Here is a 72089-nt window from a genome sequence, read left to right as displayed (position 1 = left end):
TCAGACATGCACATGCCACACATTTCTGCCCGCAGAGATGGACATGAAAGATAAATAAAGGCTTTGAAAATATATGAAGTAATTTATTTTGGAAAATACTTGTCTTCATTTAGATTTTTTTTTTTTTTTTAAATGATCAGAATGATAAAAAATGATGGATTTGTAAGTCTGCGTGATGTGTTTTGTATCCATTCACTCCCCATTACTGCTTCTAATTTATCACTCATTGACTTGCAGGTTGGTTGTGGGGGATCCAAATCATCCTTCACCCCATTTGTCGATCCACGGGTGTATCAGACCTCCCCGAGCGAAAATGACAGTGAGAATTCTGCAGCAGGTAAGAGCAGTTATCTATCAGCTTGTCCCACATTTGACTCAGCCATGAAAGTTTATTTTGTGCACCTCCCTAACAAAAAGAAACCCTTTTCTGTTTTTACTACAGCCATGTTTGCTAATGAGCTGCTGCGGCAGGAGCAGGCCAGAACTAAACCGAAGCCAGGAAGATCTCTGTGGTTCAACGTCAACCCGACTAACATCAGACCACACAGCGACACGCCCGCGATCCGAAAGTACAAGAAACGATTTAACTCTGAGATCCTGTGTGCTGCACTGTGGGGTAAGAGGCATTCATTTTCCCCACGAAACAATAAAAACAATCTTCTAATATCTCCACATGTGTCATTTGGAGTTATTTTGTGTTTTTGTCATACATACATGTGGGTTCAGGTGTGAACCTGCTGGTGGGGACCAGATGAATGGTCTAATGCTGCTTGACCGAAGTGGACAGGGTAAAGTTTCAACCTGATCACCAGGCGCACGTTTCCTACAGATGGATGTGCTGGAGGGACTGAATGTGCTGGTCACTAAATATCTGGTATGTCCATCCAATGTGTCCAGGCCAGTAAAAGTACTGATGAACCTTACAGCTGTGATACGTCATCTTTTTTTATACAGTTTCTGTCCTATGAGAGTAAAAACTTGTACTTGACAGTACTTGGTAGTATACTACAGCACGTGAACAGCAACCACAGTAGGTACGATAACATGTAGCTCAATAATGCCTGCCTAACATTGTTTACGATGCTAATATCAATTCCTGGGGTAATGTCAGACTGCTACCAGTTAGTAATTGCTATTAAAAAGCTTAACTTTGCATTTGCAGCATTACAACACATTACATTATTCTTTATGTCCAATTAATAACAATAGTTTTAGCTTTTAGGTTTCAGCTCATCATGTTTGAACAGACATTTGTCAAGTTCTAATGTGACTGCTACATCAAACCAACTAACCACGTCACTGTCTTTAATAAGACATTTACAGAGAAAATTTTGATGGTCTATAACCAGGCAAAAGTGCAGTGGCTTGATTTCCAGCACTTGATATGTTTCCACTCCTGTCTCAGGCAAAAGAACAAGCTGCGTGTTTACTACCTGTCCTGGCTGAGGAACAGAATCCTGCACAACGATCCAGAGGTGGAGAAGAAGCAGGGGTGGATTACAGTCGGGGAACTGAAGGCTGTGTGCATTATAAAGTTGGTAAGCACGTTCCTACAGTGTATCTCATGAAGGGGTTCATTGTATCACAGACATAGTTGGTTAGATTCTGTTTTGGTTGGGGTTGGATGAATTGTTCCAAATTCAGGTGCAGGTTTTGACCATAATGTCAGTTTCAAACAACCCAAATAGCTGTCATTTGAGGGCCTATTACAGTGTTAATATATGGTATGTATACTTTACCATTTTTAAACTATGGTCTTTTGTGCCATGTTTCCAGTAAAATATGAGAGGATTAAGTTTCTGGTGATTGCTCTGAAGAACTCTGTGGAAATCTACGCCTGGGCTCCCAAAACCGTACCACAAGTTCATGGCCTTTAAGGTACAAGCACACATTAACACATTAAATCTAGGCATTAATCATGTTTTTGGAGATGTGCGCCAACCAATGTTTTTACATTGCAACAGTCTGATATTGGTGGGAATTTCTGGATTGGATATGGGAAATTTAACAACATTTGCTTCACAATTTGAAGCTAATTAGTTGATTTAAGACTTGGAAAACTGTATTGGATTGGTATCGGTACTGGAAGATACTAACAGTTCTAATATTGATGTTTCGGACATGTAAAATGGGTACTATACCATCCCTTATATTTTCCTTTATCTTCTATATCTCGCTCTCTCTTCCTGCTTTATTTATTATAGATTTTTTTCCTCTCTTCCTTTATGTTTTCTCTTTTCAGTCATTTGCTGAATTGCAGCATCGGCCCCAGTTGGTTGACTTGACTGTTGAGGAAGGTCAGAGGTTAAAAGGTAATCTACGGTTCCAGTGTGGGCTTCCATGTGATCGATGTGGACTCAGGCAACCCTTACGACATTTACATTCCCTCACATGTAAGTATAAATGTGCAACGTGAGTGTAAATGTAAAGTGTGTTAACACTGATCACCTCCCTCCTAAGTAACACGACCCACCAGTACTGGGTTTTCTCGATTCTGTGACTTTAAACATCAACATTTGAACTGGCTCACTGTCATACATGTAAAAAATTGTTTTACTTGGCTGATTGGATTTTGTGGGTACATTCAGATCCAGAAGTATTTGTACAGTGATACAGTATTTGTAATTTTTTCTCTGTATACCACCGTATAGAGATGAAGTAAAACATCTAGGCTATATTTGGAGTGTAGACTTTTAGCTTTAATTCAAGAGGCTAAGCAAAAATATTGTTTTAACCATTTTGGAATTACTGTATGACTATTTGCATAAACAGTACCTCTATTTTCCGGGATCGTAGGTTATTTAGCAAACTCAATATGAGGATTATTTCATTCAGATCACCACTTTTACGGACCATTTTCTTCAAACAAGTCAATGGGTGGATACATGTACCATTTCCCCAAATCACTGAATATGCGTTGGAGTTCAGTTACATCAGTTAAGATATACAAACACTACACTAAATCTCTTTGGAACAGGCAATTCTCAAAAGCTGAGTGACCATAAACAAAAAAAAAAAGAAAAAAAGAGAGAGATTAGTGAGGAAGGCACCAAGACTACCAGAAGAAGGCTTCATGTTTGAGTGGATTCAAAGAAGATGTAAAATTTTAGCTACAGTGTGCCAGAAGGTTTATGTGAGACTCTAGCCTAGATTTGATCTGGTTTCTGTTTTAAAATCTTTGCCTGAGCTGATATAACTGTTCTCACATCCCTGAAATGTACTTTGAGTCAGATTCAACAGGTGGCTCGATGACCCCCCGATGGTGGACTGGACACCTGCATGGACTCTTGTCAGCTGTTGTTGTGTTGTGTTCTGTATTGCAAACCTTTTTGTAGAATGGCCTAAACAGTGGGTCACCCTTTTGAGTCTGGTCTGCTTGAGGTTCTTCCTCCATATCATCAAAGGGAGGTTTTTTCCTTACCACTGTCGCCTGTGTGCTTGCTCTAGGGGTTTGTAAGGTTAGACCTTACTTTGTGAAGTACCTTGAGGCAGCTTTGGTGTGATTTGGTGCTATATATAAACTAAATGAATTGAATTAAATTGAGTCATGGCATTTTTTCTGATCGATGAGTGTTTTTATGTCCGGTGTTTTCGTCTTAAATGATTACAATACGTAGGCCACTCAACTATTAAACGGCACGCCTGTGAGAAGATGTTAATAACTTAATCTGGAGTAGATTATGAATACATTTGACAGATTTAAATGAAGATCTTGGAATGTTTCAGATCCAGAGCCAGGTGACGCCGCACGCGATTGTGGTGCTCCAAAGACAGATGGAATGGAGATGCTGCTGTGCTATGAGGACGAGGGTGTCTACGTCAACACCTACGGTTCGGATCACAAAGGACGTGGTGCTGCAGTGGGGCGAGATGCCTACCTCTGTTGGTATGTCCTGATTCATCCGTGCGGTTTGATTGGAATGGAATTTAATGACTCCAAACCTAATAGAGAAACTACCGTTCTAAAATGTGTGTATGTGTGTAATTAAAATGTGCTCAACTCAGCCTATTTTATGGGGGTTAATTTAAGGTTTAATTACGTTTAAAATCAGTTCTATCTCTAGCCTCCAGAGCCGCACAGGCTGAAGAAAAAGTAGGAGCAGGCGGAGCGAGAGTGAGGGTGGACGTGTGAGATATGAAGCAGATCAATAGAGTTTGTAAAGGGAATGCTGGAGCGTGAGACTCAGGCGCGAGGGCAGAACCAGAAATAGCAGAAAACAGAAAGAACCAGAAATAGCATTTTAAAGGGAAACAGTGTGTTATTTCCAGTCGTTTGCTGCCCTCAAGTGGCAGCTGTCAGTGGTGACTGTAATCATGAGGCGTTGGACTGTTTTACCTCCAGTGTTTGGAAGTGAAATCCACAGTTTTAAAGTGTCTCTGAGTAAGTTTCGTAAGAGTTGTGCATCACAGCAGATGTCTGGCTTCTGTGTGGAGGGAGGAAACAATGAAAAGTTCTTATAATAAAAGAAAGTAAGGAATGGGAACATAAAGGATCAGGGTGGAAGCAAATTTAAGCCACTTCCTGCCCCATTCTTTACAACATAAGCCCTTCAAGATATATACACATATGACAATTAAAATCATTAAAATGTGACATTATTATTATTTATATTATTATTATTATTATTATTATTATTATTATTATGTGTTCATATCTTTGGTTAGATATAGAAATAGACATATCATTGATTACTTGTTAGGAAATAGACTTTTTTTAAATATATAAATCTTGATAGACGTTTTTTGGCCTCTCACTTTGACTCTTCTTCTTCTTTTGTGTTTGGTCTCTTGTAGCTTATATCCATTCTAACCAGATATGGGATGGGGTGAAAAGGCCATAGAAATCCGCTCTGTGGAAACAGGCCACCTGGACGGAAGTCTTCATGCACAAAAGAGCTCAGAGACTGAAGTTCCTCTTGTGAGCGCAACGACAAGGTGACCACAGTCGGACAGTGTGCGCTATATGTTACATAAACTTCATTTTGCCAACATTTTTGGATGTGGAAAAGTTTTACTGCCTGATTCCCTTCTAGTGAAGTGGCATAGCAAAATAATTAGTACACATATTCTAAATTAACAAATGTTTATTATCAGATGCCGAATCAGATGGCATTTTAGTGACTTACAGGGATCAATGAAGAATTACCACAGGGGTCAAAATTAAAACAAATGTTCTAATCATATTGAAAGGTATACCACATTAGTGTCTATCATAAAAATTCCAAAAAGGTATAATTTGGACTATTTATGACTGAATGTTATGGAGTTATAGGGTAAAAACAGGAAAAATGATGACACAGGTCAATTTCAGTTTGTGCAGGGGTTAAAAAAAAGGTGCTCCAGTTTTCATAAACAGTGATGCTACTTATTGGTTGAGCTAAAAGGATTAATAAATGGAATAGTTTTGACTGTGTTGAATGCTTGGACTCCAAAGTAAAGGTCAACAAGATCAACATCCATTGGATTCTGTGACATGTGACATATGTAACCCCCGTCACATGATAATTAAGTTAATAATTAAGTTTTAACTTTTGACCCCTGTACAAACTGGAATTGGACCATCATCCTTGTTGTTCTTTTTGCTACATAAATCCATAACATTCACTCATAGATGGCCCAAACTATACCTTTTTGGAATCTATATGATCAGAAAAATCATGTAGCATCTGGAGAAAATCTTGTGCCAGTTCAATATGCAGGTCCACCTCGGATCTGCTGTGGTGACCCAGAGTGAAAACAAGGGAACAGCCGAAGGGACTTACTTTTTATTTTTCAATTTTCATTTTGATAAATGGTTCCCATGGGTGACATATTGAAAATTCATGATGGCTCAATATCCAGTTTTATTTGGAATATTTTTAACTATATATGTACCAAATTCTATGCTATTATCACAAAATGCACAACGGTTATGGAATTTTTAGCTAAGCTGCACCACTATTCCAGATGTTACCATCTAATTTAGGACGCAGCTCTAAATTGGGTAGTTGGCTCCCTCTAGTGGCTAGATCCATAATTTTCCAGCAAACAAAGTCCAGAAAATGTCAACTGGAATAATTGTCAGCTGGCACTTTTATAGGACAACTGCACGTTTTACAGCCTCATTCATAGATAAACACTGTCAACCATAAAGCCTTCGATTGCTCTACTCATCTTTATTTTAGATTATGTTTGATGGCTGAAGTGTGTTTGATTGACGTGTCTGTGAATGTGTTACTTTTGTTTGTTTTAGATGAACTTTTTTTTTGTCTTTTTCTGCCCAGGTGTTCTTTGCATCAGTGCGTTCTGGAGGAAGCAGCCAAGTTTTCTTCATGACCCTCAACAGAAACTCCATGATGAACTGGTGATGGCTCCCACTCCACCCCCGCCCCCAACTATGCGCCCCCCCCCCCCCCCCCCAAATTGGCTGGCATAGCTCCAGCCAGCTCAGCTCACGGTACACAATTGATCGAAGCAATCTGTAACACTGGAGAGACTGAAAACAATATCATTTAAAATAAATAAATAAATAAAATTGTAGGGGGACAAAAAAAAATCCTGACACAAAGACAGAATCTAAACCAAGAGACATCGAGTCACGCAGAAGCATCAATTCTTAAATGACTGGCAAACTGATGCCACCAACTTTCCACATATTCTCTTCCTCTCTGTGTGTCTTGCTTTGGTTTTTTGTGTGTGATTTCTTTCCAAAGGACCAGTGTGTAAGTGCTCAACAACACCAAAAAAATGCCTGTCTCGATTCTTCTCTTTCTTTCCTTCATGAAGTCTCTTTGCGTCCTCCTCCTTGCTGGATCTCAGACCTTTCACAAACCATTTCCTGCATCATGGTCATTCCCATCACCTACACCACTTCTAATGATAAATAGACTGAATAAAACAATAAGAATTTGAAATATATTATACTTGTAGAGGGACCATAAATCTCCTCTTGTCTCCCGTGTCACTTTTTTCCTCCTTTTGGGTCCACAGAAAGATGAATCCAAACTGTTAATCATCGCATAATTGTACTCTTACTTGAGAAATGTTTGTTCCTCCCCAGGTGCTTCAGCTGAATTCCACCAAACCTGATATATGAATAATTGTCCCAAGAATTCCCCTTAAAGGGTTGTGTCAGCAACAGTCAAGGTTATTGGGGTCAAACGTCAAAATTGACATTTTTCACTTCAATTTGCACCAAACGTGGCACACATATGGAAAGTGGTTTCTGGAAATTGCCCAGCCAAAGTCAAAATTTGCCATTGGTCAATTGATGGGATTAAGGTCATGTCTGCCTGCCTGTTTGCTGTTCGCCTCCTCCTCCCTTTTGCTGATTTCTACCAAAGTTGGTATGTCAGTGAAGGTTGGCCCACAAATTTGTATTTTGGGAAAAGTAAAGGTTTGGGAATTTCATTTTAACCCCATTTGGCCCATACTTAGGCACACACTTTGGTAGATTCCAGAACTGATCTGGCAAGGTCAGATAGATGTCAATCATTTCAGTGAAGGTCAAGAGCACTGGGGTCAAATCTCAGATTGCCGTAGCGGTTGTTGTCGTTATCCCCTCGGGTCCTGTTACCGAGTTCTGCTTGAATGTTTCATCACAACTTGACGATGCAGTGAGACGCTGCTGTCTCACAGCTGCGATGTCCCTTTAAAATGGAGTCACTGGTCCAGCCTGTCTTCCTCTCCTCTTTTCTTCATCTCTTCGTCCTTTCACCTCCTCCTCATCTTCTCACTTTTTTGTCTTTAAACTCTGAAGGTGCTGCATCAGATATACTGTAATATTAAATGAACAATGAGAGCATCATTCTGTTCATGACACACGTCTCTTTGTATCCATTCACTTTTCTGTGCCTCTGTCGGCATTTGAAGCTCGATGAAATGTACAGCACATCTGTGTCTCTGAATCAGGGGTTGTTGACAATTGTGTGCGTCTGTCACGGTGTTCAGACGAGTTCTGTTCTAATGTTGGGATCAAAGTGGAACAGTAGAATCGGTGTCTGGAAGAAGGGTCAAATAATTATGTTTAGTGTTTAATAGAGTTTAGTGTGCTTGGTTCCAGAGTGGAAGGTTCCAGATTCTAAGGCCACCCCTGCACATTCTCCATGTCATGTGGAGTTGCCAAATCGACATGCAGATCCACCTCAGGAAGGGAAAAACAACACTGAGTGTGTTTACATAGCACAACCTCCAAAAATCCTCACCATCACAGTGTTTCAAATGTTCCGAAACACTGAATCATTTTCAAAAGCAATTGGTTCTTTGAATGATTGAAGATTTTTTTTTTTGAAACAGTAACTGATTTTCTAAAGTAACTGGTTCATGTAGTGTTTTGAGCATTTTGAAGCACTGAATTATTTTTCGAAGCAAACTTACTGTTTCAAAAATGTTGAATCACCTGAATAATTTTCGGGGGAAACTGGTTCATTTTGTGTTTTGGAGTGTTTCAGCACTTTTAATTTAATTAAAGTCTTTTAAAGCATTTGGTACATTGCCAAAGGGTGGCATAGTGGTCAGCACTGTTGCCTCAGAGCAAGAAGGTTCTGGGATTGCGTTCTGTCTGGTCCTTTCTGTCTGGAGTTTGCATGTTCTCCCTGTGTTTGCATTGTTCCCCTCCGAGTGCTCTTGCCTTCTTTCCACTTCCCATGTGAATTGGAATCTTGAAGTTGATCTTAGGTTTTTCTGTCTATATGTGGCCCTGCGATAGGCTGCCATCCTTTCCAGGGTGTCCCTGCCTACTACCCTGGAATTAGTGGAGCAGATAAGTTTGATTTTTGGCCAGAATTGTTCACTTGGTGATACAAGCATCAGATTGGCATGAATGTTCTTCATAAATCGTGTTTGCGGGCCACTTGAAAATCCAATATGGAGGCCAGGTAGGGGTCAATGAAGAATTACAGAGGGGTCAAAATTTAAAATGCTCCAATCATATTGAAAGCTATACCACATTATGTGACTGATCACAAAGATTCCAAAAAGGTTATAGTTTGGACTTATCTATGACTGAATGTTATGGAGTTATGGGGTAAAATCAGCAAGAATGTGACAAAGGTTAATTTCAGCTTGTACAGGGATCAAAAGTTAAAGCTGCTTCAATCTTTGTAAAAATATGCAAATTATTGGTTGAGTTAATAGGGTTTTAAAAAGGAATAGTTTGCACCATGTGTCATGCTGCGTTGTCGCATTACAGGGTAACATATGTCACATGCCATAGAATCCAATGTACGTCGACATTGTTTGACATGTACTTTGCAAACCTACCATTCAACACGGTCAAAACAATTCCATTTATCAATTCTATTAGGTCAACCAATAATTTGCACCACCTTTTACCAAAATTGGATCAAGTTTAACTTTTGACTCCTGTACAACTGAAACTGAACTTTGTCACCATTCTTGCTGATTTTACCCCATAACTCCATAACATTCAGCATAGATGGTACCAAACTATACCTTTTGGAATCTTTGTGATCAGGACACATAATGTAGTATAACTTTCAATATGATTGGAGCATTTTTAAATTTTAACCCCTGTGTAATTCTTCATTGACCCCCTACCTGGCCGCCATTTTGGATTTTCAAGAGGCCCACACTTTTTTGTCAAACTCTGATTTATGAAGAACCATTCATGCCAATCTATGCTTGTATCACCAAGTGAAGGATTGTTTCAGTTATCTGCTGCACTAAATTGGAATAAGTGTGTATAGAGAATGAATGAAGAATCTGATACATTTGTGTTAATCTGAAAGGCATCGATCTACTTCAAGTTTATTTGCTGTCATTCCATGTGATTCTACTTCCTCATCATGGGAATATTGGAATTTCTTGTTGTTTATTCATAGTGCCATATGAAGCAGTTCATCTTGAATGAAACTTTTGATGAGCACGCCAGTGTGTTGAAACAAACATGAATTGTTCTGAACCCACAGTGTGGCTCTGGACTTCCTGCAGCTGTGACCTGACAATGGATAAGTGGAGCCAAATGGATAGGCAGATGGCAAACCAAAACTTGGCTTGTATCCTCTTGCAACTTTTTTAAAAACTGTGAGCATGTCAACACACTCACTGTTCATCTTTTTGGAATCGTGTTCCTCACTGATCAGTTCTTCTGATGTTGGCTCCTAACTGTTTGAACAGGGTCAGTAAAACAAACAAACCAACCAACAACAACAACAACAAAAAAACCCAGAAGCCAACTGTAAGTTAGTTAATAAAATGGACAATGATCATTTATATTTAATGGTATTATTGCCTCCGCAGGTTTTCCCGTGTTACAATTTAATTTTTGCACACTGCTGATGTCATTGATCTCTGTGAATAGAGAAGTGCATTAACAATTTTAAGTTTTTGTTCTTTCAAAGAAGTATATGAATACAGTAAAATAAAATGTTGCTGTTTCTTTCTAAATATTTAGTACAGTTTTATCATTAATTCATAATGCATAAAATTTATAATGTTTCTCTTTTTTGTGCTCTTTTTTTGAGTGTTCGTACTTTTGATTGCACCCACTTTGGAGAGCAGTGTCATGCAGAGAGGCTGTTTTAGGTCTGCAGTGACTATTGTAGGCACATTTTCCAATGATGCAATGTTCTGAATTATGTTTTTCTCTTTACTCTTTTAAATGATTCATGTTGCATTTGTTTTTGTTTTTTTTTGCACATGCATAAATAGATGCTTCTGTAAAATCCGACTGATCTGATCCCTGTGAAGGGGTTGCAGGCTAACCATTTTAGCAATAACATGCAGTGCTGAAGAAACCACTGTCTTCCCTTTGTGTGTGTTGTGTGTGTGAGCGTGCGATCAGAACATCATGTCTGTCTTAATGGTTGATCACTGCACTGAGGAGCCTCCTTTCAAAGACAAATCCACTGTATGTTTGATCTGCTCGTTTCTCGTTTTTCTTGATTTGGGAAGTGCATTACTAATGTCCTGTTTTGGAATTTCTTTGTTTTGTAAAGAGATGCTGTGTGAGAGAAATAAATGAAACTAGAGCATTATGTTTCCTGAGTAGAACTGTTTTTTGTTGTTTTTTTTGGAAGGGGAATAATGTGTGTGTTTGTGACAGTGTGTGTTACGCAAGCGATCTCTTTTCTATCAGCTGAGCTCCAGCGACCCTGAGACTTTGCCCATCTCAGAGGTATCATTAACTGGAAGCGTGCACGTTGGCACCGGGAGTGCTGGAAAGATGTCACCTTTCATAACGGACTGGGCAACATTTACATAGATTTACAACATGTCTCTTTTGAACGGTGATATTTATGTATTATTCAATGCATCATACACAACTGCGCAAAAAAACCCCACACAGAACATCCAGAAACAGTTTTCTAAAAATATGTATGCTCAATTTTGTGTTTTCACACCTCATCTCTCACAGAAGCAATGTGTTGTATGCAAAGTGATTTTATTACTATTATTATTACTATTATTATTATTATTATTATTATTATTATTATGAAAAAGCAAAAATTTCCGTAGACATTTGGGCTTGTGTGTCCACGTGCACGAGCTTACTGATTAGTGAGTGGACACAGTTTGATCAAGCATGCACTTTTCACTGCTCATTACCCACCTTCCTAGCTGAGGAAGGACTGACACTCTAGAGCCGTCATGGATTCAGGAAAGGTAAGGTAATGCCTCCTGAATGCATTCATGATACATTTACATTTGATGGAGTAAGGAAACTGTTAAATTTTAAATCATGTTGCATGCTTTTTCACACACTGGGTTGCAGAGATCTTCTGAAAAGTTCAGTGGCTTCGTGTAAACTCATGGTTTGTGCAGCAATTACAGCCTCAAGTCTTCATGAATATGATGCCACAAGCTTGGTGCACCTATTTTTGGGAAGTTTGTCCCATTTCTGTCTGCGGCATATCAGGTTTGATGAGGCATGTCGGTGCACAGCCATTTTCAGATCTCTCCAGAGATGTTCAATCGGATTCAGGTCTGGGCTCTGGCTGGGCCACTCAAGGACATTCACAGAGTTGTCCTGAAGCCACTCCTTTGATATCTTGGCTGTGTGCTTAGGGTCATTGTCTTGCTGAAATATAAACTGGTGCGCCAGTCTGAGGTCAAGAGCACTCTGGAGCAGGTTTTCATCCAGGATGTCTCTGTACATTTCTGCATTCATCTTTCCCTCAATCCTGACTAGTCTCCCAGTTCCTGCTGCTGAAAAAACATCCATGGTGGCATGATGCTGCCACCACGATTCACTGTAGGAATGGTGCCTGGTTTTTCCTCCAAACATGACAACTGGCATTCACACCAAATAGTTCAATCTTTGTCTCACCAGACCAGAGAATTTTGTTTCTCATCGTCTGAGATCCTTCAAGTGCCTTTTGGCAACTCCAGGTGGGCTGCCATGTGCCTTTTACCAAGGAGTGGCTTCCGTCTGACAACTCTACCATACAGGCCTAATGGGTGGATTGCTACAGAGATGGTTGTCCTGAAATTTCTCCTCTCTACACAGAGGAATGCTGACAGAGTGACTGTCGGGTTCTTGGTCCACCTCCCTGACTAAGCCCTTCTCCCCCGATCACTCAGTTAGAACGGGCGGCCAGCTCTAGGAAGAGTCCTGGTGGATCCAAACTTTTTCCATTTAGGGATGATGAAAGCCATTGTGTCATTGGGACCTTCAAGCAGCAGAAATTGTATCAGGGTTTGAGTTTTGTTTGGTTATTGCTTTTTATTTCTTTCTTTTGATCTGTTTGCTATTTTCATATCTCATTGGTTTTTGTTTGTATATTCTATTGCTGGGTTTTTTCTGCTTGGGTCTGTCTATCTCTGCTTCTCTTGTCTTTCTCTGGTTCTTGGTGATGGGTGTTTCCCTCTCTCTGGCCACACCCTTGTTCTGGTGCTTCCATGCACACCTGTTTCTGATTTCTGATTGTCACTCTGGGTTTATATAAGTTCACTGGGTGTGTTAGTTCATCGCAAGTTTGTCGTGCCTTGTGCCTTCATTTCCAGCTCCAGTTACGTTCCATAGTCCTGCCTGCCTCCTTGTGTGTTCCTGACCTCCAGTCTGTTGCATTGACCATGCCTTTTGCCTGATGATTTTTGTACTGCTGCTTCTCTTTGACTGCTTACTTGCGTACCAACCTCTGCAACCCACTACAGTAAAGCCTTCTAAAAACCAGAGCTGTTTGTTTGAGCCATGCATTTGTGTCCAGCAATTCCTGACCATCCAGCCTGATAAAATGTTTCTGTACACTTCCCCAAATTTGTGCCTCAAGTCAATCCTGTCTCAGAGGTTTATAAACAATTCCTTTGATTTCATACTGGTTTGTGCTCTGACATGCACTGTCAACTGTGGGACCTTACATGTAGACAGGTGTGTGTCTTTTCCAAATCTTGTCCAATCAACTGAATTTACCCCAGGTGGACTCCAATTAAGCTGTAGAAAACATCTCAGGGATGATCAGTGGAAACAGGATGCACCTGAGCTAAATTTTGAGTTTCATGGCAAAGGCTGTGATGTGATGTGATTTATTTGTGTTTTTTATTTTTAATAATTTACAAAAATTCACATTGCGATTATGGGATATTGTGTGTAGAATTTTGAGTAAAAAATAATTGAATCCATTTTGGAATAAGGCTGTAACATAAAATATGAAAAAAGTGAAGTGTTGTGAATACTTTCTGGATGCACTGTTAGATCTGCCATAAATGTGCGTTCTTTAGTCTTACTGCATTCTGACAGTATTCTAAGTATTCCTACTGTGTTTCAACCCATATTCAGTCATACCATTTTCCTTAAGCATTTTGTGTAGGATCATTTGTAATTTTTGTGTGTGTGTGTGTGTGTGTGTGTGGTGTGTGTGTGTGTGTGTGTGTGTGGTGTGTGTGTGTGTGTGTGTGTGTGTAAAAGCAAAAACCTCACTTAATTGTGAAAGAAGATGTTAGCTATAAAAAAAACTATAAGGGTCCAAAATGGCGTCCAAAATGGCCTCTGTTAGTAATAATGCAATATGTTTGCTATACACAAGATATAATTACAAAGTATCTTAATATAGGTTTTCTGGCACAAGAGAACCAATGAAATCATCAAATGTATGATAACGTTATTATTTATATTCTTAATTACAAGATGCCGTCCAAAATGGCATCCATTTACACTAAATTTGACTTAATTTGACACCGTAATTCATACAATGATATTGAAATGAATGTACAAAAAGATATCTGTTTGATTAAGTAATGTATTGATCACATGGTATACTTTATATGAACACGTCAAACAATCTACATAACTACAGTGAGGAAAATAAGTATTTGAACACCCTGCGATTTTGCAAGTTTTCCCACTTAGAAATCATGGAGGGGTCTGAAATTTTCATCTTAGGTGCACGTCCACTGTAAGAGACAATCTGGAAATCACAATGTATGATTTTTTAATAATTTATTTGTATGTTACTGCTGCAAATAAGTATTTGACCCCCTATCAATCAGCAAGAATTCTGGCTCACACAGACCTGTTCATTTTTCTTTAAGAAGCCCTCTTATTCTGCACTCTTTACCTGTATTAATTGCACCTGTTTGAACTTGTTACCTGTATAAAAGACACCTGTTCACACACTCAATCAATCACACTCCAACCTGTCCACCATAGTCAAGACCAAAGAGCTGTCTAAGGACACCAGGGACAAAACTGTAAACCTGCACAAGGCTGGGATGGATTACAGGACAACATGCAAGCAGCTTGGTAGAAGACAACAACTGTTATGATTATTTATTAGAAAGTGGAAGAAACACAAGATGACTGTCAGTCTCCCTCGGTCTGGGATTCTATGCAAGATCTCACTTTGTGGGGTAAGAATGATTCTGAGAAAGCTCAGAACTACACAGGAGAACCTGGTCAATGACCTGAAGAGAGCTGGGACCACAGTCACAAAGATTACATTAGTAACACATGATGCTGTCATGGTTTAAAATCCTGCAGGGCAGCAAGGTCCCCCTGCTCAAGCCAGCACATGTCCAGGCCCATTTGAAGTTCACCAGTGACCATCGGGATGATCCAGAGGAGGCATGGGAGAAGGTCATGTAAGAAGCATTTCAAGGTCCTGGAGTGACCTGGCCAGTCTCCAGACCTGAACTCAATAGAAAATCTTTGGAGGGAGCTGAAACTCCAAACCTGAAAGATTTGGAGAAGATCTGTATGGAGGAGTGGACCAAAATCCCTGCTGCAGTGTGTGAAAACCTGGTGAAAAACTACAGGAACCGTTTGACCTCTGTAATTGCAAACAAAGGCTACTGTACCAAATATTAACATTGATTTTCACAGGTGTTCAAATACTTATTTGCAGCAGTAACATACAAATAAATGATTTAAAAAATCATACATTGTGATTTCCGGATTTTTTTTTTTCAGATTATGTCTCTCACAGTGGACATGCACCTAAGATGAAAATTTCAGACCATGATCCATGATTTCTAAGTGGGAGAACTTGCAAAATCGCAGGGTGTTCAAATACTTATTTTCCTCACTGTATATTGAACCATGTTATTTATTGTTCAGTTAGTTTATGAACGAAAACTGCAAAAAGTCACATGGTGTATTTGTGTAGTTTTAGCAATGGACATCAATCACCTTCACACTCCTCATTTATCCCTGGATGTGTTGTGTGGGCCGCCAGAAGAGGAGGTACTGCTGGCCCACCACCAGAGGGCGCCCTGCCTGAAGTGCGGGCTTCAGGCACGAGAGGGCGCAGTCGCCTCACAGGAGCAGCCAGGGTGACAGCTGTCACGCATCACCTGCAACAGCTGTTACCCATCATCTGATCAGCAGGGGAATATCAGCAGGACGACGCCTCCACCTCTTTGCCGAGATATCGTTCTACCTGGAAGGTAACGTGCTCAGCTGACTGGTTAACAGTGATCTTTTGTGACTTTTGTGAGTTGTTTAGCTGACTCCTTTTCCAACGAGTGGTGGAGGTAGTGTTCCTGCCGTACGGATTCCTGGGTGCAGACGCACCCACATTTAATTGTTCTTTTGTTCCTCGCCAGCAGTACCAGGTCCGACACGCGGAGGCAGTGGCCACCTGGGAGTTCGGGACTTGGCGGCTCCAGTATTCCCGGGGTCTGGTGGCGGAGGAAATCGTGTGGTTCCGGTTCTGCTTTGGACAGACGTCTCCTATCTTCGAGCCTGCCCACACGACACCTTTGTGATTTGGCTTTTGTCTATTGTTGTAATCTGATTGTATTTGTTGTGCCCATTCACAACAGTAAGTGTTGTTATTTGACCTCATCCATTGTCCGTTCATTTACGCCCGCTGTTGTGGGTCCGTGTACCTACACTTTCCCAACAGGATGGTTTGTTTGTTGTTGCAAGTGAAAACCCACCTTGCGCAATACACTCATGGGACAATATGGGCCAGTGAGGGCTACTTGGTGTAGCTTCTCTTCAAGTGACTTTGATCTGGTGCTTTTCTGTATATCTAGAGCTAATCTGACATTGAGGGGAGTTTCAGTTCTGTGTTTGAAAGCAACATCTTCATGTTTTGTTTCATAAGTGACCTGCCATTCAGTCTTGTATGCACACATGAAATGCTGTGCCAGCACAGATGCATTTTGGTACATGCTGGTAGTTTTAACTTCAAGCAAATGCTGGATAGCATGTCTGCAGAAGAGGGGGAGCAAAGCTTCATAATTATCAAATGTTGCTTGAAATTTCCATGGAGGTACATTTTCAGTGTCTCTTCTCGGGATTTTAGCAGCTTTCAGAAGGACTTTCACATCTTCTCTTCGGCCTTTTGGGTCATTGGCAACAGCACCAGCTAACAGGGTTTCCTTGACATTTGTAGAAAGTACTTGTTTTGGTTTTGTTTTGTCTGAAGGTCTGGTGAAGTACACATCAGGGATATTGTCCAAAATCCATTGCTTTAGGTATGGTTTGTATCACAGATGATTGGGTAAAGAAACCCATTTGCTTCCAGCAAACTCACATGATTTTTCAATGTCGTTCATATTCAAAACAGATTCTTGAGTTGAGTTGTTAATTTTTGGTTCCACCATGTTGAACATCTTGTGATCAGACATATGATCTTTTTGGAGCTGTGTGTTAGCCATTTCTATTAAGTGATGTTATAGTTATTATGGGTACTTGTTTCCTGCAAATACGAAGAAAAATATGTCTTTGTATACATATATACACCAAATGTTTAAACCTTGACCTAATGCAGAAAAACTGCATCCAGCGACTGCATTCAAACACCGATTTTGGGCCCACCATTTTTAATTTCGGATGGTAGTCTGTCTGAAACCTAACAAAATAAAAGATTAGTAGTCACAGGGAAGTTGTTATCCATGTGGGAATCTCTAGATACAGTTTTACAAAGAATAGATGGTCAAAGGAATACTGGAACCAGATTTATACCAACCGTAATGTCATATTTATGCGTTTTTTTTGTATCATGGAAACCATTTGGATTTCAGAGCATTAGAATGGAGGAAAAATGGCATATTTTTAATGTTTAAATACTGTAACAGAATCAGGTGAGTTTTTGGTTTTACCAAAAATACATCAATTTTTATTTCATGACAAATGAGCTCACACTAAAGTGAATTTTGGCTTTGTAGAATCAAGTTTGGGCTATAGTTGTGCATTCCAATTCCCCACAAATTGCTGTGTTGAATGCTGAATTGCTAAATCAAATTTTTTTTTTTTTAATAAGCAACTTCTCCTCATCAGGTGGCATCTATAAACATTTAGGAGTGTAACCTGTTTATGGTTCAGCTTGCCTTTGACTAAGATGTAACGACCATCCTTATCTCTAAATTGGGAGATTAATTGAAACTCTACTTTATTAGATATTAATATAGCCACTCCCCTCTTCCGCCCTGATTTATGTGAAGACTAAAAGGTATTCATGAAACCCAGTTTTTTAAAGTTGTTTATGTTCTGAGTTAAGGCACCTTGACAGAAATTTGTTACAGTGCAGTCATTCAACTATAGTCCATCACTAAAGGCCCCGTCACACTTAGCACGAATGAGAGGAATCAAGCAGAATTAGTCGAAATGGGAAATAAAGCCAAAAACTGAGACACATTGGGGAGGGGCAGATATTCCAACAGCTGTGTAAGAATGGTATATGAATGCTTAGAATGTGGACGGAACCCGCCTCGAATGATATGTGCACATTCCGTGTGTAAGCTCTCAAACGCAGTTCAAATGTAGTTGGAACACAGTAGGAATACTTAGAATACTGTCAGAATAATAAGAATGCACATTGAATGCTGTACATGTCATGATTTGAGGTGGCTTGGCACATATGCAGACTCACAGACACAAAAGTATGGAGTGAATAAAAGTCTTTATCTAGTAACCTTGCAGGAGATTCAGTACACAGGATTTCAGTCAGTGTGGCAGAGGTTTCAGGCAGGGTACAAACTGAGGCATGGTCCAAAATCGAGCAGATGTCAAAACACACGGCATCAAGGTGTACAAAAGGCAGAGACAGAGGCAGAGTCAAAAACAAGCAGAGTTCAGGGTTACAGCGAGGTGAAGGTCACAGAAAACAAGCAAGGTCAAAAAACTACTAAGCAAAACAGGACTAAGGCATGAGGTTGGAATGTGAATAAATTCAACAAACTGGCGAGGGACTGTGAGGGCTTAAATAATGGGCAGGCGAATCAAGGTGTGAATGAGGAACAGGTGTGAGGAAGGTTCTGGAAGGGGTGTGGCTGACAAAGGCAGGTGCAAGATAGTGAAGTGAAACAATACAACGCAGACAGGAAAAAGAGGAATCAGAGACAGAAAAACCAACTGAAAAACTTAAAGTGCCAAAAGAAAAAAGAGACCCAAAGACCAACAATTTTAATGTGAACAAAAAAGGGGAAAACTGGGCAATAAGGTGATAAACTCCAAAAGACGACAACAGGAATAATAACAGACTATAACCAAAACTAGAACAGAATATATTATGGCTGAAGTATAAAAGTAAAGTTCCTGGCTTCTGCATTCTACATCCAACCTATGAACTGAAATCGTGTTAACCAGGTACCTCTGATTAAGGCATGACTGTAGTGCATGTAAATGGAGTGATCAGATTATTGCAGTCATCAGATCACAAACATGCTCATGCATAATTACCAGGGTAGTCCTCAGTAATCCTCTACAGATGTGAGGCCATCCTCAAGCCCCTCTATACCCCTCTTAAATTTGGGTCATCCTCTTTTAATGAACAAACATTGTTGGTAAAACCTTAAGGCAAACCCTTTTTTCTGCATGTACTTGATACGTGATAACACAATACCAATTTGTGCCCATTTGGCAAATATTTGTTCCCACCAAATTTAAGCATCTTCTTTGAAACCCCAAATGAGCCATACCTGAAAAGACAACATAAAACAAACAAACAAGACATGTTTTTTTTTCATTCTTGCAATCACATGTTTGCATCAAAATGGTGACATTTTGCTCCCGCAGCAGGTCACATGTACATTGGTACTGGCCGTTTTCACGGCAATTCTGGGATCGATGCAGTATGGCTACAGTGTGGGAGTCATCAATGCCCCCCAGAAGGTAGGTTTTCTTTCACACATCCTTCACTTCATTTGTCGATCAGAAATTTCAGTTAAATATATCATATAGCAGACAAACACACTGATATGAAGTGAAATGAAGTTTCTAGTATTTACAGAAATGTGCAATAATTATTTAAACAAAATTAGGCAGGTGCATAAATTTGGGCACCCTTGTCATTTTATTGATTTGAATACATGTAGCACTAATTACTGGAACACAAAATTGGTTTGGTAAGCTCACTGACCCTTGACCTCCTTACACAGGTGAATCCAATCATGAGAAAGGGTATTTAAGGTGGCCATTTGCAAATGTTTACCCTCTTTGCATCTCTTCTAATGTGTGCCAACATGGGAGCCGCTAAACAACTCTCAAATGACCTGAAAACAAAGATTGTTCAACATCATGGTTTAGGAGAAGGATACAAAAAGCTATCTCAGAGATTTCAGCTGTCAGTTTCCACTGTGAGGAACATAGTGAGATAATGGAAGACCACAGGCACAGTACTAGTTAAGGCCCGAAGTGGCAGGCCAAGAAAACTCTCAGATAAGCTGAAGTGAACGATGGTGAGAAGAGTCATAGTCAACCCACAGATCTGCTCCAAAGTCCTACAACATGATCTTGCTGCAGATAGTGTCTCTGTGCATCGTTCAACCATACAGCGCACTCTGCACAAATAGATGCTACAATGCAGAGGAAGCCTTTTCTGTGTACACGCCACAGACAGAGTCGGCTGAAGTATGCTAAAGCACATTTGGACAAGCCAGCTTCATTTTGGAATAAGGTGCTGTGGACTGATGAAACTAAAACAGTTGTTTGGGCATAACAAGGGGCGTTATGCATGGCTGAAAAAGAACACAGCATTCCAAGAAAAACACTTGCTACCTACAGTAAAATTTGGAGGTGGTTCCATCATGCTGTGGGCATGATGGAACCACCAGTGCAGGTACTCTTGTTAAAGTTGAGGGTCACATGGATTCCAGTCAATATCAGCAGATTCTTGAGAACAATGTTCATGAATCAGTGACAAAGTTGAAGTTGTTCCAGGGCTGGATCTTTCAACAAGACAACGATCCTAAACACTGCTCAAAATCTACTAGGTATTCATGCAGAAGAACAAGTACAATATTCTGAAATGGCCATCTCAGTCCCCAGACCTGAATATAATTGAAAATCTGTGGCGTGACTTTAAGCGGGCTGTCCATGCTCAGAAACCAACAAACCTGAGATGTTTTGTAAAGAAGAATGGTTCAAAATACCTTCAACCAGAATCCAGACTCTTATTGGAAGCTATAGGAAACATTTAGACTCTAAGAAATAACAGCCTCTAAATGTTAGAGGCTGTTATTTCTGCAAAAGGAGGATCTACTAAATATTGATGTATTTTTTCTGTTGGGGTGCCCAAATTTATACACCTGCCTAATTTTGTTTAAAGAATTATTGCACACTTTCTTTAAATACTAGAAACTTCATTTGACTTCTGAAATATCAGTGTGTTCATCTGCTATATGATATATTTAACTGAAATTTCTGATCCAGACAACCAATGATTTAAAAAGAAAAACCATGAAAATTATCAGGGGTGCCAAAACGTTTGCATACAATTGTATTTGATCATCAATAAGGAGCTTTTCTTGCAATGATGATGTCATCATTTTGTACAAGGGCCCAGTCATTCTGGACTTGATTTTGACCTGATATGTAGATGTTTGTACAAAGAGCCTCCTCTTCTATTTGTCCTATAACAGTTGAAAAAAAAAATCACATTCCTGTCCAATGAAATCAGCATGATTTATTGGACCCACAGCCTGAATAGAATTGAATGCTAAATTTCTCGACCTTGTCTTTGGTCACTTTGTGTTTGGCTGTGTTCTTTGAATAGCATTACTAATAGCTGCGGTTCAAGTTGATTGTTGTAAGATTCAGGTGGATATAGTTCTAACTGTGAAGATTAGACCTTTAGGTTCTAAGATCTTCCTTCGAAAATAGATGCTCTGGGTGACTGGTGTTCTGAAGTAAATGTCATTCAAGGCTACAGGAGCTAGCTTATGTTGGATGGCGTGATTCCTGATATGCCCTGAGGGCCCACCACACCTGTGTTTACCTTGTTTCCATGGCATGATGGGATGCCAGTCCATTGGAGGTTCTCAGCCAAGGCCATTACCTATTTTACCGCTGGGTGAGGGTGGAGTAAGATAATGCAGATTAAATGCCTTGTCTAAGGACACAGACAAGTAGCACGAGCAGGATTTGAACTCAGGTCTGCCTCTTGACAGGCCAGGTAATATCCACTGTGCTACCCGCTCTACATTCATTTATAATATAGTTCAATTGCTTTTTAAACATTTAAAAGGGTGTAAAAAGTACTTGAACCACAGTAACACTATACCCCGACTATGCTGATCTCTCTCTTTTTTGCATTCTTTAATTTGGCTCATATCCAAGGGATATGTGTTGCACTTTAAATCAACTATTCACCTTTTATCTGCTGACTTGTCAATAAAATAACGATGAACTAATACACACTTTGTCACAAAACAGCTCATCGGCCAAGTGCCCTGTGAATTCGTGATAAATTGTTACACGGAATATTTTGGGATTCACTATCTTGACACATTGAAAGCAAAGGGGTTGAATGGTGGCCTTGTCTTGTTTCCTGTACATTTCTGTACAACAACCTTATTTGTCATCATAATAACATCATTATCAGAATTATTCACATTATTGTCAGTATCACCATTGTTTCCATGCAGGTTGAATCAAGTCAACTTGATTTGTTTAACAGGTCAATTGACCTGACTCAGCCTGCTTGAATCCCATGACCTGGATGACTGAGAATCTCCACAGATACCACTACTGGTATTGATTTTTTTTTTTGCATTTTATTGCCTTGTGTAATGTGACTTCTTGCAGACATTGTTTGACCAGTGATAGGACTGTTTGCTTGTATGCTGAAGGAGGACTATGCCCAAAACAGTTATGTAGTAAATTCAGCTAACATTGAAATTGAATGTAGCTTTTTGTCCAACAATAAGGAGCACTTACACACACACACACACACACACACACACACACACACACACACACACACACACACACACACACACACACACACACACACACACACACACACACACACACACACACACACACACAGTTATAATTCCTGTGTTGTTCACCATCGCCTACAAATTAAAGCTAACAATAAGAAGTATGTAAAATTTAAGGCATTTCTGAACTTGAACGAGGTCTTGACCTGATACATCTTTCCTGTGGGTGTGGTGACCCTAGGCCTCTTCATTCAAGAGCAGTCGCTTCACATTAATGAGAAAATCTGAAAACTTTACTTGTAACCTTAGACCGAACTCCATTTTCCAACTTAACAGAGGTCTTGACTTGTTACACCTTTCCTGCAAGTTTGGTGACTCCAGGACTCCCCCTTCCAGAGCAATTGTGCTAACAAGCCAATTGCTGACATCACCCAACACCCACCTGCACGGCGACCGGGGTGAAGATAATACCCCTTCAGTTTATTATATAGGCTGAGGGGTAAAAAACTGCTAATATATTGATGTTATTGCCTGTGTATGTCTGTTATAATAAGTGTTTCCACATCATAGGTCATTGAAAGCATTATGGACGATCCCTAGGGGTGTGGACAGATGAGGCTGCTGTCCGATCAGATAACAACACAGGTGAAGAAAACATCCCAGAGGCGGGACAACACCCTTCAGTCATCTTGTACTGGTCGCTGTCGGTGTCAAGCTTTTCCATTGGTGGCATGTTGTCCTCCTTCTTGGTGGGATTTGTGGGAGACCTGAAGGGGAGGTAAGGAACAATGGGGCAGCCCAATGGCTGATTAGCACTGTTTCCTCACAGTGAGAAGGTTGTACGATCACATCTCGCCTGGTCCTTTCTGTGTGGAGCTTACATGGGTTTGCGCTCCAAAGCCATGCAGGTTAGGTGAACTGGAAATGTTAAATTGACTGTGAATGTGTTTGTCTGTCTACATGTGGCCCTGTGATGGTGTACCCTGCCTCTCTTGCTGTGACCAATGGGATAGGCTCCAGTTCCCTGGTAGCCCTTGATTGGAATAAGTGGCTAAAGAAAACGAATGAATGAAATAATAATAAAATATTCAAACAATTAAAGTTTATGGAAAAAGTAATATGAGAGGAAAACAACAGCAAATATATATATATATATATATATATATATATATAATATATATTATATAAATGAAGCTTATCTTACAACCATGTGTCTTAATCACTCTTGTCTTGCTGTGTCTTACAGAGTAAAGGGCATGCTGATGATCAATGTTCTGGCTATAGCTGCTGGACTTTTGATGGGCTTTTGCAAGATGTGGAAACCTCACATCATGGTCATCTCAGGCCGTGCTGTGATGGGTTTTTATTGTGGTACAGCATAATACACAATATCAGCATCCATTTCTAATCATACATACATACAACAGGGAAAATAAGTATTGAACCTGTCACCATTTTTTTCAGTAAATATATTTCAAAAGGTGCTATTTGTTATGTGTCGACGCGGGTTGAGGAGCGGACCTGCGTCAGACAGAACCCAGCGCTACAAATAACCAGAAAAGCGGTTCCAAAAACAATATATTTATTACACCCGCTGTGCATAAAAAGTGTAAAAACAAAATAGCGTCCCTCTGGAGGAGTGACTGTTGGCACGCTCTCCGGCGCCCGCAAGGATCAAAGCCCGGCGCTCCTGGACTCACTACCACCGCCAAACACCCCCCAGGTGGACACGACAAACTGACTCTGTGAAGCAAAGAAGAGGTGAGGTAAGTCAGCAGTTACAACAATATCTTTCAAAAGACACACGCTATCAGCAACACATTCAGGTCTGTATCTTTTTTAACTTTATGCAAATGAGCAGCTTCTCCCAACAGGTGGAGGATCACTTATCCGCACGCCACAGCAGTGAGAAGCAAGCTGCACAATTCTCATCACAATTCAAGTATACTGTGTAACAAAACACCAAGTTACTATCAACAATTAGTCAAACACTTAATTACCTTTAATGTGTGCTGACAGTATGTGTCCTCACCCTTCCTTGCTTCACGGGCTCGATGTGTCAAACACAGGCGCGGTCCTCAGCGTCTCACAAACGAACATCACAAGGTCGAGTTCCCGGCAGTTCTGCTTGAATCACACATGACTTAAATGCAGAACGCCATCCAATTATCTGCATCAGCTGAAAGTCTTTAAGGTTGCATGTGAGCACCCGTCACAGGTGCTACACATGATGTTGATGAGGGTGAGGACTCTTCAGCCAGCACCTTCTCCACAGACAAATCAGTTTCCATGCCACCTGAAGAGCAAAGAAAAGAAAAGAACACCAAAACATCCAGCCACACCCCCCAACACACAACAGTATTGACATGAAATTTCCACCAGATGTCTGTAACTACCCAAGTAATCCATAGATGAAAAGAAACTTAAATAAGTACAGACATTAAGTTATGTGTAATAAAGTGGAATGACACAGAGAAAAAGTATTGAACACCCTTACTGAAATTTAATACTTCGTGCCAAAGCCTTTGTTGGTAATGAAGCTTCAAGGCACTGGTTGCATGCATCGCTCAGGTGTGTTTTTGGCCCATTCTTCCACGCAGTCTTCACATCTGGAAGGTTCTTTGGACCTCTTCTATAAATTCTGATTTTTAGTTCTTTCCATTGATTTTCTATTGACTTCAACTTAGGTGATTAACTCGGCCATTCTGGCAGCTTTACTTTCATTTTTACACCACAATATGTTGTTCCACTGTTATGCAGACAACATTCAAATCTATCTACTGTTGGAACAAACTGACACAGTCACTGGGTACAGGGTGGCCAGCTGGCCAGGTGACTCATAGATAATGGACGTTGGGGATTGTCAGTTAAACCCACTGTCAGAAATCTCGAGGTGATGTTTGACAGTGGTTTTAACTTTGACAAACAGATTGACTCTGTGGTAAAGTCGAGCTTTTATCATCTATAGCCTGGGTCCCACCGAATAATGAAGGATGAATAATGAGCCACGCATGGGTGTGTCAGCAATTATTCGAAGAATGACCCACGTTTTCATCTATCACGTATCCGCTATGAAGGTGCCTCTATGTGCCTCTCTGTGCCCCATATGTGCCACATAGCAGCCTCTAGTGAGCCACGACCGACCTGTCATTAGAGCCTCGAATAGCTCGCATCAGCCACATTAAGCCACATAGTGCCGTGACAGTGCCATGATAACGCAATGTTGGCGCATGTTTAGGCATGAGTTTGGTCCAAACTTCCAGCCCTCCCACACCTGGTCCCTTTAAAGTGTGGGTTTTCAATTCACAGATTCACAGCAGTATTTAAGGATATCACATTTTTTAAATGCAGTCCAAAAATAGACGCTCCAGTACAGTCCTGCGGTTGCGTGCTGTGTGCCAGGCTGTTGTCCACATGTAATGCACCAGACCATTACCAAGGGTTCTTGAACAGCCACCTCTGTGCTCCTCGTTGGCTCCGCGGCTCACTGGCTTTATTTTTTCTGCGGCTTTAAACACACACACCATGATCCCACTATAAACTTTATGTTTGTCCGTTTATTTCTGCAAAATCGCTCTTTTGCGCGTGCACCGCTGTTGTCAATTCCTGGACAGCTGCCTCTGTGCTCCGTCTCATTGGCTTCCTTTCCATCCATGGCTTACTGGCTTTATTTTTTCCCTGGCTTTAAACACGTCATTTTTACACCGTGATCACTTTTAATTTTGTGTTCATCCATTTGTTTCTGCAAAATCGCTCTTTTGCACGCGGTGCCATTCTGCATACAGAATGAGGTGGCCACTTTAATTATAAGTGATATATCACTTAAAAAAAAAAAAATATATATATATATATATATATATATATATTTCTTCCGCAGCTTACAAGTCACCATGATACAACTTTTAACTTTGTGTTATGTCTTCAAAATCAGTCTTTTGCGCACTTCTCCTTCTGTGTTGCCGCACACCCCGGCACTGCTTTTAGCGGCTTCACTGGAGTTATTTCTTCCGCGGCTTTAAACACACATCCGCTTCACGCAGTCATCCAAATTTTAACTTTGTGTTCATCCAATATTGACTGAAAAATCACTCTTTTGTGAGCTAGCGTTCTGCCTAAATGCTCATTTGGATCAGTGCGTAGTGCGCAGACACGGCGGAGCTCATGTGATCCATTAACAAGATATTAAATCAACTATAGGTATACTTTTGCAGCTACGAACTGTTTTATCAAGCTATAAAAAAACATTAAAAATAGTTACCTTAAGCTGTTCAAAATACATTCCACATGGAGCAGAAAAGAGAGGAAAAAGTGTCCAGATGAAACAGTCCTCTGTGATTCCAGAAGTGATTAGAGGTGTTTTCACCATCCAAGGTTTGGCAGAAAATGATTAATCCGCTACAAAATAATTATTTTATTTATAGCGTCCTACGCACAGAGCAGATGGAATTGTGTGCGCAAGAGGGCAGCCGCTCCAAAAATAGTCTCTCAGGTCCTGCGTAGGTGCCAGGCGCACGGATAATGGGCTTTTAGCAGACTCGTAAGCACCACACAAATGCCTCTAAGTCATTGCAGTAACTCGTACACAAACTGCGCCATGCTGTTGTTGCTAAATTTTTAACTTCTTGAAATTAGCGCCACGCTCAGAGAGGAGCCTCGTTAACTGAAGATAATGCCTCTAAGAGCCACTCAGAACCATGAAACTCCCATGATAGTTGAAGAAACCCTCTCGTAGCAAAGAAAACATGCTGTGTGGCTCCTTCTTCATCCCCAGGTAACACACAACGTAAATGCAATATTGCTGTAAGGTTGCTGACAACGCTGTAGCAACGTGAATTTGTAGACTCCCCACAACATTGCTACAGCGTTGTCAGCAATGTCGTCAGCAACGTTGCTGACAACGTTGCAGCAACGTTGTGGGGAGTCTACAACGTCATTGCAACTTCTGTGCAACGTTCCGGCAACGTCAAATTGTTAGCTGGGTCCTTCATTATTCGGTGGGACCCAGGCTTATGGTTTTTAGTGAAGGTGAAGCCTTTTTTAATTCACGTAGATCTGGAAAAAGCCATTCATGCTTTCATTAGTTGTCGGCTGGACTATTGCAATGGACTTTACGTTGGCGTCTCCCAGTCTTCCCTTAGTCGACTTCAACTGCTTCAAAATGCTGCTGCACGTCTATTAACTGACATGTGTAGACGTGACCATATCACCCCAGTCCTCTATGCTCTCAGTGGCTTCCAGTTTGGGCTAGAATTGATTTTAAAATTCTTATGTTTGTTTTTAAAGCTCTGAATGGTTTGGCCCCACCATACTTAGCTGAGCTGCTGACACACTGGGACCAAAACAGAATTTTGAGATCGTCTAACCAGAGGTCCAGATACTGCCAATGGGGAGACCTGGCTTTGTCTGTGGCCACACCCAGACTGTGGAACAAGCCCCCTCCCCGACATCCGCACCGTCACTGACCTGGGTCTTTTAAAATCTAAATTAAAGTAAATTAGAAAGCAGGATTGCTTTCTAATTACTGATAGATTTCAGCTATTCTATTGGCTTTTCACTTCTTTTTGCACCTCCCTGTTCAATACATTTTCCCTGTGTCTTTTCACATTATTACACATAACTTATGTTATGGACATCTATGCTTTCATTTCTTTGTATGTGTGGATTACTTGGGCTGTTAACTGACATCTGATGGAAATTTCATGTCAATAGGTCCCTTAGAAATATATTTTCTGAGAAAAATGGTGACGTGTTTAGTACTTATTTTACCCACTGTATGTGTGTGTATATCTATCTATCTATCTATCTATCTATCTATCTATCTATCTATCTATCTATCTATCTATCTATCTATCTATCTATCTATCTATCTATCTATCTATCTATCTATCTATCTATCTATCTATCTATCTATCTATCTATCTATCTATCTATCTATCTATCTATCTATCTATCTATCTATCTATCTATCTATCTATCTATCTATCTATCTATCTATCTATCTATCTATCTATCTATCTATCTATCTATCTATCTATAGCAAATTTCAGAATTTAATATGCACTGCTTTTTACAGAGTTGCTGAGGATGATTTTGTGGACTCATTCACTGGCTCACGTACTGACTCCATTAAAATAATCAGCATGAAAAATCTACAAGCAACATAAATTGCATAAACTGCAAATTATTTCACTTGTTTTCTGAATTAGAGTCAGTACTCATATCTGCATTTATGTGAATTTTTATATTTAAAATCAGCATACACAATAAAGTCTCTTTTGGGCACATTATTCATAATTCTGCTGGAAGTAGAACATAAAGCAGTGTTATCTAAAAGCCAGAAGGTTACAGGTTTGAACCCAACCTGGCCTGGCTGCATTTTTTTTTTCCATCCCCATATTTGTATTTTCTCCCTCCACAGTATGAATACATTTTGATGAGGACTGCTGGAGATACAATTACTGTACAGATGTAAATGTGAATGTTATGTAGCCCTGTTGGCTGGCTTTCACCCTGCCATTTATCCAATCTGTGCTTGCGTGCGATGATGTGTGATTTTCATAATTGAAGTTAAACATAGTCACTAAAGTGCAATGGATGTTAAATAACATATTTGCTGTGTTATGTGTGTTTCAGGGATGGCATCTGGGTTAGTGCCCATGTATATTGGGGAAATTGCCCCCAAGGCTTACAGAGGGGCTTTGGGATCGTTACACCAGCTGGGAATAGTCATTGGCATCCTAATTAGCCAGGTAAGGTTCACTAAGTCGCACGTGATGCACAATGCATCTCTTTAGTGGCTTTATGGAAGGACTTTGAGCGTGTGATTTTGTTGCCATGTAGGTGGTAGGTTTGGACTTTATACTTGGTAACGATGACATGTGGCCCATCCTGCTCGGTCTGTCTGCTGCTCCGGCGGTTTTACAAACGCTTCTGCTGCCCTTGTGCCCCGAAAGCCCACGGTACCTTTACATCAGATTGGGCGAGGAAGAAAGGGCTAAAAAAAGTACGAATTATACTTGCTTCTGATCCTGTTTCTCAAGCACCGTCTTGTTCATTGTAAATACGGGTTACAACTGGTCAAACTAATTCATGACTATATTGAGATATATAGGTGAACCACTCATATAGACTTCTGTGTTATACCTGTCTGTATTTTGGTTTAGGTCTATATCGCCTGAAGGGAACATACAATGCAACTCCCGATCTTGAGGAAATGAGGCTGGAGAAAGAGGAAGCTGATAGAGAACCAACTGCCTCCATCTTGTCTTTGGTAAATTTTTGCAGAGATATAATGTAATAATTGATTCATAAATTTCACTTCATAAATAGAAAGTTACACTTTTTGGGGGGGGGGGGGGGTAGAAAAAAATTCAAGGGTTATACTACAGTATACACCTTTTGGCTAAAGATGAGTTCAGTTTTTTTACAACCATTTTCATAGACTGTGTATTTTTCAAATGTAATTATGTATATGTACGTATGCACCACTCTTATCACAGTCTGATCATAGTTTCTTTAATGGTGATGTTGTGTATGGATTTCATGATGCAAGTCCTTAAAAACAAAGAAGTGGAACACACAGCTTAGTAGAATAAAAGAAAAAGGAGACACTATAAAGACCACATATAATACAAATAATGAATGTTTATGAGTGCACTGGTTAAAATAGTTTGCACGACTTATAATATGAAATATGGAATGTTCAAAGCAACGAGGCGGAAAGTTTCAATTCAGTTCAATACTTTTTCATTTATATATCGCCAAATTTGCCTCAAGGCAAGTGAGTGAGCTTGTCCTTTAACATTTGTCGCCATAAATATCATATTTATATATATATATATATATGTATATGTCACATATTACAACAAAAATCTTCCCAATACTCAGAAACCAGCCCTCATGAGATACAAGAAAAAATAGGGCCGATAAATCACACATTTCCTGTCAATTTTACTGCCCTGGAAACTGTGGCAATAAAATCAGGGCAAAGCAAATCTTAAAACAGAGTGAAAAAAGACATTGAAAATGTCTCTGCCCCACCAATGACACACCCTCATTTTGTGTTACCCTGGTAACAAGTGCAGCATCCTGATACAGGATCTAGATCATTTCATTCAGTCAAGATGTCTGATCAAGGTGAGAGAGTTTTAGCCTGCCTAGCAGGGAGAATTCAACAACTTGAGTCTCATACTGAAGTTGTGAGTCACCAAGAAGTTAGTGAAGAGGACCCTCATGACTTTATAGAGAGACATAAGAACAAGAACACCAGCAGGAAAAGAAGAGAGGCCTCCTTGTTCTTTCTCCGGTGGAACTTGACAAATGGAGTTGGTGATAATTATATGGTTCTTGTTCTTTATTTTTTTGTAATATGTGATAAATATAAGGACACGGGCTGATACAGATATGAGGGGCATGATGCAGGGTGTGATACATAAACAGACATGTGATAACGTATACATATGTACTGAAGTGTTGTATCTGGAAAAAAATAATAAAACCTTAAGAAACAATCTCCACCACACCCCTGTCTCCCTATTCTTTCCTTCTTTCTTTCTTTCTTTCTTTCTTTCTTTCTTTCTTTCTTTCTTTCTTTCTTTCTTTCTTTCTTTGACATTTTTAACAATGTTTAACATGAAAGCAAACTGTAAGAGATAGAAAAACGTCAGAGTTTGCACAACAGTTTCACAATAGTATTCATAATATTATGAACTATTTAATTGATTACTCAACCGAGATAAAGACATACTTATCAGTGATATTATTCCTCCACAGAGAGGACAAAGGCTCAACTCTCAACACTTTCAATTAATCAGCAACCACACTACAGCGGCAGCCTCATGTATCCTCAGTAATAGTCAGTGGTGGGCACAGTTCCGATAATCCAATAACCGATAATTATAGAAGATAATGTTTTCATTACCGGATTATCTTTTTAGATAACTTTAAAAAACATTATCGGACTAATTATCTTGCGATAAATTTTTGTCTGATAATTTTTAGACCGATAATGTGGTAAATAAAGCTGAACAGCTGCAAACATTTATAAAATTTAAAATCAGTTGAGCACCTACCTATTAAATGTTTCGTAGAAGATGTGTAGTTCTACCCTCTGCAAAACAGAGGAGAGCTGCTTCTACAAGAAACCGCTCTATCCTCTGCAGGCAAAGGAGTACTGGTCACCCCCCGCCCAAAAAAAAAACCAACCAACCAACCAAACAAACAAACAAACAAACAAAAAAACCCTAATTTCTTTTAACCCCATACTGATGTGCGGGCAATATCACCCAAGTCATCCAGAGGCATACATTTTTAACTTATGGTTCAAATCTTAACCAAACTAATTTCGGACAAGTTATTTAAATTAAAGTCACGTCTGAAGTTTTATAAGTGAAAATATCAGATATATGTTTTAGTTTTAAAGTAATGCACTAATTTTTAAGGTTTTAGTGTGGACATGCTGTGTCCAGGTGGATTATGGGTATGATAGGGTAATCTCAGTACTTTCACGACATGAGAAATGCATTTCAGACACTCTGATCAGGCTCCACGGACAACAGCATTAAACTCTAGTGCCTAAAACTCTTGTGAATATATTTTCTGGGTTTAAAGACGTTGTTATTGTGTTTGTGTTTATTAAATTCCACGCATCTTAAATGTAGCAGACACGGATTATCTGGAATTTTGTTTTGGCAAGTTTTTACGGTCTCTACTGCCATCTACTGGCCAGTAGTGTTCATCGCAGTATTCAAACTGAAGCTGGGCTGATATTTTCAATCACTGTACTTGGTTCCAGCTCAAACTGTACCACAGAACCACACGCTGTAAAAGTTCAGAGTGCCCGATTTATGCTCTCACACACATTGTACGTTCAAAAACCACATGTCAGACTCATGTTTCCAGAAGCAAAATGTAAACAGAAGCTTTTTTTTCTAATTTAATTTATTTTTCTTTTTTACAAAAACTCTTTACAAAGAGACATCAAAGTAAAAAAAAAATTACAAGACAGGTCTGCGGTGTTTGCACGTGCACAGTGTGAGAGGTTGGATGCTTGTAGCTCTTCAGCAGCGGTATACCCTCACGGCGGCCGACCAGAATATCAAACAGGTTTGATTTTCATCTGACCATACGATCGTCGATCAGGAGGTGATCGTGAGATGTTAAACGCAGCTCATTACTCCATGTATACTAAACGATGCAGGACACGTGATTAACAATAAATATAATAATAATAATAATAATATAATAATAATAATAATAAATTCTCGCATGAATGAAAAATCTGCTGAAAAAGGGCCAAAACTGAAGATAATACTGGAATTTATCGGTTATCTGTAACTTCTGATACATTTTTGGGTGGTTTGTCGTTTTATGTTTATCAAAGATAACTTTTCAGTTATCTGATTATCTGTTATCAAAGTTAATTTTTTTGGTTATCTGTGCCCACCACTGGTAATAGTCATGTCAAATCACTGGGTAAATAGACAAATTAATGCTCATTTTAAATGTTATTGAGAAGTACTCCATCACACAATTGCTTGGTGGCTACAGTTGTCCTACTGTGGTCAGTTCAATGATGAATACAAAACAAAAATATGTGCAATATTTCAAAATTTTATAAAAAAAACCCAAAACAAAACAAAAAAACTAAGGTAACTTGAAGGTGTTGGTAAAAAATGTATACAAATCCAATTTTTACCTGGATTACTAAAAGTTAAAATCAAATTGACATGATGGGCAAGAAATAATAAAAAAAAGTTTTCTTTAGAATTAGAGTCTATAACAGAGGCTGGCTTTCAGTGAGGACACCGCTAAAATTCTACTCTGCTGTATTTACCACACAAGTCCTCAGATTTTACTTCATTTTCCTTTTTTATTGTCACCATTGTTGGGGAAAGTGTAGTGACACGGACCCACAACAGGGGGCGCAAATGAACAGTCAATAGATGAGCCAAATGGTAACAATTTAATGTTGTGAATGTGCACAACGAATATACAGACAATCTCAGAATCTGATAGCAGTCAATACACAAAGGTGACGTGTGGGCAGAATCGAGGATAGAAGACGTCTGTCCTGAGAAGAGCCGGAACCACACAATTTCCGCCGCCACCGAACCTGGTGAATACTGGAGCCGCCAAGTCCTGAATTCCCAGGTGATCACCGTCCCCGACTGTCGGATCTGGTACTGCTGGCGAGGAGCACAAACAGTGAGATGTGGGTGTGTGCACACCCAGTAACAAAAACAGTCAGAAGGTGGAAAGTCACCTCCACCTCTAATCACACACTCGTGCAGCTCCTGTTAACCACTTATCTGGTTGGGGTGTGAAGCGAAGCCGTCGCTGATCACACCAAAACGCCAATCCCACAGATAAGGCAACATCCACAGGAAAACGGCTGCAAAGAAGTTCAGACTATAAAGTCAGTGTTAAGTTCAGATACAGCAGAGAATATTACCTTCACAGGTAGATGATATCTCGGCAGCGAGGTGGAGATGACATCCGGCTTTTATGGAGTGATGAAATGATGGGTGACAGCTGTCATGAGTTGATGTGTGACAGCTGTCACTCCCGGTTGTGTCCGTGGTGGCAGCGCCCTCTCGTGCCTGAAGCCCGCACTTCAGGCAGGGCGCCCTCTGGTGGTGGGCCAGCAGTACCTCCTCTTCTGGCGGCCCACACAACAGGACCCCCCCCTCAACGGGCGCCTCCTGGCGCCTGACCAGGCTTGTCCGGGTGACATCGGTAGAAGTCGGCCAGCAGGTCCGGGTCCAGGATGAAGCTCCTCTTCACCCAGGAGCGTTCTTCAGGTCCATACCCCTCCCAGTCCACCAGATACTGAAACCCCCGGCCCTTCCGACGGACGTCCAGGAGCCTGCGAACCGTCCATGCAGGCTCCCCATCGATGATCCGGGCAGGAGGCGGCGCGGGTCCGGGAGCACAGAGGGGTGAGGTGTGGTGTGGCTTGATCCGGGAAACATGAAAAACCGGGTGGACCCGCAGTGAAGCTGGGAGCTGGAGCTTCACTGCGGCCGGACTGAGGACTTTGAGGATCTTGAATGGACCACTATACCTGTCCTTGAGTTTGGGTGAGTCCACTTGGAGGGGGATGTCCTTCGTTGAAAGCCACACCTCCTGCCCGGGCTGGTAAGCAGGGGCCGGGGAACGCCGGCGGTCTGCATGGGCCTTAGGCCTCGTCCGGGCCTTCAACAAGGCAGAACGGGCGGTGCGCCACACCCGACGGCATCTTCGCAGGAGGGCCTGGACCGAGGGCACACGACCTCTCCCTCCACCACGGGGAACAATGGGGGCTGGTACCCCAGACACACCTCAAATGGGGAGAGGCCGGTGGCAGAGGACACCTGGCTGTTATGGGCGTACTCGATCCAGGCCAGATGGTGACTCCAGGCCGACGGGTGCACGGATGTAACACAGCGGAGGGCCTGTTCAAGTTCTTGGTTGGCCCGCTCTGCCTGTCCATTTGTCTGAGGGTGATACCCGGACGAGAGGCTCACGTTGGCCCCCAGTTCTCTGCAGAAACTCCTCCAAACCTGTGAGGAGAACTGAGGACCACGGTCCGAGACAATGTCAGTTGGTATCCCATGCAGACGTACGACGTGGTGGACCAGGAAGTCTGCTGTCTCCTGGGCTGTAGGGAGCTTCGGGAGGGCCACGAAGTGGGCCGCCTTGGAGAAACGGTCCACTATCGTGAAGATGGTCGTCATGCCCTGGGACGGTGGGAGGCCCGTGACAAAGTCCAGGCCAATGTGAGACCAGGGGCGACGAGGCACCGGAAGCAGTTGCAGAAGTCCTTGTGTCTTGGAGTGGTCTGCCTTGCCCCTGGCACAGGTGGTGCAGGCCTGGACATACTCCCGGACGTCGGCCTCCATGGACGCCCACCAGAAGCGCTGGTGGACAACTGCCACAGTCCTACGCACCCCTGGATGACAGAAGAGCTTGGACCCGTGACAGAAGTCCAAGACTGCAGCTCTGGCCTCTGGTGGGACGTATAAATGGTTTTTTGGTCCAGTTCCGGGGTCCGGGCTTCGTGCCAGGGCCTCCTGGACGGTCTTCTCCACGTCCCAGGTGAGGGTGGCCACGATAGTGGACTCCGGAATGATGGGCTCCAGTGGATCCGACAGCTCAGTCTTGACCTCATCTTCATGCACCTGGGACAAGGCATGCGATCTCTGGTTCTTGGTCCCGGGGCGGTAGGTGATTCGAAAGTCAAAACGCCCGAAGAACAGTGACCAGCGGGCTTGCCTGGGGTTCAGCCGCTTGGCGGTCCTGATATACTCCAGGTTCCGATGGTCAGTGAAAACCGTGAACGGCACAGACGCTCCCTCCAACAGGTGTCTCCACTCCTCAAGAGCCTCATTCATCGCAAGGAGTTCTCGATTTCCGACGTCATAGTTCCGTTCAGCTGGGGTCAACCTGCGAGAAAAGTAGGCACACGGGTGAAGAACCTTATCGGTCTCTCCGCTCTGGGATAGCACGGCTCCTATCCCTGAGTCAGAGGCGTCCACTTCAACCACGAACTGGCGGCTAGGGTCGGGCTGCACCAGAACTGGTGCAGACGAGAACCAGCATTTCAACTCCTTGAATGCGGCTTCGCACCGATCCGACCAGGTGAAGGGGACCTTTGGAGAGGTCAGGGCTGTCAGGGGGCTAACTACCTGACTGTAGCCCTTAATGAACCTCCTGTAGAAATTTGCGAAGCCGAGGAACTGTTGCAGCTTCCTACGGCTTGTTGGTTGGGGCCAATCTCTCACTGCCGCAACCTTGGCCGGATCAGGGGCGACGGAGTTGGAGGAGATGATGAACCCCAGGAAGGACAAAGAGGTGCGGTGAAACTCACACTTCTCACCCTTCACAAACAGCCGGTTCTCCAACAACCGCTGCAGGACCTGACGTACATGCTGGACATGAGTCTCAGGGTCCGGGGAAAAGATGAGTATGTCATCCAGATATACGTAGACGAATCGGTGCAGGAAGTCCCGCAAGACGTCATTAACCAAAGCTTGGAACGTCGCGGGGGCGTTAGTGAGGCCGAACGGCATGACCAGGTACTCAAAATGACCTAATGGGGTGTTAAATGCCGTCTTCCATTCGTCTCCCTTCCGGATCCGAACCAGGTGATATGCATTCCTAAGGTCCAGTTTGGTGAAAATTTGGGCTCCATGCAGGGGCGTGAACACTGAATCCAACAGGGGTAAAGGGTATCGATTACGAACCGTTATGTCGTTCAGCCCCCTGTAATCAATGCATGGACGGAGTCCGCCATCTTTCTTGCCCACAAAAAAGAAACCTGCACCCATCAGGGAGGTGGAATTCTGGATCAGCCCGGCAGCTAATGAGTCCCGGATGTAGGTCTCCACTGATTCGCGCTCAGGACGTGAGAGTTTGTACAGCCTGCTGGACGGGTACTCAGCGCCCGGGACCAAATCAATGGCACAATCGTACGGACGGTGCGGGGGAAGGGTGTGCGCCAGATCCTTGCTGAAGACGTCAACAAGGTCGTGGTACTCAACCGGCACCACCGTCAGATTGGGAGGGACTTTAACCTCGTCATTAGCATTTACACCGAGAGGAACCGAGGATCCTAAACACTTCCGGTGGCAGGTTTCGCTCCACTGAGTCACAACCCCAGACGGCCAATCAATCCGGGGATTGTGTTTAATCATCCATGGGAAGCCCAAAATCACGCGAGAGGTAGAAGGAGTTACAAAAAACTCAATCTCCTCCCGGTGATTCCCAGACACTACCAGGGTTACAGGTAGTGTCTTGTGTGTGATAAAAGGGAGAAGAGTGCCATCTAGTGCTCGCACCTTCACTGGCGAAGAAAGCGCCACCAGAGGGAGCCCTACCTCCCTTGCCCATCTGCTATCCAGCAGATTCCCTTCTGACCCCGTGTCCACCAGTGCTGGGGCTTGAAGGGTTAAATCCACGCTCAGGATTTTAACTGGGAGTCCTGTTGACAGATGTGTATGACCCACGTGAATGTTTTGACCCCCCCTCAGCCCAGTCTCTAAGGGCGGGCGTTTGTGTTTTGACCGTTTGAGGCAGTCTCTCTGCTGATGCTCACTCGAGCCGCAGACAAAACACTCCCCGCGGACCAGCCTCCTCTGTCTGAATGTGGCCCTGCTCGTGTCCCTAGCACCGTCAGCAGGGGGAGCTGTAGCCACACGGAGCGCTGTGGCTGTGGAGCGTGGGGAAGACGGCTCTCTTTCGGACCCGGGAGGAAGAGGGACGGCTTGTGCCTGACCACGCCCTTCGCCTCGCTCCCGTCGGCATTCTTCTAACCGATTGTCCAATCGTATAACCAAACCGATAACCTCAGCCAAATCCCGCCGTTCCTCCTTAGCCACCGGGTGCTCCTTCAGGACCGACGACAGTCCGTTTATGAAGGCGGCGTGGAGCGCAGTCATATTCCAGCCGGATCTCGCAGCCGTGATGCGGAAGTCGACTGCATATTTGGCTGCGCTGTGGCGCCCCTGTCTCATTGACAGCAGCACGGTAGACACGGTTTCGCCTCTGTTAGGGTGATCAAAAACAGTTCTGAGCTCCCTCACAAACCCAGTATAAGAGGCGAGGAGCCGTGAACTCTGTTCCCAAAGCGCTGTAGCCCAAGCGCGTACCTCGCCTCGAAGCAAATTAATCACGTAAGCCACCTTGCTGGCATCAGACGTGTACATCACGGGACGTTGTGCAAAGACGAGCGAACACTGCATAAGAAAGTCCGTGCACGTCTCCACACAACCTCCGTACGGCTCTGGGGGGCTTATGTATGCTTCAGGGTATGGTGGGGGGGGGGTCGTTGAATGACCAGTGGAATGTCTGTATTCGGCACTGGGTCGGCAGGAGGAGGAGCTGCAGTAGCGCCCTGAGCGCGCGCTTCCACCTGCGCGGTGAGAGCCTCCATCCTGCGAATAAGGATGATGTTTTGCTCGGTTATCAGGTCCAGTCGAGCGGTAAAGGCGGTGAGGATGTGCTGCAACTCACCAATCACGCCTCCAGCCGACGCCTGTTCACCCTGCTCTTCCATTGGCTGTCCAACAGATGGTTGACGCCCCTCGGGATCCATGACATTGGCCGAGATATCCTGTTGGGGAAAGTGTAGTGACACGGACCCACAACAGGGGGCGCAAATTAACGGTCAATAGATGAGCCAAAAGGTAACAATTTAATGTTGTGAATGTGCACAACGAATATACAGACAATCTCAGAATCTGATAGCAGTCAATACACAAAGGTGACGTGTGGGCAGGCTCGAGGATAGAAGACGTCTGTCCTGAGAAGAGCCGGAACCACACGATTTCCGCCGCCACCGAACCTGGTGAATACTGGAGCCGCCAAGTCCCGAATTCCCAGGTGATCATCGTCCCCGACTGTCAGATCTGGTACTGCTGGCGAGGAGCACAAACAGTGAGATGTGGGTGTGTGCACACCCAGTAACAAAAACAGTCAGAAGGTGGAAAGTCACCTCCACCTCTAATCACACACTTGTGCAGCTCCTGTTAACCACTTATCTGGTTGGGGTGTGAAGCGAAGCCGTCGCTGATCACACCAAAACGCCAATCCCACAGATAAGGCAACATCCACAGGAAAACGGCTGCAAAGAAGTTCAGACTATAAAGTCAGTGTTAAGTTCAGATACAGCAGAGAATATTACCTTCACAGGTAGATGATATCTCGGCAGCGAGGTGGAGATGACATCCGGCTTTTATGGAGTGATGAAATGATGGGTGACAGCTGTCATGAGTTGATGTGTGACAGCTGTCACTCCCGGCTGTGTCCGTGGCGGCAGCGCCCTCTCGCCTGAAGCCCGCACTTCAGGCAGGGCGCCCTCTGGTGGTGGGCCGGCAGTACCTCCTCTTCTGGCGGCCCACACAACAACCATAAAATATAAACCAAATAAATCTCACAAAAGCCACCATTCAAAATTGTGTTACACATAAAAATTTTATATATATATATATATATATATATATATATATATATATATATATATAACTGGATTGTTAGTTTCCTGGGGTTCTAAATATTTCTTTTCATTTAACACACTGAATGCATTTAATTTACAAAATTCTATGTATGTTCTGTAAATAGTCATATGTATATGTTTTTAAATAAAATATAAAAAATGCATATGATATCATGATAACTAAATGTCTTTCACATGTTGTTGAAGTCATAACAATCACAACTACATCCTACATCAGTGCTGTTTTACTGTTGAACTGTACAGTTGATTGGTATTAATGCTTGAATAGATCCTTGTCATTTGATTGGTGGTTTGTATGTCATGTGATATTGATCATTTGCCACTGTGCTCCATTTACCGTGCAATTTTGGTTCCATTTAGCATGCAAATTTTGTTCCATATGTTTTGTGCCATTGCACACTGCAACCACCGCGTGTACACACAAAAACACAAGAGAAGAAGAGCCTTTATTGTCAATGTACATATATACGTACATACAACAAAATTTGTCCTCTGCATTTAACCCATCCTAATTGCAGTTACACACAATCCACCCGCTAGGAACAGTGGGCAGCTACAGTCCGACAGAAAAAAGCAAATCCAGTATGCCCTAAGCCGTCTGGAGGCATTTGCAATATTTGCTGGGACGTATTTAGCTAAAGTAGACCCCCTGTCTAATGAAGAACTCGACAAACTTCTTTTGCAAATTTTTGCTGGACCAAGAAAAGCAGATGGCAGTCGACTACACAAAGAGGTCAGGATTGTTTTTAAAATATCTGACTGTTTTTGCAAGTTGCAATTTAAGGACACTGATTGGATAAATGTATGTTGCTAGGTGCCTGTTTCTATCAACAATTGGATAAAAGCAAATTGCTTCCTATAATGTATTTGTATTACGAGGAGAACTCTATAGCCAGAAGCTGGATTTCTGTCATTTACAACGTCATCTTGTTTAAGATCATAAAGTTGGAGAACACGCATTTCCAGAGTCAAGTCTTTTTCTTTTTAAGCTAGCTAGATAACTCTAATGGTCATGTAGCTAGCAGTTAAAAAAAATGCTAACCTTTGATTTATACGGACTATTACAAGCAGAAACTCAATATTTTTAAAATTAAAGCATAAAACGTTTTATGTTTTGCTGTGTATGGAGCCAGTTCAATCGTTGAGGGCCATACATAAGACAAACAAGAGAGAAGGAGGAAGTAAACGCCTGCTATATTATGAATATACAAATTTACAAAATACAAAAAAAAAACAGTGATTTGTAGCTGTCAAATTGCCCAATAAAGCATTTTCAACACACAAATAGCAATTTACTGTGCTAATTATTTGTTTAAAAAATAAAAACAATTAAGAACAGATAAGGGGGTGCTGTGTTGTATCGCCCTCTGGTGGCCAGCCATTACTGACTATTGTTTTGTGTACTTTCTTTCCCAGATCCTTTCCTCCACGTACAGACTGCAGCTGTTTGTTGCCCTCATGATGCACCTTTCTCAACAGCTGTCTGGGATCAATGCTGTGAGTGACTGAACATTTTTATTTTCATTTTAGTAACAGTACAAACATATTTTTGTGAAGGCTCTCAGTTGTCCAGGTGGTTTCCGTAGTAGAGAAGCTTGAATCTTCAACTGGACTGGGTTGCTTGACGCGAGGATGTTTCACTTCTAATTGCAGAAGCTTCCTCACCTAAAATTCTTGCTCTGGTAGTCTGACTTCTGTCTTGACCCTAGAGCATATTTGTGTACATTTTAAGCTCTTGAGTACTTTAACATTCTTCCTTTCACATGTAAAATTGAGAATATAGTAGTTGTGAGAAAGTATAATGTGGGAAGGAGAGCGTTTACCTGTAAGCAAAAATATCCTGTATTTGTGATTTAAGAGTGAATTAGAGGACATGCAGGTCATGGGGCATACGCTCGAGCAGCACATTACTCTGCCCGCTGTGATACAAAATGCCCTTTGTTCTGGTTGGCAATCAGTCAGGCAGACCCATCTTAGTATTCCTAGTAGTCCTTAGTATTAAGGAAGCTGCATGCTAGATCATGGAGATCTTCTTTTCCGGTGTCAGTGGGATTTTATGATAGCTGGAGCTCCAGTTCCACACACCAACCCCCAAAAAGGAGTTACAGTTGTATGTAAAAGTTTGGGCACCCCTGATGATTTCCATGATTTTCCTTTATAAATCATTGGTTGATTGGATCAGCAATTTCAGTTAAATATATCATATAGCAGACAAACAGTGATATTTGAGAAGTGAAATGAAGTTTATAGGATTGACAGAATGTGTGCAATAATTCTTTAAACAAAATTAGGCAGGTGCATAAATTTGGGTACCCCAACAGAAAAAATACGTCATTATTTAGTAGATCCTCCTTCTGCAGAAATAACAGCCTCTAAATGCTTCCTATAGCTTCCAATGAGAGTCTGGAGTCTGATTGAAGGTATTTTGGACCATTCTTCTTTACAAAACATCTCAGGTTTGTTGGTTTCTGAGCATGGACAGCCCGCTTAAAATCACACCACAGATTTTCAATAATATTCAGGTCTGGGGACTGAGATGGCCATTCCAGAATGTTGTACTTGTTCCTCTGCATGAATGCCTTAGTAGATTTTAAGCAGTGTTTAGGGTCATTGTCTTGTTGAAAGATCCAGCCTCGGCACAACTTCAACTTTGTCACTGATTCATGAACATTGTTCTCAAGAATCTGCTGATATTGACTGGAATCCATGTGACCCTCAACTTTAACAAGATTCCCAGTACCTGCACTGGCCACAGAACCACACAGCATGATGGAACCACCTCCAAATTTTACTGTAGGTAGCAAGTGTTTTTCTTGGAATGCTGCGTTCTTTTTCAGCCATGCATACCGCCCCTTGTTATGTCCAAATAGCTTCATTTTAGTTTCATCAGTCCACAGCACCTTATTCCAGAATGAAGCTGGCTTGTCCAAATGTGCTTTAGCATACCTCAAGCGACTCTGTTTGTGGCATGTACGCAGAAAAGGCTTCCTCTGCATTACAGCCTCATACAGCATCTCTTTGTGCAAAGTGCGCTGTATTGTTGAACGATGCACAGAGACACTATCTGCAGCAAGATCATGTTGTAGGTCTTTAGAGCAGGACTGTGGGTTGACTATTACTGTTCTTACCATCCTTCACTTCAGCTTATCTGAAATTTTTCTTGGCCTGCCACTTCCAGCCTTATCTAATACTGTGCTTGCAGTCTTCCGTTTCCTCACTATGTTCCTCACAGTGGAAACTGACAGCTGAAATCTCTGAAATAGCTTTTTGTATCCTTCCCCTAAACCATGATGTTGAATAATATTTATTTTCAGGTCATTTGAGAGTTGTTTAGAGGCTCCCATGTTGCCACTCATTACAACAGATGCAAAGAAGAGAAACATTTGCAAATGGCTACCTTAAATACCCTTTCTCATGATTGGATTCACCTGCGTAAGGAGGTCAAGGGTCACTGAGCTTACCAAACCAATTTTGTGTTTGAATAATTAGTGCTGAATGTATTCAAATCAATAAAATAACAAGGGTGCCCAAATGTATGCACCTGCCTATTTTGTTTAAATAATTATTGCACACTTTTTGTAAATACTAGAAACTTCATTTCACTTCACAAATATCAGTGTGTTCATCTGCTATATGATATATTTAACTGAAATTTCTGACCCAGACAACCAATGATTTATAAAGGAAAATCATGAAAATTATCAGGGGTGCCCAAACATTAGCATACAACTGTATTTGAAGGCAGGAGGACCACTGACAGCCCTGGGTAAAGTTTAACATTTAGCATAGGACTCATAAATGTTTTAGGCATATTTATAGTGTCTAAAATATTGGGAAAATTCATTAAAAAAATTTATACCTTATTACTCCAATCAAGGGTCACAGGGGGCTGGTGCCTATCCCAGCAGTCATAGGGCGTGAAGCGGGGCACACTCTGGACAGGACACCAGTCTATTGCAGGGCCTCATATAGACAGACAAATACATTCACACATGCACATGCACTTACGGCTATTTTAGAGTCACTAATTCACCCCAGCAAACATGTCAATATGGGTTCCACATGGGAGGCCCAAATGGAGGGAGATAATGTCGGTTTGTCCGGGGGCTCCACCCATGGCCCATCTGGTTGGAGGTGGGCTTGGGCTCGTCCAGTTGGCTACCCACATTGGGGTCAACAGGGCTACCCCAAGACCACCTTCAACCAGCTGGGCCCCAGGTGGAGCCCTCGGACAAAACTGTATTGGCCCCATTTGGGGTGCCCATGTGGAACCCACATGGGGCGAATGTGGATGTGTTTGCTAGTACCTAACCTGCATGTCTATGGAAGTGGGAGGAAGCTGGCACACCCAGAGAGAACCCACGCAAAGATGGGGAGAATATGCAAACTCCACACAGAAAAGTTCAGGTGGGAAGTGAATCCACATCCTTCTTGCTGTGAGGCAACACTGCTCACAACTAAGTCACCATTCTACCCTGTCAGGAATTAAAAAAAGTAATCTGTGTATCTTGTATGTATAAATAGATATAAACACTGTAATTAAAATATACACCCACTGTTCACCTTTAAAATATTATTTTGGGATAGTCTCTTGAATTCAAAAGAAAATCAAATTGTTATCAATGATCTTGTACAAAAATGCTGTTTGTGAATTGCTTTATTGTGCTACTATGTTTTCATATACCAGGAACTACACCTACAAAGAAAAAAAAAACATTATGTTTTGAATGTTGGATTTTCATTTGAAAATAATGTTTCTAACTTGATAACTGACAAGTTTTCTTTTCAAGAAAAGTGTTTTTTCAATTAAAAAAAAAAATCACAAATTTAATTTTATGTTCGTACATATTAATAGCACATTTTATTTTGACTTTGAAGCAACACAGTTACATTTCACTTGATTGACGGAATCACATTGTGTGTGGTTACTTCTCAATAAGATAAAACCAAAAATCTCTTTTTGTCCTCAAGATCTTTATTACTCTACGTCGATCTTCACTTGGGCTGGAGTTTCCCAGCCAGTCTATGCCACCATTGGAGTTGGAGCCATTAACACTATTGCTACTCTGGTGTCGGTGCGTAGCTGCACATGCACAGTGTTGTATGGTTACAAAGATATACAAATGCTTTTTCATTTTTTTTAAACTCTTTGCGAACAAACACACTAATTGTGCATGTTCCAGGTTGCTCTAGTGGACAAAGCTGGCAGACGTACTCTGACCCTTGCAGGTCTGGCAGGGATGTGCTGTTGTGCCATTGCTATGACACTGGGTCTAAACTTACAGGTTGTCCAATTAGGTGTCAGACATGTGCACTGAAAAGCCACAATAGACACATACGTATCTGCTTGTAAGCACACAAAAACATAGTTTTTTTTGCAACTCAAAGACAAAATTATTAACCTTGACTTATTTCTTGCAGAGTGACTACTCATGGATGAGCTACGTCAGCATGTTGTCGATCTTCCTCTTTGTGTCTTTCTTTGAGATCGGTCCAGGTCCTATCCCGTGGTTCATAGTGGCTGAACTGTTCAGCCAGAGGCCTAGGCCGGCGGCTATTGCTCTCGCTGGTTGCTGCAACTGGACCAGCAACTTCCTCGTTGGCATGACCTTTCAATACATACAGGTAATAACAAAGAACAAATATATGCTAAACTCCTAACAAACTAACGAGGAAGCTAAAACCAAATGGTTGTAGCTAGTTTGGTTCAATCTGTTGCTAGATTGTCTGTTGGTGGTGGGGAGTGAGATTTACTCACACATATGAATGTGCACTGTTACAAACAGAAGAGGGTGCAGCTAACCTCAATGTTAGCTTCAATAATCACACATCGCTAGATGAAAAATGAACTGTTACTACCATGAACCGATAAACCGGAAAAAACATTTAGCTGAAGCTACTGCTAACCACTAACTACTAACTTTTCTTACAATAAATGGGTACCTTGGGTGGGGAAGTAACCTGTGTCAGACTGGTGACCCGTCCAGGGCGCTATGGAATCCGGAGATAAGCACCGGCACCAACGGTCTTCAGGGCCTCTATAGGACTTACCCAATTGGTCTGCTATGAAACTAACGTGACTTTTTTACGATTTTCGTGGACAGGATTCCAAGGTGCAGTCATGTGTCCAGTTTGGTGACCTCAGAATTACATCTCTGCTTTTTGCAGATGATGTGGTTCTGTTGGCTTTATTAGGCATTGAGTTCTGATGTGCACTGGGCAGTTTGAGGGCAAGTGTGAAGCAACTGGGATGAAGCTCAGCAAGAGGTGACCATGGTCCTCCGTTGGAAAGGGGTGGATTTTCCTCTTTGGGTCGGGGCACAGTTATTACCCCAAGTGGAGGAGTTCAGACGTCTTGGGGTCTTGTTCATGCGTGGAGATAAGATGGAACATGAGATTGATTGGTGGATCAGGGCTGCATTTGAGGCATGTCTGACTAGGAGAAGGCTCCAGTGAAGAACCAGGACAAGACAGAGGATTACATCTCCCATCTGGTGTAGGAATGCCTGGGGACACCCCAGAAGGGGTTGGAGTGGCTTTCAGAGGATAGGGAAATGTGGGTTGAGCTGCTTAATCTGCTGCTACTGTTTCCCAGACCCAGATAAACATTACTAAATGAATGACTGAATGAATAAATGGTTCACTCATGGTTTCAAAATGAGCTAAAATGCTAATGTGTTAACAAAAAGGTTAGCCTCGCTAATTAGCAGTTAGTTTACTAGCTAAACTTTGTCCACCACTGGTTACCTCTGTCAAGAATGTAATGAAATCATCTGTGTTTATTTATTTGTCTGTCATTCTGTCTGTTAGGCAGATTACATCAAAACTTCTGCATGGATTTTGATGAAATTTTCACTACTGATAGATATTAGATCATGGAAGGTGATCCGGATCTGGATTCTGGATCAAATTGCACTTTATATAAGCTTTGAAGGATTACTGTTAAAACTACTGCATGGATTTTGACCAAATTTTCAATACAGATACATACAGTGGTGGGCACAGATAACTAAAAAAATTAACTTCGATAACAGATAATCAGATAACTGAAAAGTTATCTTTGATAAAGATAAAACAATAAACCATCCAAAAATGTAGAGAAGCTTGAATGTTCGACTGGACTGGGTTGCTTGACGTGAGGACGTTTCGCTTCAAATCACAGAAGCTTCCTCAGCTAAAATTCTTGCTCTGGTAGTTTGACTTCTGTCTTGACTCTTGTAGAGAAGAATAAACCAGAAGCCAACAAAAGCTGGAGTTTTTTAACCTAACCAGACCCCACCTACCGAGAGGCTGATTGCTATAGGCTAGTGACTAAACAATAGCTCTAATTAGCACCTATTGTGCTCTAGTTAGCACTCTCCTAATGACAGGACGGAAGCCTCCCCTGATGGCTCCCTTGACGACTCTTGACGACGATGTCTTGGAGAATAAAGCAATGCTGACTTATGGTCGTCAAGGGAGCCATCAGGGGAGGCTTCCGTCCTGTCATTGTCCTGTTTGCAATTACAGAGGTCAAACGTTTCCTGTAGATTTTCACCAGGTTTGCACACACTGCAGCAGGGATTTTGGTCCACTCCTCCACACAGATCTTCTCTAGATCTTTCAGGTTTGGAGTTTCAGCTCCCTCCAAAGATTTTCTATTGAGTTCAGGTCTGGAGACTGGCCAGGCCACTCCAGGACCTTAAAATGCTTCTTACGGAGCCCCTCCTTAGTTGCCCTGGCTGTGTGTTTGGGGTCATTGTTATGCTGGAAGACCCAGCCATGACCCATCTTCAATGCTCTTACTGAGGGAAGGAGGCTGTTTGCCAAAATCTCGCAATGCATGACCCCGTCCATCCTCCCTTCAATAAGGTGCAGTCGTCCTGTCCCATTTGCAGAAGAGCACCCCCAGAGTATGATGTTTCCACCCCCATGCGTCACGGTTGGGATGATTTTCTTGGGGTTGTTCTCATCCTCTAAACATGGTAAGTGGAGTTGATTCCAAAAGGCTCTATTCTGGTCTCATCTGACCACATGACCTTCACCCATGCCTCCTCTGGATTATCCAGATGGTCACTGGTGAACTTCAAACGGGCCTGGACATGTGCTGGCTTGAGCAGTGGGACCTTGCTGCCCTGCAGGATTTTAAACCATGACAGCATCATGTGTTGCTAATGTAATCTTTGTGACTGTGGTCCCAGCTCTCTTCAGGTCATTGACCAGGTCCTCCTGTGTAGTTCTGAGCTTTCTCAGAATCATCCTTACCCCACAAAGCGAAATCTTGCATGGAATCCCAGACCGAGGGAGACTGATAGTCATCTTGTGTTTCTTCCACTTTCTAATAAATAATCATAACAGTTGTTGTCTTCTACCAAGCTGCTTGCCTGTTGTCCTGTAGTCCATCCCAGCCTTGTGCAGGTCTACAGTTTTGTCCCTGGTGTCCTTAGACAGCTCTTTGGTCTTGGCTATGGTGGACAGGTTGGAGTGTGATTGATTGAGTATGTGAACAGGTGTCTTTCATACACGTAACAAGTTCAAACAGGTGCAATTAATACAGGTAAAGAGCGCAGGTCTGTGTGAGCCAGAAATTATTAAAAAATCACACACTGTGATTTCCGGATTTTTTTTTTAAGATTATGTCTCTCACAGTGGACAGCACCTAAGATGAAAATTTCAGAGCCCTCCATGATTTCTAAGTGGGAGAACTTGTAAAACTGCAGGGTGTTCAAATACTTATTTTCCTCACTGTATGCCTCTGGATGACTTGGGTGATATTGCCCGCATATTAGTATGGGGTTAAAAAAATTAGGTTTTTTTGTGACCAGTTTTCTTTTGCCTGCAGAGGATAGAGCAGTTTCTTCTAGAAGCAGCTCTCCTCTGTTTGCAGAGGATAGAACTACACATCTGCTACAGAACATTTAACAGGTAGGTGCTCAACTGATTTTACATTTTAGAAGTGTTTGTAGCTGTTCAGCTTTGTTTACCACGTTAATGGTCTAAAAATTATCAGGCAAAAATTTATCTGAAGATAATTAGTTCGTTAATGGTTTTCAAAGTTATCTGAAAAGATAATCCGATAATGAAAACATTATCCTCGATAATTATCGGTTATCGGATTATCGGAACTGTGCCCATCACATATTAGGCCATGGAAGACTCCATTAAATTTTGGAGATGATCCGGATCTGGATTCTGAATCAAGTTTCCCTTTATATAGCCTTTGAAGGATTATGTCAAAACTACTTCACAGATTCTCACAAAATTTTTAGCACAGATACATATAAGGCCATGGACGACTCCATTAAATTTTGGAGGTGATTTGCAGTGGTGGGTTATTAAATTCCACGCATCTTAAATGTAGCAGACACGGATTATCTGGAATTTTGTTTTGGCACGTTTTCAAGGTCTCTACTGCCATCTACTGGCCAGTAGTGTTCATTCACCCTATTGACGTATCCCATAATCCCTTGTGTGCCAGAGAGTCGCTGCAATCAACAACATATAGAGAATCAACACGATGACAGTTGTAAATTAATATTATACTACAAAAATGTATTTTTTATGCCTTTCGTCACATTAATAAGAGACTGCATGCATGATACCCTGAAAACTTGCTAAAACAATTATAGTAATCTGTGCCTGTTACGTTTAATCTGCGTGGAATTTAATAAATGCAAACCAAATTTCAGACATATTAGATATATTAGTCTCGAACAAAGAGGACAAACAGTGTTGTAAAGAACAATAATCAAGACGTTAAAGAGCAAACTTCACTTCCCCCAGAATGACATGAACAGGAAGCGAGTGTAGCTCACAGCAGCTCCTATTGAAAATAACGGAGAGACAGCCTGTGATTCTCGCATGTTTACGTAAAACGAACACAATAACAATGTCTATAAACCCAGAGAATATATTCACGAGAGTTTTAGGCACAATATAAAAATAGTTTTATGTTGAGATGTTAATGGTGTTGTCTGTGTACAGCGGACGGTTAAAGTGCAGCCCGATCAGAGCGTCTCAATGCAGTTCTCAATGTTACTGAGATCTCGCAGCGCGGTGACCTCTCCGAGGTTTTGAAACGTCAATAGGGCGAATAGCCAACATTTATGTGTCAAGACAATATTGAGTGCACGTTTTACAATATAATAAAACGTGGGCACAACATCATAAAACGTGCACACATTCTTCAGTCCTGTTTTTTTTTTTTTTTTTTTTACATTCCAGGCTTGGTTGGGCTCTTACGTGTTTGTCCTGTTTGCTGTGCTGCTCCTCATCTTCACCATATTTGTGTACTTCCGTGTCCCTGAGACCAAGGGCAAAACCTTTGAGGAGATCACTGCCATCTTCAAGACGAAACGGAAAACGTTGTCCCCCACCCCCAATGAAACTGCATTTGACACTGAACTGCAGCAGCTGAAAACAGCCACAGATGCTTGAGAGAACAGCGGCGTGCGTTTTGTGTATCTGCACACAAAGACATCCTGGTCTGTGTTATTTACAGCTTCTGTCCTTTAATATTTCAATTAAAATAAGGCTTTTGTTCATAAAAGCAGCCGTCAGTCATAAGCATGTAGATTTAAAGGCAAAAATCACAAATAACTGTTTTGTTACTCAGCTGACTATATATACTTATACATTTATTAACTGACATCAGCGGAGTTGTTATCGGCACTGAACTTTACAGTGGCAGAAATGATTACACCTTTGTTATGTGGAGATTTGTTTACATGCCAGATATTATCTGGCTCAAAGAAAAACAACATTTATTTCAGTATTATGTCCTTACAGTTATGTACTTATGCAACTGTCTAATTTATGTTATCGCAGCTGAAAGTGCGCAGACACGGCCCAAATGTTCAGCCGATGTCAAATGTAGAATCACAGTGGAACTGTGCCGTTTTTGATGGGTTGGGTTTGGATCTCAGGATCTTCTGAATGGATCTCCTGGGATTTTCTATTCAACTCCATCTCCAGAGTTTACAAAAAATGATGTGACAATCAATAAAACAGTCAGAAGCATGCAGACAATGTAGATGAATAATTAAGATTTTTTTTGCATTAATAATTTCTTTGCACCTTGTTAAAGTTGTGGTTCCAAAAAATCAGGCTGTTCTGGTACCCCCCCCCCCCCCCCCCCACACACACACACAAGGCCCGACCAAAAGTTAGAACAGTCCACGTGTTCATGTAGTAGTCATGTTACACAAATAAAATAATAATAACCAAAGCATATGTGGATTTCTTTTCTTTAACTTGATGTTAGTGACCAGGGTCGTGGTCATCCAGTCATTTTTCCTTTTTCTCTCTCTCTATACAGGCACACACACTTGCAAAATTCTGATGGCCCCATTAATTAATTAATTAATTGACTGTTAAATAAATCAACAACTATTTGATCATCAATTAATACGAGTGAAGCGACACGCAGCGGCGTGAAGATCACTCATGGTACAGGGAATCCCAAACAGGAAGTGCCAAATTTTGAGTCCATAGTGAAACAGGGAATATCAAATGTCAAACACTTCCTGGATCGACACTTCCTGGATTGACAGATGAGCTCTCGTGGAATCTTGCCGGAATACAGTGGCAAGTTGACACTGAAACAGCAAGTGCCAAATTTTGAGTCCACAGTGAAACAGGAAATGTCAAATGTTGAAAACTTCCTGGCATGGGTGGAGCTAGAGTGGAGGCCAGGGTTGCGCTGGACTCCCCTGAAATCTGATTGGGCACAGATGATTGACATGTCATGGCACATGCAAGAGCTGCATTTTGAAATCGGTGACACATATTGACTGCTGGGCCCGTCCTGTACAGTAGTTGGCACTGTGTACCACAAAAAGTTCTATTCCATCTTAGTAGAAGAAGAAAAAAATGTTTGACTCATTTGAAACTGAACCCATCGTCTGAACCATAGACTCCAAATGACATCAAAGTTATGTCATGCGTAAACAACGATATTTTATGCCAGAAGTGAGGTCCAGGATGTTAAAAATGGCATTTCTCCTTTAGTAGAGAAGCTTGAATCTTCGACTGGACTGGGTTGCTTGACGCAAGGATGTTTCGCTTCAAATCGCAGAAGCTTCCTCAGCTAAAATTCTTGCTCTGGTGGTCTGACTTCTGTCTTGACTCTTGTGGAGAAGAATAATCAGAAGTCACAAAAGCTGGAGTTTTAAACCTAACCAGACCCTCATACCAAGAGGCAGACTGCTATAGGCTAGTGACTAAACAATAGCTCTAATTAGCACCTATTGTTCTCTAGTTAGCACACCTAATGACAGGGCAGCTGTCCCTCCTAATGATGGGACGGACCCTCTCCTGATGGCTCCCTTGACGACTCTGCTGATGACGTGAATGACTCATTACCATGAACAAAAGACTGAAACTGCTTTGACCTGAGTACCCCATTGTAAACAGGGGATAAAGCGTGTCTCAGACCCCCTCCCTGGTTAAGGCTGGGTTTCAAACGTTTCACAAAGAATGCCTCCTTGACCCCTCTCTCAAACCATTTCTTCTCTCTGGCTAAGATTTTAACTTCCTTGTCCTCAAACGTGTGGTTAGTGTCTTTAAGGTGGAGATGAACTGCAGACTGAGGTCCACTGAACTGAATAATAGGTGGTGCCCAGAGAAATAATAAAATAATAAGCATTAAACCCTAAATTAATTATTTTAGTGACCCGTTACATTGGTCCTCGTCCAATCTAATTCAATTTGGGAGTTTAACTGGTCATTCACTATAAATTGCTACATATGAATGGTTCCCCATGTGTGAGCCGATCGCGTTATTCCATAAATAAACTGTTACATCTAATGGTGCTCTGTGTGAGCATGATTCAGTAATAAATAAATTGTTTATTTAACAAATCTCCGCTACATTGTTATGGAGTCCCATGTGAGGCGATTCAGTGTTGACCTTCTGATTCTGTGACTGAACACAAATTAACCCCTCATGAGACATCTTAAAAACTTTTTCTGAATGAAACAAAGCCACAAATTTAAATTTCTATGAATGAATTAAGCATTTATTTATGCATTTAATGCATGCAAATTTATTAAGGCCTTTGACGAAAGTATTTGATTGTGCGACTTTCCCACATAATTACCTCGTCTGGACTCAAATATATTACTGCGACTCTCCAGATTAAACCACTGACTCCAAAGCCACAAAATAACACTGTTTAACTGCGACTGTTCCAGTTAAAAGCTATTATTTTACCTACAATTTAACTGCGTCTGACCAGTTAAAAGTTTTGTTTAACTGCGACTTTTCAGTTAAATATTCGTCAACCCTGCAAAATGAGACTAAAACATGCAGACAAGTTCTGGCTCTTGAAAAATCAAAGAACCAGGAACTTTGCAAACAACTTGTTGACTCAGACTTATGTCTGACTGAAACTCGCCAAGAGCTGGAGCTCACGAGCAAAGAAGTGCTCTCACTAAGACGAGACTAGAAAGTCCTGGCATGAAACACTTCAGAAAGCTGCATGACTTTGATCAAACCTATTTGGAAAGAGAAAAACTCCAGTTCCTCTCCACAGGTACACACAGAGGACTCTTTCCACCTCCCTTCGTGGAAACAGGCTCTTGTCCTCCAGAAAACTTTGACAGGCATCGTGAGACTCTTGAAAGCTCATCTCACGATCCCCCTCCACACACTCAGCCTCTTTCAGTTCTCACCGATCGAGAACTTGATAAGATCACATGAAACATAACTCGTTTTGAGCCAAGCCCTGATGGCTCCCTGGATACTGGTGATTACTTGAGCGACATCAAATACTCTCAGGAGATTTCCTCAAGCAACCAGTGACAACTTTATCAATCTTGTCAGAAGAACTTCTAGCCGCGAGGTTAGCAGGTTCCTTGAACGCCAACCTGAAGTGGTAAGACAAGACATTGAAAAGCTTTGTATGGCCCTGGAGAAAGAATTCTCCGACCACACAGTTCAGACAGGTCAGCAGCCGCCCTGGAAGTCAAACGGGGGAGAAAAAGAATCTCCTAATCTGTACTACAACATCTGCTGTGTGCATACTTGGTACATGCAACGAGCCAGGCATGGAGGAAGACCTCAGCTTCAAACCTTTTTGTTGAAAACCTTCATCCTGCCACCAGCTTTCACCTTAGAATTCTTGGGGACCAAGAAGCCAACATTCAATATTTGTGTGATCTTACTTTGAAAGGTTTCACAAAGCAACAGAAAAGAGAATCTAAAGCCACTGAACATCTCAGTCTTGAGTGTTAACACTCGACTGTCAGCCCTTGAGCTCAAAGGCACCCCCTGTGGTCCACCTAAGCTCAACACAGGCTCTACACAAGCTCTCCAAAACCGAAGCAGAATCTACTCAATGCACAAAGCATTCGAGGCGGACCACGTCCCAACAACTGTGGTCCCCCCAAAGGCTCACTACTTTGGATCAAAGGCTGATCCAAACTCAAAGACACAATATGGACAGTTTGCACCAGACGTCAGGAGAAACCCACATACTGGGAAAGACAAAGTGATAACCAACACCAGAGCAGGATTCACGGCAGATGAACATGAAAACTCTGCCGGCAGAAAACTCTAAGCATCCTCTACGACTGAAGGAAGAGAACCATCAACATAGGGCTGATGTGCTATCCATCACCTGTATGGTTCCACCTTCACACATAGCAGCATCATTTCCTCAGTCTCACACAACTGAGGAAGGTTACAGACTGACTCAGACACAGATCTAGAGTCCACGACTCAAAGCTCAAGACCAAACCTTGCAAAAAGGTCAACCTTACTCCTTCAGCAACGCTCTTGGAGACAAGGTCAACCTCAAGGAGAAAACATGTGCTAACCCGACGGGGTCAGCATAAATGAACCAGGCCAACTAAAGTTTTTGTGCAAACTGTCAGAAAATGACAGAACACGAAAACTACATGCCTGTAACTCTTGAGAATTCCTTCCAGCAGGAAGCCCTCATTGACACCGCTGCCAATGTCACACTTATGTCAGCCAAACTGTTTAAAAACTGCAGGCTGAGACTAACAAGAACCTTACACCTTCACCTTGCTCAGTTAAGATACAATCTTACACTGACCAAGACACAACAATGTCATCCATGGCCACATCCACCTGACGGTGGGGCCCATGAGTTTTCTCCATCCAGTCGGAATATCACAACTGGATACTTTAACACTTCTTATTGCAAAGACGTCTTTGACTGAATTGAACCTCTCATTGACTTAAGCGGTTGAAACTTTGGGCTCAGGTGCAGCAACCGCATTCCCTGAAACCGCTACACGAACTGTCAACCTGAGGTGCTACGCACCTAGACCACCTGACCAAAACACCAGTAGACCAACCTGCACGTTCCTTCCCTTAGGGCTGGATCTCCTGGTGTGTGACAGAATCTCCACTGACGTGGACCAATTTAAAATCAGCAGAGATCAAAGAGAAACTCTCTCCAAACTAACACAGAGTGTTAAAAGAAAATGCTACAATCGTGGTACACTTTGGGTATACCACAAGTGTTGACTAACTCAAACAAATTAAAATAAATCTTGTCACGTTGAAAAGCGCCGCAAACTTCTGCGACATCAGTCACACCCAAAAAGCTATTAGCACGGCGAAACTAGCAGCAAAAACTACATTGGAAATCTCTAAACGTACAGAGCATCACAGACGTTACACTCTGATGCAGTGCTTTTGTATATAAATTAACAGTGGGAAACAGCTATGCTGACTTAATAAAATTTCAAAAAACTTTGAATCGAGTTGGAATATACCAAATTAAATGCTCAAATTCCAGGGCCTCCTGGACGGTCTTCTCCACGTCCCAGGTGAGGGTGGCCACGATAGTGGACTCCGGAATGATGGGCTCCGGTGGATCCGACAGCTCAGTCTTGACCTCATCTTCATGCACCGGGACAAGGCATGCGATTCTGGTTCTTGTCCCGGGGCGGTAGGTGATTCGAAAGTCAAACGCCCGAAGAACAGTGACCAGCGGGCTTGCCTGGGGTTCAGCCGCTTGGCGGTCTGATATACTCCAGGTTCCGATGGTCAGTGAAAACCGTGAACGGCACAGACGCTCCCTCCAACAGGTGTCTCCACTCCTCAAGAGCCTCTTTCATCGCAAGGAGTTCTCGATTTCCGACGTCATAGTTCCGTTCAGCTGGGGTCAACCTGCGAGAAAAGTAGGCACAGGGTGAAGAACCTTATCGGTCTCTCCGCTCTGGGATAGCACGGCCCTATCCTGAGTCAGAGGCGTCCACTTCAACCACGAACTGGCGGCTAGGGTCGGGCTGCACCAGAACTGGTGCAGACGAGAACCAGCATTTCAACTCCTGAATGCGGCTTCGCACCGATCCGACCAGGTGAAGGGGACCTTTGGAGAGGTCAGGGCTGTCAGGGGGCTAACTACCTGACTGTAGCCCTTAATGAACCTCCTGTAGAAATTTGCGAAGCCGAGGAACTGTTGCAGCTTCCTACGGGTTGGTTGGGGCCAATCTCTCACTGCCGCAACCTTGGCGGATCAGGGGCGACGGAGTTGGAGGAGATGATGAACCCCAGGAAGGACAAAGAGGTGCGGTGAAACTCACACTTCTCACCCTTCACAAACAGCCGGTTCTCCAACAACCGCTGCAGGACCTGACGTACATGGACATGAGTCTCAGGGTCCGGGGAAAAGATGAGTATGTCATCCAGATATACGTAGACGAATCGGTGCAGGAAGTCCCGCAAGACGTCATTAACCAAAGCTTGGAACGTCGCGGGGGCGTTAGTGAGGCCGAACGGCATGACCAGGTACTCAAAATGACCTAATGGGGGTGTTAAATGCCGTCTTCCATTCGTCTCCCTTCCGGATCCGAACCAGGTGATATGCATTCCTAAGGTCCAGTTTGGTGAAAATTTGGGCTCCATGCAGGGGCGTGAACACTGAATCCAACGGGTAGGGGTAAAGGGTATCGATTACGAACCGTTATGTCGTTCAGCCCCCTGTAATCAATGCGGAGTCCGCCATCTTTCTTGCCCACAAAAAAGAAACCTGCACCCATCAGGGAGGTGGAATTCTGGATCAGCCCGGCAGCTAATGAGTCCCGGATGTAGGTCCACTGATTCGCGCTCAGGACGTGAGAGTTGTACAGCCTGCTGGACGGGTACTCAGCGCCCGGGACCAAATCAATGGCACAATCGTACGGACGGTGCGGGGGAAGGGTGTGCGCCAGATCCTTGCTGAAGACGTCAACAAGGTCGTGGTACTCAACCGGCACCACCGTCAGATTGGGAGGGACTTTAACCTCGTCATTAGCATTTACACCGAGAGGAACCGAGGATCCTAAACACTTCCGGTGGCAGGTTTCGCTCCACTGAGTCACAACCCCAGACGGCCAATCAATCCGGGGATTGTGTTTAATCATCCATGGGAAGCCCAAAATCACGCGAGAGGTAGAAGGAGTTACAAAAAACTCAATCTCCTCCCGGTGATTCCCAGACACTACCAGGGTTACAGGTAGTGTCTGTGTGTGATAAAAGGGAGAAGAGTGCCATCTAGTGCTCGCACCTTCACTGGCGAAGAAAGCGCCACCAGAGGGAGCCCTACCTCCCTTGCCCATCTGCTATCCAGCAGATTCCCTTCTGACCCCGTGTCCACCAGTGCTGGGGCTTGAAGGGTTAAATCCACGCTCAGAATTTTAACTGGGAGTCCTGTTGACAGATGTGTATGACCCACGTGAATGTTTTGACCCCCCCTCAGCCCAGTCTCTAAGGGCGGGCGTTTGTGTTTTGACCGTTTGAGGCAGTCTCTCTGCTGATGCTCACTCGAGCCGCAGACAAAACACTCCCCGCGGACCAGCCTCCTCTGTCTGAATGTGGCCCTGCTCGTGTCCCTAGCACCGTCAGCAGGGGGAGCTGTAGCCACACGGAGCGCTGTGGCTGTGGAGCGTGGGGAAGACGGCTCTCTTTCGGACCCGGGAGGAAGAGGGACGGCTTGTGCCTGACCACGCCCTTCGCCTCGCTCCCGTCGGCATTCTTCTAACCGATTGTCCAATCGTATAACCAAACCGATAACCTCAGCCAAATCCCGCCGTTCCTCCTTAGCCACCGGGTGCTCCTTCAGGACCGACGACAGTCCGTTTATGAAGGCGGCGTGGAGCGCAGTCATATTCCAGCCGGATCTCGCAGCCGTGATGCGGAAGTCGACTGCATATTTGGCTGCGCTGTGGCGCCCCTGTCTCATTGACAGCAGCACGGTAGACACGGTTTCGCCTCTGTTAGGGTGATCAAAAACAGTTCTGAGCTCCCTCACAAACCCAGTATAAGAGGCGAGGAGCCGTGAACTCTGTTCCCAAAGCGCTGTAGCCCAAGCGCGTGCCTCGCCTCGAAGCAAATTAATCACGTAAGCCACCTTGCTGGCATCAGACGTGTACATCACGGGACGTTGTGCAAAGACGAGCGAACACTGCATAAGAAAGTCCGTGCACGTCTCCACACAACCTCCGTACGGCTCTGGGGGGCTTATGTATGCTTCAGGGTATGGTGGGGGGGGGTCGTTGAATGACCAGTGGAATGTCTGTATTCGGCACTGGGTCGGCAGGAGGAGGAGCTGCAGTAGCGCCCTGAGCGCGCGCTTCCACCTGCGCGGTGAGAGCCTCCATCCTGCGAATAAGGATGATGTTTTGCTCGGTTATCAGGTCCAGTCGAGCGGTAAAGGCGGTGAGGATGTGCTGCAACTCACCAATCACGCCTCCAGCCGACGCCTGTTCACCCTGCTCTTCCATTGGCTGTCCAACAGATGGTTGACGCCCCTCGGGATCCATGACATTGGCCGAGATATCCTGTTGGGGAAAGTGTAGTGACACGGACCACAACAGGGGGCGCAAATTAACGGTCAATAGATGAGCCAAAAGGTAACAATTTAATGTTGTGAATGTGCACAACGAATATACAGACAATCTCAGAATCTGATAGCAGTCAATACACAAAGGTGACGTGTGGGCAGGCTCGAGGATAGAAGACGTCTGTCCTGAGAAGAGCCGGAACCACACGATTTCCGCCGCCACCGAACCTGGTGAATACTGGAGCCGCCAAGTCCCGAATTCCCAGGTGATCATCGTCCCCGACTGTCAGATCTGGTACTGCTGGCGAGGAGCACAAACAGTGAGATGTGGGTGTGTGCACACCCAGTAACAAAAACAGTCAGAAGGTGGAAAGTCACCTCCACCTCTAATCACACACTTGTGCAGCTCCTGTTAACCACTTATCTGGTTGGGGTGTGAAGCGAAGCCGTCGCTGATCACACCAAAACGCCAATCCCACAGATAAGGCAACATCCACAGGAAAACGGCTGCAAAGAAGTTCAGACTATAAAGTCAGTGTTAAGTTCAGATACAGCAGAGAATATTACCTTCACAGGTAGATGATATCTCGGCAGCGAGGTGGAGATGACATCCGGCTTTTATGGAGTGATGAAATGATGGGTGACAGCTGTCATGAGTTGATGTGTGACAGCTGTCACTCCCGGCTGTGTCCGTGGCGGCAGCCGCCCTCGCCTGAAGCCCGCACTTCAGGCAGGGCGCCCTCTGGTGGTGGGCGGCGGCAGTACCTCCTTTCTGGCGGCCCACACAACAACCATAAAATATAAACCAAAAAATCTCACAAAAGCCACCATTCAAAATTGTGTTACACATAAAAATTTTATATATATATATATATATATATATATATATATATATATATATATATAACTGGATTGTTAGTTTCCTGGGGTTCTAAATATTTCTTTTCATTTAACACACTGAATGCATTTAATTTACAAAATTCTATGTATGTTCTGTAAATAGTCATATGTATAGTTTTTAAATAAAATAAAAAAATGCATATGATATCATGATAACTAAATGTCTTTCACATGTTGTTGAAGTCATAACAATCACAACTACATCCTACATCAGTGCTGTTTTACTGTTGAACTGTACAGTTGATTGGTATTAATGCTTGAATAGATCCTTGTCATTTGATTGGTGGTTTGTATGTCATGTGATATTGATCATTTGCCACTGTGCTCCATTTACCGTGCAATTTTGGTTCCATTTAGCATGCAAATTTTGTTCCATATGTTTTGTGCCATTGCACACTGCAACCACCGCGTGTACACACAAAAACACAAGAGAAGAAGAGCCTTTATTGTCAATGTACATATATACGTACATACAACAAAATTTGTCCTCTGCATTTAACCCATCCTAATTGCAGTTACACACAATCCACCCGCTAGGAACAGTGGGCAGCTACAGTCCGACAGAAAAAAGCAAATCCAGTATGCCCTAAGCCGTCTGGAGGCATTTGCAATATTTGCTGGGACGTATTTAGCTAAAGTAGACCCCCTGTCTAATGAAGAACTCGACAAACTTCTTTTGCAAATTTTTGCTGGACCAAGAAAAGCAGATGGCAGTCGACTACACAAAGAGGTCAGGATTGTTTTTAAAATATCTGACTGTTTTTGCAAGTTGCAATTTAAGGACACTGATTGGATAAATGTATGTTGCTAGGTGCCTGTTTCTATCAACAATTGGATAAAAGCAAATTGCTTCCTATAATGTATTTGTATTACGAGGAGAACTCTATAGCCAGAAGCTGGATTTCTGTCATTTACAACGTCATCTTGTTTAAGATCATAAAGTTGGAGAGAACACGCATTTCCAGAGTCAAGTCTTTTTCTTTTTAAGCTAGCTAGATAACTCTAATGGTCATGTAGCTAGCAGTTAAAAAAAATGCTAACCTTTGATTTATACGGACTATTACAAGCAGAAACTCAATATTTTTAAAATTAAAGCATAAAACGTTTTTGTTTTGCTGTGTATGGAGCCAGTTCAATCGTTGAGGGCCATACATAAGACAAACAAGAGAGAAGGAGGAAGTAAACGCCTGCTATATTATGAATATACAAATTTACAAAATACAAAAAAAAAACAGTGATTTGTAGCTGTCAAATTGCCCAAAAAGCATTTTCAACACACAAATAGCAATTTACTGTGCTAATTATTTGTTTAAAAAATAAAAACAATTAAGAACAGATAAGGGGGTGCTGTGTTGTATCGCCCTCTGGTGGCCAGCCATTACTGACTATTGTTTTGTGTACTTTCTTTCCCAGATCCTTTCCTCCACGTACAGACTGCAGCTGTTTGTTGCCCTCATGATGCACCTTTCTCAACAGCTGTCTGGGATCAATGCTGTGAGTGACTGAACATTTTTATTTTCATTTTAGTAACAGTACAAACATATTTTTGTGAAGGCTCTCAGTTGTCCAGGTGGTTTCCGTAGTAGAGAAGCTTGAATCTTCAACTGGACTGGGTTGCTTGACGCGAGGATGTTTCACTTCTAATTGCAGAAGCTTCCTCACCTAAAATTCTTGCTCTGGTAGTCTGACTTCTGTCTTGACCCTAGAGCATATTGTGTACATTTTAAGCTCTTGAGTACTTTAACATTCTTCCTTTCACATGTAAAATTGAGAATATAGTAGTGTGAGAAAGTATAATGTGGGAAGGAGAGCGTTTACCTGTAAGCAAAAATATCCTGTATTTGTGATTTAAGAGTGAATTAGAGGACATGCAGGTCATGGGGCATACGCTCGAGCAGCACATTACTCTGCCCGCTGTGATACAAAATGCCCTTTGTTCTGGTTGGCAATCAGTCAGGCAGACCCATCTTAGTATTCCTAGTAGTCCTTAGTATTAAGGAAGCTGCATGCTAGATCATGGAGATCTTCTTTTCCGGTGTCAGTGGGATTTTATGATAGCTGGAGCTCCAGTTCCACACCAACCCCCAAAAAGGAGTTACAGTTGTATGTAAAAGTTTGGGCACCCCTGATGATTTCCATGATTTTCCTTTATAAATCATTGGTTGATTGGATCAGCAATTTCAGTTAAATATATCATATAGCAGACAAACAGTGATATTTGAGAAGTGAAATGAAGTTTATAGGATTGACAGAATGTGTGCAATAATTCTTTAAACAAAATTAGGCAGGTGCATAAATTTGGGTACCCCAACAGAAAAAATACGTCATTATTTAGTAGATCCTCCTTCTGCAGAAATAACAGCCTCTAAATGCCTATAGCTTCCAATGAGAGTCTGGAGTCTGATTGAAGGTATTTTGGACCATTCTTCTTTACAAAACATCTCAGGTTTGTTGGTTTCTGAGCATGGACAGCCCGCTTAAAATCACACCACAGATTTTCAATAATATTCAGGTCTGGGGACTGAGATGGCCATTCCAGAATGTTGTACTTGTTCCTCTGCATGAATGCCTTAGTAGATTTTAAGCAGTGTTTAGGGTCATTGTCTTGTTGAAAGATCCAGCCTCGGCACAACTTCAACTTTGTCACTGATTCATGAACATTGTTCTCAAGAATCTGCTGATATTGACTGGAATCCATGTGACCCTCAACTTTAACAAGATTCCCAGTACCTGCACTGGCCACAGAACCACACAGCATGATGGAACCACCTCCAGATTTTACTGTAGGTAGCAAGTGTTTTTCTTGGAATGCTGCGTTCTTTTCAGCCATGCATACCGCCCCTTGTTATGTCCAAATAGCTTCATTTTAGTTTCATCAGTCCACAGCACCTTATTCCAGAATGAAGCTGGCTTGTCCAAATGTGCTTTAGCATACCTCAAGCGACTCTGTTTGTGGCATGTACGCAGAAAAGGCTTCCTCTGCATTACAGCCTCATACAGCATCTCTTTGTGCAAAGTGCGCTGTATTGTTGAACGATGCACAGAGACACTATCTGCAGCAAGATCATGTTGTAGGTCTTTAGAGCAGGACTGTGGGTTGACTATTACTGTTCTTACCATCCTTCACTTCAGCTTATCTGAAATTTTTCTTGGCCTGCCACTTCCAGCCTTATCTAATACTGTGCTTGCAGTCTTCCGTTTCCTCACTATGTTCCTCACAGTGGAAACTGACAGCTGAAATCTCTGAAATAGCTTTTTGTATCCTTCCCCTAAACCATGATGTTGAATAATATTTATTTTCAGGTCATTTGAGAGTTGTTTAGAGGCTCCCATGTTGCCACTCATTACAACAGATGCAAAGAAGAAACATTTGCAAATGGCTACCTTAAAACCCTTTCTCATGATTGGATTCACCTGCGTAAGGAGGTCAAGGGTCACTGAGCTTACCAAACCAATTTTGTGTTTGAATAATTAGTGCTGAATGTATTCAAATCAATAAAATAACAAGGGTGCCCAAATGTATGCACCTGCCTATTTTGTTTAAATAATTATTGCACACTTTTTGTAAATACTAGAAACTTCATTTCACTTCACAAATATCAGTGTGTTCATCTGCTATATGATATATTTAACTGAAATTTCTGACCCAGACAACCAATGATTTATAAAGGAAAATCATGAAAATTATCAGGGGTGCCCAAACATTAGCATACAACTGTATTTGAAGGCAGGAGGACCACTGACAGCCCTGGGTAAAGTTTAACATTTAGCATAGGACTCATAAATGTTTTAGGCATATTTATAGTGTCTAAAATATTGGGAAAATTCATTAAAAAAATTTATACCTTATTACTCCAATCAAGGGTCACAGGGGGCTGGTGCCTATCCCAGCAGTCATAGGGCGTGAAGCGGGGCACACTCTGGACAGGACACCAGTCTATTGCAGGGCCTCATATAGACAGACAAATACATTCACACATGCACATGCACTTACGGCTATTTTAGAGTCACTAATTCACCCCAGCAAACATGTCAATATGGGTTCCACATGGGAGGCCCAAATGGAGGGAGATAATGTCGGTTTGTCCGGGGGCTCCACCCGTGGCCCATCTGGTTGGAGGTGGGCTTGGGCTCGTCCAGTTGGCTACCCACATTGGGGTCAACAGGGCTACCCCAAGACCACCTTCAACCAGCTGGGCCCCAGGTGGAGCCCTCGGACAAAACTGTATTGGCCCCATTTGGGGTGCCCATGTGGAACCCACATGGGGCGAATGTGGATGTGTTTGCTAGTACCTAACCTGCATGTCTATGGAAGTGGGAGGAAGCTGGCACACCCAGAGAGAACCCACGCAAAGATGGGGAGAATATGCAAACTCCACACAGAAAAGTTCAGGTGGGAAGTGAATCCACATCCTTCTTGCTGTGAGGCAACACTGCTCACAACTAAGTCACCATTCTACCCTGTCAGGAATTAAAAAAAGTAATCTGTGTATCTTGTATGTATAAATAGATATAAACACTGTAATTAAAATATACACCCACTGTTCACCTTTAAAATATTATTTTGGGATAGTCTCTTGAATTCAAAAGAAAATCAAATTGTTATCAATGATCTTGTACAAAAATGCTGTTTGTGAATTGCTTTATTGTGCTACTATGTTTTCATATACCAGGAACTACACCTACAAAGAAAAAAAAAACATTATGTTTTGAATGTTGGATTTTCATTTGAAAATAATGTTTCTAACTTGATAACTGACAAGTTTTCTTTTCAAGAAAAGTGTTTTTTCAATTAAAAAAAAAATCACAAATTTAATTTTATGTTCGTACATATTAATAGCACATTTTATTTTTGACTTTGAAGCAACACAGTTACATTTCACTTGATTGACGGAATCACATTGTGTGTGGTTACTTCTCAATAAGATAAAACCAAAAATCTCTTTTTGTCCTCAAGATCTTTTATTACTCTACGTCGATCTTCACTTGGGCTGGAGTTTCCCAGCCAGTCTATGCCACCATTGGAGTTGGAGCCATTAACACTATTGCTACTCTGGTGTCGGTGCGTAGCTGCACATGCACAGTGTTGTATGGTTACAAAGATATACAAATGCTTTTTCATTTTTTTTAAACTCTTTGCGAACAAACACACTAATTGTGCATGTTCCAGGTTGCTCTAGTGGACAAAGCTGGCAGACGTACTCTGACCCTTGCAGGTCTGGCAGGGATGTGCTGTTGTGCCATTGCTATGACACTGGGTCTAAACTTACAGGTTTGTCCAATTAGGTGTCAGACATGTGCACTGAAAAGCCACAATAGACACATACGTATCTGCTTGTAAGCACACAAAAACATAGTTTTTTTTGCAACTCAAAGACAAAATTATTAACCTTGACTTATTTCTTGCAGAGTGACTACTCATGGATGAGCTACGTCAGCATGTTGTCGATCTTCCTCTTTGTGTCTTTCTTTGAGATCGGTCCAGGTCCTATCCCGTGGTTCATAGTGGCTGAACTGTTCAGCCAGAGGCCTAGGCCGGCGGCTATTGCTCTCGCTGGTTGCTGCAACTGGACCAGCAACTTCCTCGTTGGCATGACCTTTCAATACATACAGGTAATAACAAAGAACAAATATATGCTAAACTCCTAACAAACTAACGAGGAAGCTAAAACCAAATGGTTGTAGCTAGTTTGGTTCAATCTGTTGCTAGATTGTCTGTTGGTGGTGGGGAGTGAGATTTACTCACACATATGAATGTGCACTGTTACAAACAGAAGAGGGTGCAGCTAACCTCAATGTTAGCTTCAATAATCACACATCGCTAGATGAAAAATGAACTGTTACTACCATGAACCGATAAACCGGAAAAACATTTAGCTGAAGCTACTGCTAACCACTAACTACTAACTTTTCTTACAATAAATGGGTACCTTGGGTGGGGAAGTAACCTGTGTCAGACTGGTGACCCGTCCAGGGCGCTATGGAATCCGGAGATAAGCACCGGCACCAACGGTCTTCAGGGCCTCTATAGGACTTACCCAATTGGTCTGCTATGAAACTAACGTGACTTTTTTACGATTTTCGTGGACAGGATTCCAAGGTGCAGTCATGTGTCCAGTTTGGTGACCTCAGAATTACATCTCTGCTTTTTGCAGATGATGTGGTTCTGTTGGCTTTATTAGGCATTGAGTTCTGATGTGCACTGGGCAGTTTTGAGGGCAAGTGTGAAGCAACTGGGATGAAGCTCAGCAAGAGGTGACCATGGTCCTCCGTTGGAAAGGGGTGGATTTTCCTCTTTGGGTCGGGGCACAGTTATTACCCCAAGTGGAGGAGTTCAGACGTCTTGGGGTCTTGTTCATGCGTGGAGATAAGATGGAACATGAGATTGATTGGTGGATCAGGGCTGCATTTGAGGCATGTCTGACTAGGAGAAGGCTCCAGTGAAGAACCAGGACAAGACAGAGGATTACATCTCCCATCTGGTGTAGGAATGCCTGGGGACACCCCAGAAGGGGTTGGAGTGGCTTTCAGAGGATAGGGAAATGTGGGTTGAGCTGCTTAATCTGCTGCTACTGTTTCCCAGACCCAGATAAACATTACTAAATGAATGACTGAATGAATAAATGGTTCACTCATGGTTTCAAAATGAGCTAAAATGCTAATGTGTTAACAAAAAGGTTAGCCTCGCTAATTAGCAGTTAGTTTACTAGCTAAACTTTGTCCACCACTGGTTACCTCTGTCAAGAATGTAATGGAAATCATCTGTGTTTATTTATTTGTCTGTCATTCTGTCTGTTAGGCAGATTACATCAAACTCTTCTGCATGGATTTTGATGAAATTTTCACTACTGATAGATATTAGATGCATGGAAGGGTGATCCGATCTGGATTCTGGATCAAATTGCACTTTATTAAGCTTTGAAGGATTACTGTTAAAACTACTGCATGGATTTTGACCAAATTTTCAATACAGATACATACAGTGGTGGGCACAGATAACTAAAAAAATTAACTTCGATAACAGATAATCAGATAACTGAAAAGTTATCTTTGATAAAGATAAAACAATAAACCATGCCAAAAATGTAGAGAAGCTTGAATGTTCGACTGGACTGGGTTGCTTGACGTGAGGACGTTCGCTTCAAATCACAGAAGCTTCCTCAGCTAAAATTCTTGCTCTGGTAGTGTTGACTTCTGTCTTTGACTCTTGTAGAGAAGAATAAACCAGAAGCCAACAAAAGCTGGTAGTTTTTAACCTAACCAGACCCCACTACCGAGAGGCTGATTGCTATAGGCTAGTGACTAAACAATAGCTCTAATTAGCACCTATTGTGCTCTAGTTAGCACTCCTCCTAATGACAGGACGGAAGCCTCCCCTGATGGCTCCCTTGACGACTCTTGACGACGATGTCTTGGAGAATAAAGCAATGCTGACTTATGGTCGTCAAGGGAGCCATCAGGGGAGGCTTCCGTCCTGTCATTGTCCTGTTTGCAATTACAGAGGTCAAACGTTCCTGTAGATTTTCACCAGGTTTGCACACACTGCAGCAGGGATTTTGGTCCACTCCTCCACACAGATCTTCTCTAGATCTTTCAGGTTTGGAGTTTCAGCTCCCTCCAAAGATTTTCCTATTGAGTTCAGGTCTGGAGACTGGCCAGGCCACTCCAGGACCTTAAAATGCTTCTTACGAGCCCCTCCTTAGTTGCCCTGGCTGTGTTTGGGGTCATTGTTATGCTGGAAGACCCAGCCATGACCCATCTTCAATGCTCTTACTGAGGGAAGGAGGCTGTTGCCAAAATCTCGCAATGCATGACCCCGTCCATCCTCCCTTCAATAAGGTGCAGTCGTCCCTGTCCCATTTGCAGAAGAGCACCCCCAGAGTATGATGTTTCCACCCCCATGCGTCACGGTTGGGATGATTTTTCTTGGGGTTGTTCTCATCCTCTAAACATGGTAAGTGGAGTTGATTCCAAAAGGCTCTATTCTGGTCTCATCTGACCACATGACCTTCACCATGCCTCCTCTGGATTATCCAGATGGTCAATGGTGAACTCAAACGGGCCGGCCATGTGCTGGCTTGAGCAGTGGACCTTGCTGCCCTGCAGGATTTTAAACCATGACAGCATCATGTGTTGCTAATGGAACTCTTTGTGACTGTGGTCCCAGCTCTCTTCAGGTCATTGACCAGGTCCTCCTGTGTAGTTCTGAGCTTTCTCAGAATCATCCTTACACCACAAAGCGAAATCTTGCAGGAATCCCAGACCGAGGGAGACTGATAGTCATCTTGTGTTTCTTCCACTTTCTAATAAATAATCATAACAGTTGTTGTCTTCTACCAAGCTGCTTGCCTGTGGTCTGTAGTCCATCCCAGCCTTGTGCTAGGTCTACAGTTTGTCCCTGGTGTCCTTAGACAGCTCTTGGTCTTGGCTATGGTGGGACAGGTTGGAGTGTGATTGATTGAGTATGTGAACAGGTGGTCTTTCATACACGTAACAAGTTCAAACAGGTGCAATTAATACAGGTAAAGAGCGCAGGTCTGTGTGAGCCAGAATTATTAAAAAATCACACACTGTGAGTTACCGGATTTTTTTTTTAAGATTATGTCTCTCACAGTGGACAGCCCCTAAGATGAAAATTTCAGAGCCCGCCATGATTTCTAAGTGGGAGAACTTGTAAAACTGCAGGGTGTTCAAATACTTATTTTCCTCACTGTATGCCTCTGGATGACTTGGGTGATATTGCCGCATATTAGTATGGGGTTTAAAAAAATTAGGTTTTTTGTGACCAGTTTTCTTTTGCCTGCAGAGGATAGAGCAGTTTCTTCTAGAAGCAGCTCTCCTCTGTTTGCAGAGGATAGAACTACACATCTGCTACAGAACATTTAACAGGTAGGTGCCTCACTGATTTTACATTTTAGAAGTGTTTGTAGCTGTTCAGCTTTGTTTACCACGTTAATGGTCTAAAAATTATCAGGCAAAATTTATCTGAAGATAATTAGTTCGTTAATGGTTTTCAAAGTTATCTGAAAAGATAATCCGATAATGAAAACATTATCCTCGATAATTATCGGTTATCGGATTATCGGAACTGTGCCCATCACATATTAGGCCATGGAAGACTCCATTAAATTTTGGAGATGATCCGGATCTGGATTCTGAATCAAGTTTCCCTTTATATAGCCTTTGAAGGATTATGTCAAAACTACTTCACAGATTCTCACAAAATTTTTAGCACAGATACATATAAGGCCATGGACGACTCCATTAAATTTTGGAGGTGATTTGCAGTGGTGGGTTATTAAATTCCACGCATCTTAAATGTAGCAGACACGGATTATCTGGAATTTTGTTTTGGCACGTTTTCAAGGTCCTCTACTGCCATCTACTGCCAGTAGTGTTCATTCACCCTATTGACGTATCCCATAATCCCTTGTGTGCCAGAGAGTCGCTGCAATCAACAACATATAGAGAATCAACACGATGACAGTTGTAAATTAATATTATACTACAAAAATGTATTTTTTATGCCTTTCGTCACATTAATAAGAGACTGCATGCATGATACCCTGAAAACTTGCTAAAACAATTATAGTAATCTGTGCCTGTGTACGTTTAATCTGCGTGGAATTTAATAAATGCAAACCAAATTTCAGACTATTTAGATATATTAGTCCTCGAACAAAGAGGACAAACAGTGTTGTAAAGAACAATAATCAAGACGTTAAAGAGCAAACTTCACTTCCCCCAGAATGACATGAACAGGAAGCGAGTGTAGCTCACAGCAGCTCCTATTGAAATAACGGAGAGACAGCCTGTGATTCTCAGCATGTTTACGTAAAACGAACACAATAACAATGTCTATAAACCCGAGAATATATTCACGAGAGTTTTAGGCACAATATAAAATAGTTTTATGTTGAGATGTTAATGGTGTTGTCTGTGTACAGCGGACGGTTAAAGTGCAGCCCGATCAGAGCGTCTCAATGCAGTTCTCAATGTTACTGAGATCTCGCAGCGCGGTGACCTCTCCGAGGTTTTGAAACGTCAATAGGGCGAATAGCCAACATTTATGTGTCAAGACAATATTGAGTGCACGTTTTACAATATAATAAAACGTGGGCACAACATCATAAAACGTGCACACATTCTTCAGTCCTGTTTTTTTTTTTTTTTTTTTTTTACATTCCAGGCTTGGTTGGGCTCTTACGTGTTTGTCCTGTTTGCTGTGCTGCTCCTCAATCTTCACCATATTTGTGTACCTTCCGTGTCCCTGAGACCAAGGGCAAAACCTTTGAGGAGATCACTGCCATCTTCAAGACGAAACGGAAAACGTTGTCCCCCACCCCCAATGAAACTGCATTTGACACTGAACTGCAGCAGCTGAAAACAGCCACAGATGCTTGAGAGAACAGCGGCGTGCGTTTGTGTATCTGCACACAAAGACATCCTGGTCTGTGTTATTTACAGCTTCTGTCCTTTAATATTTCAATTAAAATAAGGCTTTTGTTCATAAAAGCAGCCGTCAGTCATAAGCCATTGTAGATTTAAAGGCAAAAATCACAAATAACTGTTTGTTACTCAGCTGACTATATATACTTATACATTTATTACTGACATCAGCGGCGTTGTTTATCGGCACTATGAACTTTCCTACGTGGCAGAAATGATTACACCTTTGTTATGTGGAGATTTGTTTACATGCCAGATATTATCTGTGCTCAAAGAAAAACAACATTATTTCAGTATTATGTCCCTTACAGTTATGTACTTATGCAACTGTCCTAATTTATGTTATCGCAGCTGAAAGTGCGCCAGACACGCCCAATGTTCACGCGATGTCAACAATGTAGAAATCACAGTGGAACTGTGCCGTTTTGATGGGTTGGGTTTGGATCTCAGGATCTTCTGAATGGAATCTCCTGCGGATATTTCTATTCAACTCATCTCCAAGCAGAATTTACACAAAAAATGAATTGTGTACAATCAATAAAAGCAGTCAGAGCATGCAGCAATTGTAGATGAATAATTCAAGATTTTTTGCATTAATAATTTCTTTGACCTTGCTTAAAGTGTGGTTCCAAAAATCAGGGCCTGTTCTGGTACCCCCCCCCCCCCCCCCCACACACACACACACCCCCCCCTCACACACAAGCAGCTCCCTAGACCAAAGTAGAACAGTCCACTGTGTTTCATGCTAGTAGGTCGATGCTTACACAAATAAAATAATAATAAACCAAAGCATATGTGGATTTCTTCTGTACTTGATGTTAGTGACCAGGGTCGTGGTCATCCAGTCATTTTTCTCTTTTTCTCCTCTCTCTTTATACAGGCACACACACTTGCAAAATTCTGATGGCCCCATTAATTAATTAATTGACTGTTAAATAAATCAACAACTATTTGATCATCAATTAATACGAGTGAAGCGACACGCAGCGGCGTGAAGATCACTCATGGTACAGGGAATCCCAAACAGGAAGTGCCAAATTTTGAGTCCATAGTGAAACAGGGAATATCAAATGTCAAACACTTCCTGGATCGACACTTCCTGGATTGACAGATGAGCTCTCGTGGAATCTTGCCGGAATACAGTGGCAAGTTGACACTGAAACAGCAAGTGCCAAATTTTGAGTCCACAGTGAAACAGGAAATGTCAAATGTGAAAACTTCCTGGCATGGGTGGAGCTAGAGTGGAGGCCAGGGGTTGCGCTGGACTCCCCTGAAATCTGATTGGGCACAGATTGATTGACATGTCATGGCACATGCAAGAGCTGCATTTTGAAATCGGTGACACATATTGACTGCTGGGCCCGTCCTGTACAGTAGTTGGCACTGTGTACCCACAAAAAGTTCTATTCCATCTTAGTAGAAGAAGAAAAAATGTTTGACTCATTTGAAACTGAACCCATCGTCTGAACCATAGACTCCAAATGACATCAAAGTTATGTCATGCGTAAACAACGATATTTTATGCCAGAAGTGAGGTCCAGGATGTTAAAAATGGCATTTCTCCTTTAGTAGAGAAGCTTGAATCTTCGACTGGACTGGGTTGCTTGACGCAAGGATGTTTCGCTTCAAATCGCAGAAGCTTCCTCAGCTAAAATTCTTGCTCTGGTGGTCTGACTTCTGTCTTGACTCTTGCGGAGAAGAATAATCAGAAGTCACAAAAGCTGGAGTTTTAAACCTAACCAGACCCCTCATACCGACAGGCAGACTGCTATAGGCTAGTGACTAAACAATAGCTCTAATTAGCACCTATTGTGCTCTAGTTAGCACCCTCCTAATGACAGGGCAGCTGTCCCTCCTAATGATGGGACGGACCCTCTCCTGATGGCTCCCTTGACGACTCTGCTGATGACGTGAATGACTCATTACCATGAACAAAAGACTGAAACTGCTTTGACTTGAGTACCCCATTGTAAACAGGGGATAAAGCGTGTCTCAGACCCCCTCCCTGGTTAAGGCTGGGTTTCAAACGTTTCACAAAGAATGCCTCCTTGACCCCTCTCTCAAACCATTTCTTCTCTCTGGCTAAGATTTTAACTCCTGTCCTCAACGTGTGGTTAGTGTCTTTAAGGTGGAGATGAACTGCAGACTGAGGTCCACTGAACTGAATAATAGGTGGTGCCCAGAGAAATAATAAAATAATAAGCATTAAACCCTAAATTAATTATTTTAGTGACCCGTTACATTGGTCCTCGTCCAATCTAATTCAATTTGGGAGTTTAACTGGTCATTCACTATAAATTGCTACATATGAATGGTTCCCCATGTGTGAGCCGATCGCGTTATTCCATAAATAAACTGTTACATCTAATGGTGCTCTGTGTGAGCATGATTCAGTAATAAATAAATTGTTTATTTAA

The 72089-nt window shown here is 42.3% G+C and overlaps 2 protein-coding genes across 2 annotated transcripts in view; both read left to right on the top strand.

The window, feature by feature from the left end:
• Positions 1-6691, top strand: part of tnika (TRAF2 and NCK interacting kinase a) — a 158415-nt gene extending 151724 nt beyond the window's left edge. Inside the window, 19 exon segments of the mRNA XM_034195583.1 lie at positions 238-337; positions 443-616; positions 727-752; positions 755-897; positions 1406-1509; positions 1512-1538; positions 1777-1844; positions 1846-1878; positions 2243-2308; positions 2310-2393; positions 3727-3760; positions 3763-3833; positions 3835-3886; positions 4795-4812; positions 4815-4876; positions 4878-4916; positions 4918-4935; positions 6264-6349; positions 6387-6691. Of these exon segments, the coding sequence (XP_034051474.1) occupies positions 238-337; positions 443-616; positions 727-752; positions 755-897; positions 1406-1509; positions 1512-1538; positions 1777-1844; positions 1846-1878; positions 2243-2308; positions 2310-2393; positions 3727-3760; positions 3763-3833; positions 3835-3886; positions 4795-4812; positions 4815-4876; positions 4878-4916; positions 4918-4935; positions 6264-6347 (1203 nt within the window). The 3' untranslated portion in view covers positions 6348-6349; positions 6387-6691.
• A 13735-nt stretch (positions 6692-20426) lies between these two features.
• Positions 20427-69749, top strand: slc2a2 (solute carrier family 2 member 2). The gene is given in 12 exon segments (XM_034195088.1): positions 20427-20444; positions 23130-23326; positions 23795-23919; positions 29182-29297; positions 29389-29551; positions 29712-29818; positions 40961-41041; positions 64181-64285; positions 64394-64495; positions 64633-64836; positions 69413-69469; positions 69472-69749. Coding segments are annotated over 12 exon segments (1431 nt in total). The 3' UTR covers positions 69628-69749.
• Positions 69750-72089: the final 2340 nt, after the last annotated feature.

This window comes from Thalassophryne amazonica, chromosome 19, assembly GCF_902500255.1.
Source record: "Thalassophryne amazonica chromosome 19, fThaAma1.1, whole genome shotgun sequence".
In the NCBI taxonomy this organism is placed as follows: Eukaryota; Metazoa; Chordata; class Actinopteri; order Batrachoidiformes; family Batrachoididae; genus Thalassophryne; species Thalassophryne amazonica.
The sequence above is the reverse complement of the archived record's forward strand: the minus strand, read 5'-3'. Positions and strand labels throughout refer to the sequence as shown.